This window comes from Dreissena polymorpha, chromosome 3 (assembly GCF_020536995.1).
Source record: "Dreissena polymorpha isolate Duluth1 chromosome 3, UMN_Dpol_1.0, whole genome shotgun sequence".
NCBI lineage: Eukaryota > Metazoa > Mollusca > Bivalvia > Myida > Dreissenidae > Dreissena > Dreissena polymorpha.
In genome coordinates, this window is record NC_068357.1 from 94,585,436 (window position 1) to 94,637,033 (window position 51,598).

At 35.3% G+C, this 51,598-nt stretch overlaps 4 protein-coding genes across 5 annotated transcripts; 3 read left to right on the top strand and 1 right to left on the bottom strand.

The window, feature by feature from the left end:
* Positions 1-1,277: 1,277 nt before the first annotated feature.
* Positions 1,278-17,997, bottom strand: LOC127875358 (kelch repeat and BTB domain-containing protein 7-like). 2 transcript variants are annotated; one of them, XM_052420381.1, is made up of 3 exons: positions 17,857-17,997; positions 6,985-7,158; positions 1,278-6,465 (listed from the first exon to the last, which is right to left on the bottom strand). In XM_052420381.1, the coding sequence occupies exons 2-3, from the start codon at positions 7,143-7,145 to the stop codon at positions 4,428-4,430; spliced, it is 2,199 nt and encodes a 732-aa protein (XP_052276341.1). In that variant the 5' UTR covers positions 7,146-7,158; positions 17,857-17,997; the 3' UTR covers positions 1,278-4,427. The 2 variants fall into 2 exon arrangements, with proteins under 2 accessions (XP_052276341.1, XP_052276340.1); XM_052420380.1 differs by lacking the exon at positions 17,857-17,997 and adding an exon at positions 17,539-17,825.
* Positions 17,998-20,969: 2,972 nt separating this feature from the next.
* On the top strand, positions 20,970-24,577 carry LOC127875444 (caprin-2-like). Its single transcript, XM_052420506.1, has 3 exons — positions 20,970-21,113; positions 23,810-23,966; positions 24,078-24,577. Exons 1-3 carry the CDS (start codon positions 20,973-20,975, stop codon positions 24,497-24,499), a joined length of 720 nt encoding a protein of 239 aa, XP_052276466.1. The 5' UTR covers positions 20,970-20,972; the 3' UTR covers positions 24,500-24,577.
* Positions 24,578-28,169: 3,592 nt separating this feature from the next.
* On the top strand, positions 28,170-31,660 carry LOC127875359 (cerebellin-1-like). Its single transcript, XM_052420382.1, has 3 exons — positions 28,170-28,377; positions 30,838-31,000; positions 31,184-31,660. Exons 1-3 carry the CDS (start codon positions 28,240-28,242, stop codon positions 31,591-31,593), a joined length of 711 nt encoding a protein of 236 aa, XP_052276342.1. The 5' UTR covers positions 28,170-28,239; the 3' UTR covers positions 31,594-31,660.
* Positions 31,661-40,433: 8,773 nt separating this feature from the next.
* LOC127873591 (cerebellin-1-like) lies at positions 40,434-43,146 on the top strand. Its single transcript, XM_052417463.1, has 3 exons — positions 40,434-40,716; positions 42,320-42,470; positions 42,647-43,146. The coding sequence occupies exons 1-3, from the start codon at positions 40,579-40,581 to the stop codon at positions 43,054-43,056; spliced, it is 699 nt and encodes a 232-aa protein (XP_052273423.1). The 5' UTR covers positions 40,434-40,578; the 3' UTR covers positions 43,057-43,146.
* Positions 43,147-51,598: the final 8,452 nt, after the last annotated feature.

Here is a 51,598-nt window from a genome sequence, read left to right on the forward strand (position 1 = left end):
GCATGCATTTATACATCTCTTACACTTCTCAAGATCTCTTTTCGGCTTTGGAAACGATATAAATTAAATGTCACCAACTAATCTTTCAGGATATCGATTGTCCGAGTTACATAATCCCCATTGACACCGTTTAACCATTTTTAATCGTTTTTTTAAAGAGGAAAACAAAAGAAACTCGTTGGAATAAGTGAACCTAAACATGTAGCTTGTCTAGAAAATGGCGGACAGGTCGTTGCTAACGAGTGCGCCCAATTAATCGATCGCTGATTGGTGGATCAATTCTAGTGGGCGGAGCGATCATAGATAAGGCGTCATGTCAATTCCAGGTCGGACCTCAAAGACCTCGTGAAGAGGCCGGTAGGACCTGTAAATAAACTCTGATATACACTATAATATCTATGAAACTCGCTCTTATGCGTGCTTTCTCATTTTGCATATTTAATAAATTTTCAAACAGAAATTAAAGAGCCACATCAGTGCACGTACTATGTTTGATAATTCATTTGATTGTTGGATATTGTTTGCTGTTTTAAACACATATTATGTCATATCGCGGAGATTTAGTCAACCTTACCATGCGCTCATGGGCGAACTCACGTATTCAAGTACTCTTACGAATGTGCTTATACCCACTTTCGGGAATCATCATGAAATTATTGACGTACTTAACATACATGCCCAAGCTTATTGAATTAGAGAAAAAACAAAAATCAAAAGAGAAAAATTATGTGAAATCACGTCCGTACACATGACATCATTAACTTAGGAAAGAAAACAACGAAATATAAAGTTTGGCATGGTATGCATGTGAAATTAAAGAGCATGGTGTAATTAAAGATCATGTCAAGTTTTGAATATATCTGCTGAAACGTAATGTTATAACCCACAAACGTTTTACTGTAAAAGAACGTTTTTTAAGATAAGTGGTACAGAAAATACACGTCGAATATCTTTTTGAAAGATATTTCTTGTTATATTTGATCGAGAATGTAACCCGCCTCCCAGTTTCGCTGAATGGGTCAAGTTCCCCACGGGAACTACTTCCCCGTACCCCCATTTTTTTTTCTTACCCACAATTTTCGTACCCATTTTTGTTTCGTACCCACAATTTTCGTACCCACATAGACAATTTTGGTGATGTAGATACACTTAAATTGATGCTTTTATATCAATCCTCTTCAAAAGCATCGTCACATCAGTACTGTCAGTACTTTAATTAATAATGTTGATGTAACAACACATATTCGGACAGTTGGTAATAATCAAGTCAAATATAATTGCAAGAATAAAAACAGATTTATTAGATTTTAAAACAAATAAAATACAACACAAATATAAAACATACATGACATTAAAAACCCGAATAATTTGTATACAAACACAAATATATACAAAGCTGCCTAAATTTTATAGAACATTTCATATAACATATATTAAATTGTAGATACAAATATGGTTACTAACTAGCTACTGTCACGTGCACTGTGTGATGTGTTGAAATTAAGCAATTAACAGTTCACATGGTGTTGAACAACAATAATTAATTCCAAAAGATACATAAATACAGTAATGCCACATAATGTCAAAATATAATATACTGTACATATTTTAGTAGTAAATCGATTAAATTTTAATAATGTTTATGATGATTGCGACTGAACAATGTTATAAGACTACATGCAAATTGTTGTAAAAACATCAGATGTCATAAATGAGCCTAATTATCAAAAAGTAAACATATACATATAATATACTATGTATGTGTTACAAAACGCAACAGAATCAGGCCTTTAATCCTTTTACCCAGTACTTACTTTTGCCAACTTGATTGGAAAACAAGCAATTATAATATTGCGGATTCTAAATTACTTTCAGTTTATTTCGATGGAATTCGTGTGTTGTTAGTGCATTTATTCTTTTGATTTTGCATAATCATTATGTGCAGAAGGACCTTTAATGAGACATTATCCTGTATATAAATCTTAAACCTGTCCTTTTAGAAAAAAAGTTATTCATTACTTTAACCCTACTTGCTTGGTTTCTTGGGATTTATCTGTCTATAAGTTCTGCCTTTTACCAAAGGTATGCAGTGTGGTGAGAAGTTTATTTAGAGGAAAATACAAAAAGATTACATATTATTTAAGCCCTTCACTGCTTTGTACAGGTGAATTGCATAATTGATGAATTAGGAATTTTCCCAAATATTTGTGCACATGGCAACGATGTGTTTACATTGGTTTCACTTCACTTGGAGTTTTTAGCTTTATGGTGTTTATTTACCTTTTGACCTTATTAAGTATAAAAAAATGCATCTTTATTAAATAAAAAAGCTTCCAGCCAGCGAAAATCGAAGCAGCTATTATGATCAAAGATGAGGCCTGTGAAACTAAAAATTAATTTTGTTTGGCCAAAGAGAAATTAAATTCCGGCCTAATAACAGAAAATAAGATAAGAGTACCTTCTAAGAAAAATATATAAAATCTGAAAACAGAACAACAACATTTTTTAAATCAATAGTGTGAACATGTGCGTAAAGTGTTGTTCCAGATTAGCTTGTGCAGTCCGCACAGGCTAATCAGGGACGACACTTCCCGTCTTAACTGGATTTTTGCTAAGAAGATAATTTCTTAAACAGCAAATATCATTTAAGGGGAAAGTGTTGTCCCCGATTAGCCTGTGCAGACTGCATAGGCTAATCTGGGATGACACTTTACATACAAGCATTAAACCCCCTTTACATAGCATGGCTCATATGTTTATATAAAATATTCAGCAACAGTGATAAACACATCAAATTACCAGTGTACAGTGATAAACACATCAAATTACCAGTGTACAGTGATGAACACATCAAATTACCAGTGTACAGTGATAAACACATCAAATTACCAGTGTACAGTGATAAACACATCAAATTACCAGTGTAAACAGAATACTTTTAACTATTCAAGCTTTATGATGCTTACAAAAAATAAAATATTTCCATTGTAAGGCACACTTGAATAATTGATACCCAAATTTAAGTACATGTACAGTGATTCGTTAATGCCATTAAATGTAAAATTAACAAAGTTTCATTTTTTTAATTAAATATCAGCTGTAAAGAAGCATGAATCATGTGAGAATAAAAAATGCAGATACATTTTCACACACTTTTTAAATTAATAGTTAGCAAGATAGAATGTAAAGACTTTCTCAAATGTACAGCATGCAATTCAGAGAGTTAACATTCATTTTAAATGAAAACTATGCTATAGGACTTGAAAAATAAACATTTGTAAAAGTTATTGAAAACGATCATTTTCAACACATCATCAGTATAAATCATAAGCTTTACATACATACACGTGGATGTTGTTTAGCAGTTGAGTCAATGACATACTTGCATTAAAGATTTTTTTTACTTGAAGTTTGCTTAGCAGAGTTATCAAAAAATATATTTTATTTTAGTGGTTTTAATTGTTTTGTTTAATATTTTCTATATTTATTATTTTATATATAAAGTGCTTTAGCTTTTCAACATACAAATATGTGTGGCATACACTTCCTGCACATGTACGTTAGACATTTTTGGCAAGTAATTGCAAACTGAAATTCGACCTCTTGGAGCTAGGGATAGGTGCCTGACACAGAGGGCAAAACATTTTGTGTCAAGTAACTTTAAAAAAGCATTAAGAACTTACACTTAAACTCAGATGCACAAACATACAAAAAACTTCCATTGTGTATGCTTAGTTGCAGGGGCACCGCAATTAAACACTTTCACAAAATAACATTTAACGTTCAAAGTTTGATAAATTTTCTATTTTCCAATTTTTGTGACAGATTCAAAAATTTAAAAAGCAATGTTTACAATAGAGCAAAATGACCTCACTGATATGTATAAACACTGAAAATACTTGTTTGTGTATGAGTAATCATTTTTTGAAATTGGGAATATTATAAAATGTTATAAGCGCAAAACTACATGTATTGGCTGTAGGTGACAATGTTGTTTTGTTAGCATTTTGAGTCAACACCTGGATTGCATTTAAAGGCTAAAATAATAATAATGATGCAATATGTCTGTCAGGATGATGAAAGGTTAGAGCCGTAGTCTTTTGATCATGACAAGTGACAACTTAGGTGCATATTTAGTCAACTACAAAAATAGGCTAAAATTACTTTAATACTGTTATGCTTGAGCTCTGAGCCTCTCAATTTCCTTTCATTCTACAGCATTCAGCTGGGGCATTCAATTACCAGTAAACACTTCAAACAATGAAAAATCCTGTGGACATGTCTCTTTAATGAGCTTAGTCAGATCATTGTACACTTTTTTTAATGTTTAAAAAAACTATACACAATAAAACTAATCAAAGTATCACACACGATTGACCATGAAAGACAAACACTTCACTTTCAGCAAAACACGGGTTTCTAAGGCCTCAACTGCTGTAATGAGAATACTGAGTTCTGCTAAAATGACTTACACTCTTTTCAGGGGAGGAGACCTTCTTCTCTCGAAATAGAAATCGAGAAACCTGCTTAGCATTTGTTAAATGTTTTTTACTAATTTGACCAGCAAATGCTCGAGTAAAGCAGGCAAATGGGGGTGGTGGGTGATCTGTCCGCGATGGAGTTCCGTTTTTGCCAAAGGTTATTTCCACGAAGGAACTGACAGTTTCCATGTTGCCCTCCATGTACCAAATGGAGCTTCCATCAGAGGCACTGAGTTCACACAAACATGGGTACTCAATTTCTTCGTCATCTTCAAAATACGGTCCCAGCATAGATGAAACAACCAACTCCTTGGAAGTGTCTTTGCACTCTATCAGCTCCTTTGAATTGAACTTGTACTCGTACAAAATTTTCACCTTGCTGTTACAATTCTTTGTTCCATTAGACACAATAAGAAACCTGTCATCATCTTCAAGTATTGCGACACCTCTGAACTCATCTTGGTTTTCAATAAACTCTGATTTCAGAGTTATGGGACTTGGAAATGGGTCGTTGAGATTTGCTACAAACACCATGTTCCATCCACCATCAAGAGTACTATGTGTCACAATCAACTCATTGCTCTTCTTACTGATTCTAGCTGTCATTTCAGGCATACCACCATTATCAGATAAATTAGTCCTGATCTTAGTCGGCGTGACAAAAATGCAGTCCCATGACTGACCATCATCCCTGAGCACATACCCTCTGAAATACATCTCTGTGGCTTGGTCAAAAGAATGGTCAGAGAAAAGTCGCATTCGCACAATCATATACTTGGTATCATCCTTTCCAAGAACGAAACAAACATCATTGGCTTGAAAATTGTCATCAAAATCCATGTCAAAGTTTAGATCATAGTATTCCACACTTGGGGCACTCCATTGCTTTGTTTGGAAGTTATACAGATCGATATTGTCCCCCCTGTTGTCAATGAAAGCTGCATAGTCTCCCATCACTAAGAAGCGACTCTCGTACCCTGCACCATCCACAAGGTATTCAGGCGTGTTAGCCTCCTGAAGCTCACACAAATGATACCAAGTTCTGGTTCTAGGAACATAGGCACAGATGTCAAACACTGGTTGTCTAAAAGGTTCTACCTCATGATGGAATATCGATTCTTCACGTTGCTTTCGATAATCCTCAATCACGCACAGTTTTGGTGTCAATGTTACAACAGCAAGTTCGGTTTCTGCTTTGCACCCACTGAACAGAAATTTGGATTTCTCTGGCGACTGCTTGGAATACCCAGTGCTAGTTCCAGGGGTATTTTCTGCCGTGTTACTTTTAGAGTCCCCAGTGTGTAATTTCCTGTTTGGCTTAAAATCTGCCAACATGTGGCTGAACTTTGATAAAAGACTTTCCTTGTCTTGGACGCCACTTTCTTTCAGGGCAACACACACAACTGAAAATAATGATTCCAGACAGATTTCAGTTAAACCAGAATATATTTCACTGCATTTGTACTCGGAGCTTCTTTTATCAAGAGCATCAAGAATATCTAAGCATGCTTTTACATGGTCCTCAGTTTTTCCTTTCGTAACCCATTTCATTAGATACTGCAACAAACTGCTTTTTGAGCAGTGTTTCATTATGTGTTTCCCGTGGATAAACATAAGCTCATCAATTGTCAGATTCAATGTTTCATCCTCATATATTAAACAGTCATGAAATCTAGCTCGAATCATGAGGCCAGCATTTATTTCCAGTTCATTCAAGCCATGGTCAGCAGAATACATGAAGTATGTAAGACATGTTTTGAGACAGAGGTTTTCACGCATGAAATCTGCACAGAATCCCCGTAAGGCCTCGAGCAAGAAAAATGAGGACAGTTTTATAATATCACCCAAATTTTCTGAATCAATGTCAACTTCTCCGGAGTAAATGAAATTAATGATCAACTCCATGGAAATGTTGTCAGTGGTGACTTGTGATAGGTCAATTTCACTCTTGGAAGATTCTGTAAACTGGCCAAGAAACAGCGATCTAAAATCATGAAGATTAAAAATTATTCATAAAAAAGTCTCTGTAATTAACAAGAACTCACCTTTTATCATTGAATATGAATATAAATTTAAAAATGAAACACACAAGTTGCATTTAAGTAGCAATCAAAAGATAGGCTGCCAAAACCACAATAAACAAACAAGCAAATTCGTTGAATTGATATCCCCTGCCAATATGCTTCTGGACACAAAAGTGTTATGTTTGACACTCAAAAAAGCATTTTTGAAGATACAAAGGGCCATAACTCTGTTATTAACAGATGGTGTACAATGCCATCATCCTCTTATCCATATATATACTCATACCAAGTTTCAATGAAATCTGCCAGAGCACTTCCAAGATATGGCTTCGGACGGACGGAAAGACGGACAACGCCAAAACAATATCCCTCCGCCTATGGCGGGGGATAATAACATGAGTGTTTTATTAAGATGTTCATAAGTGCTTAAATAAATCAAAGTCTGTAAAGGTTCAAATATTAAACATTCAAGGCTGTACCTGAAATATGGGCTGCCCGCAGCCAATACACATTTATGAGCCTTGATTTCAGCATGGCCCACTCGAAGTACAACATCGCAGAATGACTCATCTTTCCTCAGATCGTTGATGCTGTGTAGAGTGGTGGAGAAATGCTCCGCTGGCGCTTGGTACACCACCATGATTCAAATGGACCTAAAATAAACCAGATTAGGAACTACATGGTTATAGATAATTAATTATAATACTTGTCACATTGAAATCTAGTCAAAGTGAAAAGGCAGTTCAAATAACAGCTATATCCCTGTCAAAATTTTTTGAATCATAAAGAGGCGAACTTGATTTTAAGCCAGCATGAATGACTAATGCGTTCTTCATATAGTCCCAATGACCTAACATCGTAGCCAAGTTTGATGAAAATCCTTCAATGAGACACAACAAATTATTCATAAACAAAATTTCTAATCAGTATGGTTACAAAATAAAATAACAGCAAGGAATACCATGTAAAGTATTATTTTCTCTTAAAGCGAGATTATACGATTTTTTATAAGTGTTAAATTGTAATATATTGATAAAATATGTTACAATAACACAAAATAGGCAAGAACAATTTAAATTGAAGACGAATTTCATAAAATGCAGCCAAGAAAAATAAGCGCCCCGAGCAAATTGTGACGAAGATATTTCGTACATATTTTCCTACAATAACCGAAGTATTTGTCTTTTTATTAGGATCAGAGATAGTGTTCGTGTGTCATATGAATATATTGTTGCAGGAATTTAAAATAAACTGTTAAACTAAATTTAGATTCACATCGTACATGCATGATATACATGCTGGCGAATTCGACTGTACAGACATTTTCAATTTCAGAATTAAATATCTGGCTTATGTCGCATTTTCGACACATGTTCTTCTTAACTTTAATTTATATTGAAATATATATATATAATAAGTTTGTTCCACATTTTATATAAATTCATAAATATTTGACAAAATCGTATAATCTTGCTTTAACATTCGCAAATAAAAATCAAAATGGTTGTAGATGGCATTTTTTTAACTTTAATCCTTAAAGAATACACTTGTACTGCCCAATAGGCATTAACTGATGAAAATACCTAGGATTCCCTTATTGCACAAATACTATGTGAAGATTAAACATAAGATAAGTATTGTATACCAATATGTATCTCTGAACAAATATAACTTATCCTAAAGAAACTCGCCCCTGGCAAACGAGAAACTAATTTCTATCCTTGTTTTCAATATGGTACATCAATTAATTCTCTAATTTAACCCAGATTATTTTTCCTTAAACGTTCAATAATGGCCTGAAGGTTGTAAAATTATACATAACCATGTCCAATTTCATATGCTAAAAGCACAATAATTACCAATAATAACTAGTAAGCAAGTTAAATTCCGTAGTGTAACGTTGACTTTTATTTCAATTAAGTTTGTGTTTGTGCCTAACCAAAGGTAAAACTGATGCTGACAGCTGAGATAATCTTCCACAACATGTCACTCCCAACTGCAAACCAAAGCTTATAAACATTCATGCCAGACATCCTGCAATTTGATGATTTGTCCTATCATTCTTGAAAAAACAATGTTATTTTTTTCATTTCAAAATAAAATTTGCTTTTCAAGCTCTGTTTGGCTAAAACCTACATGTACCAGTGCTAATCTCTTTATTGCCCCCTATTTAAATCTGCTTTTACTTCTCCTCAATGTGTGTTATTTTTGACACCTTACAGACATGGCAAAAGACCATCACAATTTACAGGCCAGACTGGCCTACCAGGAGAAAAAAATCACAGGCCTTTTGAAATTCTCACAGGCCTCAATTTTAAGGGTTTTACTGGGGAAGGCATAGAGCCATTAGTGTCATCATGGCAAAGTTAATTCACAAAAGGGCAAACATAAGCATGACTTGATTTGGGGAAATAAATTAAGCATGTTAGTTTCAGTTTGTGGATATATTTTCGCTTTTAACATATATACTTGAGTGTTGACGATGTATTTAGCTAAGAATAATTAATATATTAAATAAGTTACCCTTTAAATATCCATTTCACTGACATGCCATTAGGCCAAAACAAATGGAAGATTTGTTCTACGGATTTTTACTTCCCAAAAATAGAGCAAGCGAGCGATATAAAAATACATTTATTTTTATTATATTTGTTGTTTAATCACAGGCGAGCGAAAAGCGAAAAAAAAAAGGCATATATTGCCAATGTAAATTGAAAAACTTTGCCAAATAAATGCATGATATCTGCAAAATACCAGTACAATATCATTTAGTAGTAATAATTGAGTTTAAGCCCTTATCACATGTTTGTAAAAAAAAAAAAAATCTCCAATAGCTGTTCTGCTTACTCACACAAGGTTGTGATTTCTTAATTTTAACATGGTACACTAAAGTTTTCATTATCAAAGTTATATACATGTAAGAAGCTCAGTTTTCTGTCAATGATGGTTTCATAACATGAATCAATAAATAATACAATAAATATCAAGCATAAGCAGTGATTTTTCTTCGCGTCATACTTTACAGCCTGTGCCTTTTTGATTAGGGATAAAATGCGATAAACCATGAAATTGGGAAAATTGAATAATTATTATTATGATTATTGATAACAGTATATCAATTGTTAATACGTGCATGTTTAACTGCTTTCTAAAATTTATATTATAAAGTGAAAGAGCATTAAACTGCTGTGTGATAAACTAAATAAACCAATTGAGTTTATTAAAAAAGTTTGAATTTTTTTTTGGTAATTTTGGCGATATTTTTTTAAAGTAACTTTTTGCCATAGGGAAAAAACTTTCTTCACATTTTGCAATTTGGACACAGCCTCTAAGAGGCTGTAATTTTGGGCAAAAAAAACACACTGATATGAAATATCACGAATTTGCATTAGTTCTAAATATCATAGGTTATGGTATTATACAATACACAATGCTTTACTTTTGTTAGTTTAGCACTTTTAAAATTAGAAATGAGAAGTTTTGTAAAGTAAAATAAAACATAACTTCCTAAAGCAAGAAAAAAAAAGAAATGGATAGTAAAAGTGTTGTATTTTAATATAAGAACAAGGGCTGTTTGTAAAACATGCATGCCCCCCCCCCCCCCATATGGGCTGTCAGTTGTAGTGCCAGCCATTGTGTGAATACGTTTTTTGTCAATGTGACCTTGACCTTTGACCTAGTGATCTGAAAATCAATATGGGTCATCTGCCAGTCATGATCAATGTACCTATGAAGTTTCATGATCCTAGGCCTTATTAATAATTATTCTTGAGTTATCATCAGAAAACCATTTTACTGTTTGGAGTCACTGTGACCTTGACCTTTGTCATAGTGACCTGAAAATAAATAGGGGTCATCTGCCAGTCATGATCAATGTACCTATGAAGTTTCATGATCCTAGGCGTAAGCATTCTTGAGTTATCATCAGGAAACCATTTTACTATTACGAGTCACTGTGACCTTGACCTTTGACCTAGTGACCTGAAAATCAATAGGGGTCATCTGCCAGTCATGATCAATGTACCTATGAAGTTTCATGATCCTAGGCCTAAACGTTCTTGAGTTATCATCCAGAAACCATCTGGTGGACGGACCGACAGACGGACCGACATGTGCAAAACAATATACCCCCTCTTCTTCGAAGGGGGGCATAAAAAGTCAGTCAAATCCCAGTAAAGTAGTTTAGGTCCAGAAAGTTTCTTCACTATCTTACTTATGTTGAATTCGTGTTTTTGGGTCATAATGTACACTTTGGACTAAGCCATCAACGGTTTGAACTAGTAGATAGGTGGCTAGTACAATTTATATTATACTCAACATTTTCTGTCCAGTTCAACGGCGACACTTATTTGCGTGTTAATTTTTTTATTTTAACTTATTTTTATTTTAACTTAATCAATCCCAACAAGTTGATTGCAGATTTTTACTAATTGTTCGCATTCCGGCGACATTTCACATCCTGATGTAGATGCGGTTGAAATATCAAATTACTAAAAGCATCTGTAATGCAATGACTAATTGCCCCGTCGGAAAAATAACATTTCCATTTGTGTCTTTGACCGACATGGCAAGACAGACAAACGCTTCCATAATTTTTTAACCATAAACCAATCTAATAACGCAGAGCGTTATAACAGTCTATATCATTAAAATCGTAGGCCAAATTAAACTAAATCATTTAATAAATAGGTGCACAGCAAATTTGCTGCTGCGGGCGCAATATAAAAATAAAAATATTTTTATTTCATTTTAAGATTTTTAGGTGCGGGAAATCCGTCGAACATTTAATCAATTTCTTGTGGCCTTACAGTAAACTGTATAGAGTTGCAAACATAATAAATCAGAATATTCACATGAATCTGATTAAACACAGATCCACTTACATAACAAGATGCGTTTGTGAAACACAATGTCCCCCTATATGATGTTTGACCTTGAAGGATGACCTTGACCTTGTGAAGGATGACCTTGACCTTTCACCACTCAAAATGTGCAGCTCCATGAGATACACATGCATGCCAAATATCAAGTTGCTATCTTCAATATTGCAAAAGAATTCATAAAATAAGCGATTTTGGCCACATATATTTGACCTCTGACCTTGAAGGATGACCTTGACCTTTCACCACTCAAAATGTGCAGCTTCATAAGATACATATGCATGCCAAATATGAAGTTGCTATCTTCAATATAGCAAAAGTTATTGCAAAATGTTTAAGTTGGCGCAAACAGACAGACAGACCAACAGACCAACAGACAGACAGGGCAAAAACAATATGTCCCCCACTACTATAGTGGGGGACATAAAAATCGAATTATGTTTGTCTTTTTTTCATGCACCCGGATCAAATGATCGGGGTATATTGTTTTTGGCCTGTCTGTGTGTCATTGTATGTGTCTGTCTGTCTGTCAGAAACTTTAACCTTGGTTAAACTTTTGCAATAACGTTTGCAATATTCAAGATAGCAACTTGATATTTGGCATGCATGTGTATCTCACGCAGCTGGACATTTTGAATGGTGAAAGGTCAAGGTCCTCCTTCAAGGTCAAAGGGATCAATTAACAACCCTTTTAATTAATTGCTATTAAACTTTGATCTGGCCTAAAGTCCATATAAACGGACTCCCAGAGTCTTTGAGAATTTTTGCTATGGTGGCTCTGGCAGTCCATATGCATTCCATCATAAACATGGGTGAAGTTCAGCGCAGCGAATCCGTGCGCTTCCCTAAACAGACGTCGTTCGAGACGAATTGAGGAAAATAATTAATAAACCTTCATAAACATGTTAAATTTACCTGAATGGCAACCTACAGATGTCATCCTTTGCATGCACCCTATAAAAACACGACGATGTTTCAACTCTTTTCTCGCTGACATGTTTATGTTTAAATTTGAAACAGTGTATTCTGTATCGCATACCACATGGTTATCGACTTTATAGGCTGGAGCACATAAACTGACGTCAGGCCTTGACACTAACTTTTTTGAGGGAACCCTACTTTCAACTTTTGGTGGCCCTCACCCAAACTAGGGAGTCCTCTTGTTTCAACACACAGCTACTTTCGGCGTAAGGGCAAATAAGTACAAGAAGCATACTTGTACACATTTTTATTTCCTATATTCAATTCTGTTGCCATTTAAAGCAGACCCATTAAAAGCTCATAACCTTGTCTTGTAAACTTTTGATATCATGTATTTCATCAATATCATCAGCATCGTCATCCTTGTCATAATCATCTTCAGCATTGCCCTTTGGCGCCAGAACTTAGCGTTTCGGAAGTTCTTATTTTAAACTTTTAAGAAATAAAAGGTAATTACGCGCATTCAGGGGTTTCACTGGCTCAACAAAACTTGTTGCAACTTTTTCGCGCCGTGAAAACTGTCGATTATTCCAACCTTATTAATAAGAACAATCATTTAAAGAAACCTTACTACATTAATGTCATTGCCTATATTATCACTTTAAAAAGTATATTATTACATAAAAAACAATTCATACCTTCATAAGTCATACCTTCATAAGCCTTAATAAGCTTTATTTGCATATAAATACCATTTTTTCAACTTGATAAACAACACAGATAACCAAAATAATATAACAATGTTAACTTCAATGTATTAAACAGTATGCTGCATAAATGTTGTAAAATTAATTATTTAAGCATAGAATCACACCAATTAATATCATTTGAAAGGGAAAAAGAAATATAAAACATCAGAAAGTAAATCATCTCACTTAATTTGTTAAACAGTTCTATATGGTCATTTGGACATGTCATACATCAGCTTCTGTTGTTAAAACGTTTTCTGTTAGTGGTGGCTGATTTCCAGGATCAATTAAATTATAATTGTTCACGCCCATTTCCTGACAGAAAAGCCCAGATAATTACCACCATCTATTCTAGTTGCCTGAAATAACATAAAGCATATTTTTTTTACAAACTATCAACAACAAACAAACACATGCATGTCACTATCTTTAAATGCCCGAATTTTAACATATCCGAAATATAGTACACCAAGTGAACGATATACTTTTTATTTCAGAAATTGTTGGTATCTTAATCAAATTATATCCTTCCAAGATCATTATAATAATGGAACTATTAAACAGAAATGCTCACAAATACCTGTAGAAAAGTGTATACCGGCATGTGTTTTTGTGGAGAAATTAAAATGCTTTTGCCAGCCCGATCACCTATAAGGCTATGGTTTTGATTAAAGAAATAGCGGCTCTAATAATTATTATAATTACTGATCGTCGTGACAGTTTGTCCCAGTGTTACTTTTTTAGGGGCTCAATGTCATAAAGGAGCCATTAATAATCCGATAATCCGATAATAACCCCCATAAAACTTGACAATAGCAGTAAAAACACCGTTTGTAACACTTACACGCTTCAGTGATTTCAATATACTCTCTGCATTGTAGGTCGCTTACATCGTCGAAAATCAATATTTACAACTGACAGAATCTGGCCGCTCATGTTCAGTCGCGTGCTTTCGATTCGCAGTACATTTTCGGATAAGATTTTACCGATTTTTTTTTAAACGCCGCTCTTTAAAAATTGGAGGCACTTTAAAAAAATCAAATGATCAATCAAGACAAAGTGGTTCTATAAATGTAGGGTTCCCGGAGGACCACCCAGCTTGAAAGAACTGGTGGTCCTCGCCAAAATCTGGGGGCCTCGGGTCCCCGGACCACCGTTAGTGTCGAGGCCTGGACGTGCAAAATATTGGTGCACTGCGACCTAACCAATATTGGGTCAATTTTCCAATATGGCCGCAGTGCTACAGCCAGCTTTTCAAAATAGAGGGGAGCTTCCCCAAAAAGGGCACATATCACGCGTAATTTTGGAAAATAGGGCATTTGGTTATAAATATACTTAAGTATATACTTTGGTTATACTATATACTTATTAATTGTAAACATTAGTGCATTGGATGACTTCACCAATTGTATGCTGTTCCTCATTTTGTGTAATGAAATTACAATAAATATATTACTATCTACATTGGCGCTAAGGAAAACAACTGAGTAGCCAATTTCCTAACCGACTTGGGCTTGCATCCGACTTCACGCATTATAGATATGTAGATATCATATTTCTATCCGGTGTGTGTGTGGGGGGGGGGGGGGGGGGGGGGAATTTTGATGTTTATTTTATCACCTATCATCATTGAACTGCATGTTAATCTTTCAGGTTCCAGTTTCAGAATCAGTGGCCTTTTAGAAGAAAATGAAATGAAGAAAACATGAAATAAATTCAGGGGTTTCACTGGGTCAAAAAAACGTTGTGACTGTCACTACTTAAATTCGTTGCTTTAAATAACTTTGAGCCAATTTTTATCCACAATAATAATATTCATTAAAACAAAAATCTATATTGACAAATTTAAATTCTAAACAATGATCAATGTCACCATGAAGTAGCATCCAGTCTGGAGATTAAAATGAAACATTGTTATTGTTAATAATAGGATATATTTATTTCACAACACGTTATTTCAACTAATGTCAACAACGTTGACAGTTTTGTTAGGTCACGAAAATATATGACAATATCAACATAACATTTTACTTTCAGAGTGATAAATCCTCCTTCCAAAAAAGTTCTTTATTTGTTGAAATAACAACTGTCTGCCCCTATTCATGTTAAAATTCATCATGATTGAGGACAGACAGTGTTTTAAAGTTCAGAAATAAAATCCAAACACAAATATGTTTTCCATGCCCTAATTTCGGACTAAATATTAACTGCATATTAGCATGAAAAAAGATTATTAGTTTTCAAATTTTAATAAGTATTTTGAATTAAAAATCACTATTTTTGCACAAAAAAAAATATAGCCAAAGAATTCAGAAGTTTAAAAAAATCAATAGTGCTGAGTTTGATTTCATTCGAGTGTGATTGTGCCTAACCAAGCGTGACCTCAGAGATAATCTTTCACAGCATGTTACTATCGTCTGCAATAAAAGGCTAATTAGTGATCTGATAACAAACCATGGCCTTGGGGCTTGTTTGTTCACAATGTGCTGACAGGCAGTCATGTAAGGGTGTTATCTGTGTATTCATGTCGATGTTTCTGGCGATTTATACGGCCTGAAAGCAGGAATTTAGAGATTAAAAGGGCATTTGACAGAAAAATAGAGGGGCGCTTTTTAAGTGGGCAAATTTTAGAGGGGCGCAGCGCCCCTCTATTTATTGCTAGCTGGAGCACTGACTGGCCGATACAGCATACAAAACAAAACCTAAGTCAATAAAATCAATTATTTCTTGCTTTAATGGTACCATTTGGATGAGTTTGTGGTTTAGATAGGTAAACTTGTATAAGTTTAGGGGTTCCACTGGCCCAAAAAAAGTTGTCGCCACTTTTTCGCGGCGTGAATACTGTCGGTTATTCCACCTTATTAATAAGAACAATCATTTTAAGAAACCTTACTACATTAATGTCATTGACTATATTATCACTTTAAAAAGTACGTTATTTCATATAAAAAAAACAATAAGTACCTTCATAAGTATTTATAAGCTTTATTTGTATATAAATAACATTTTTTTCAACTTGATAAACAACACAGATAATCAAAATAATATAATAATGTTAACATCAATGTATTAAACAGTATGCCGCATAAATGTTTCGAAATTATTTAAACATAAAATCACACCAATGTTCATCATTTGAAAGGGAATCAGAAAATAAAGCATCCCCCCTCACTTCAAATTGTTTAACAGTTATATTTGGTCATTTGGACATGATATACATCAGCTTCTGTTGTTAGCAAGTTTTCTGTTAGTGGTGGATGTTTTCCAGGTTCAATTAAATGACTGTTGTTCACGCATTTTTCCTGACAGAAAGGCCCAGATAATTGCCACAATCCATTCTAGTTGCCTGAAATAACATAAAACATATTTTTACAAACTATCAACATCAAACCAACACATAAATGTCCCTATCTTTAAATGTCCGAATTTAACATATCCGAACTATAGTACATCGAGTGAATGTTTTATATTTAATTCAGAAATTGTTGTTATCTTAATCAATTTATATCCTTCCCAGAACATTACAATAATGAATCTATTAAACAGAATTGCTCACAAATACCTGTTGAAACAAGTTTTTATTTGTTGATGTGGAGTAAGTAAATGCTTTTGCCAGCCCCATGGTTTTGATTTTAACAAAGAAATAGCGGCCCTAATAATCATTATAATTATTGATCGTCGTGACAGTTTTTCCCCGTGTTACTTAACTTATTGCTCAATATCATAAAGGGGCCGTTAATCCGATAATAACCCCCATAAAACTTGACAAAAGCAGTAAAAACACCGTTTGTAACACCAAAGACCTAGATAAATCTATAGGTCTTTGGTAACACTTACACGCTTCGGTGATTTCTAATGCACTCTGCACTGTAGGTCGCTTACATTGTCGTAAATCAATATTTACAACTGACAGACGCTGGCCGCTAATGCTCGGTCGCGTGCTTTCGACTCGCAGTACATTTTCGGATAGGATTTTACCGATCTTTTTTAATTCGCCACTTTTAAAAAATTGGAGCCACATTTAAAAATTTAGCGCCATTTGGCGCCAATGGCGATCGACAGCGGAACCCCTGAAGTTCTTGCAGTTTCAGTGTCTCTTAACCCTTGCATTGTTGATAACATTTTGCACCCATGGCCAAGAGAGAGCGCATTGCAACTATCAGCAACCCATTGGGTTATAAAGCTGATAGTTGAATTATTGCAACTAATCTGGCCAACTGAAGAAAAATACATCACACCTACTTTAAGTGGCATGTGTATATACTTTGCAAACTGATTGAACATCAATTAAACATGTGATAATATACCAGTGCCGAAGTGACTAACTGTCATTGCCTAACTGGTCAAACCCTTGTGCCGAAGTGACACATTTAACGGTGCCGAAGCAACCAGGTGCTGAAATGCAGGCCCCCTGCTAATAACAAAAGCTATTCATTGATTTATCCATATTAAAAAATCTGTTTGAATGTGTTTTATTTCTTACTTTTAGAGAAAGAACTTTGCTTTCTGTGCAGCACTGTTTGTTCTATGAAATAATGAGCAGCACTGCTCTTTCTATGAAATACAGAATATTTGAAAGCAACGATTTTTACAAAAACGATTCAGTGCAAAATACATATAAATTGTCTTGTTTTAAAGACTTCAGTTTCTTTGAGGGAGACTTAAATGTACAAGACGGCCATAACTTTGTGGCACGAATAAAAAAATTGATATGAAACTTCGTCTGCCGCGCACTGGAACTTGAAGCCAAAAAGATACATAGCCTTTTAACTTTTTAAGGCGTTGCTGTTGCAACTCTTACTTCGTTTTCTATGACAGTTGAGAACAGTGTAACACTAAGCGTTTATCACTCAGCTAAAATACATATATCATGCAAAAAGCAATGTTATTTATAAGCAAATATTTAATAACTCTACACAACGAATATTCTGTTTGTGTTTTTAAATCTACTTGTTTTAACATAATCGCGTTTAGGCGGAGGTTACATGCAACTATTTATTCTCTTCAATTTCTCAGACTACATTACATTCTCCTAGCAGAGTTGTCGTTCGTGCCTCAACATACATGTAATGTAATGAACCGCAGTGTAAGAGAGTGACTACATTAATTGTGTGGTTCTCGTCCTTTTTGATTTCATGGGAAGGTAACTATAGAAAAACTCCTTTTTGATATGGTAAGTGTGCTTTGTCGTACTATAATTGAATATGCCTCTCTGACTGGTTATAAAACGCACAATAAGCATCGATTGAAGAAAGACAATCAAAGTAGGTGGTGCCGTGGCCATCGCTAGGGTAGTGCTTCATGTCGGTTAAGATGTATAAAAGTTTGATAACTTAGTATTAACACTACTTACATATGCAATATATGCCTAAATCTGGTCTTCGTTGACATTAAATATGTTTATTTATCAGCGAAATAGTATAACCACGGTTGAAAACGAGGCATATGAAGATAAAATGCGCTCTTTTGAATTGGAGCTCGCCAAATAGCGCACGTTTTTATTATTAATTTGTTGTTTTTTCCCGCCGCAAGTATTTCAGTATTTTCCGATCAATATATATCAATCAATCTGCATATCTCTTCTTCCATCCCTCCCCTTCCATCCCTGCTCCTCCCTCCCTCCCTCCGTTCAAACTTTAACCGATTGGCCATCGAGACTTTTTTGTTCTACTAATATGAGTGTATTTTATTGATCTTTGAGGTTAAGAGCACAGGTGGTTAACGAGATATGATATTAAGTAGTGACGACATCATTTTGAATGAAAAATATTCAAATTTTAAAGAAAAATTATCTTCTCTGAAAAAACAAATTCACTATCAAACCCGATTCAAGTATAAAATCTTCAAGAATAAAGACACAACTTTGCGTAGGACCAATGAAATCACTCGTGTGTGTAAAATGTCGGCCAGTCGAAATGTATGTAAACAAAGGTTTCAAACGTCGCTGGACAGTTAGTTTTTATGCCTACTGTATCGACAAGAACTGTAAGAATGTGTTTTTGTTCATACGTTTTATTGAATTATGGTAACGAGGTCCGTGAACTTTGCAGGGAAAATGAACTTTACGCCGTGAAGATTTAAGTCTTGGCAGCTGGAGTTTCACTTCTTTATATTGGATTGGGTAAGATCAATGACGAGTAGGTAACGCGAGTTGTGTATCGTGTTATTCTTAAAATGTGACCCAGCATTTGTAAACATATTATACATATTCCAGAAAGGAAATTCATTTTTGCGTCGAATAAGACCGAGTTCATGGAACTCGCTGCACAATTGATGAAGTTATGGCTGTTCAAAGCGATGCACCATGTTTTCGGGTCAGTTAAATTGAGTGGAAAACCTTGTTATATAATATATTTGATAGTGAATTTTGTTTCAGAGAAGTTGATTTTTCGTAATAATTTGATTATCTTCATTCAAAATGATGTTTTTACTAATTATTATCATAGCCACACTCTAACCACCTGTGGTTCAGAGCAAATGTTTACAAAATACAACAAAAACACTCGCTTTATAACAATTATGACGAATGCTAACACGTGTTGTCCATGTGGTAATATTTCGGACATCTCGGATACGTTGTGTTCATGGGTCAACGTAAGAATGTTTGAAATATATATACAGATGCGCCTTTATCTAATCATCACATTTAATGAACTGTTGTGTCATTTTGGGACATCTCCAGCACAGGTGGTTAGCGTGTGGCTATGATATTAATTAGTGAAAACATCATTTTGAATGATACATAATCAAATTATAACGAAAAATAAACTTTTCTGGGAAAAAATCACTATCAAATATATATATAACAAGGTATCCAGGAATTTCCTTTCTGTAAATCTACATATCTTGTTATATTTCTACAAATGCTGGCAAAATTTTAAGATATAATAAGAGTATCTGTTTAGAGAACTTTTTATGTCGATATTAAGAAAACAGTGACATATATAAAGTGGAAACATGCTTTTTCTTGACAATAAGTTCAAACTCCACCAGAACCAATTTCAAACTCCTGGAATTACACAGAGAACGCATCTTCATGGAAGCAGTATAGTACATACATTTTTAATAGCGGTAATGCTGAAGACGCACACTTACCACTTTGAATCGTAATAGTAATTATTTCATAATAAGTCAAGGAAATGTTATACATTATAGTGTAACCTCCAAATGCACAACTGTATTTTATGAGGCGGTATGTCACGCGCAAACATAGAAACCTATAATAAATGTAACGTGGATGTCAAAAATCAAATTGGCTACATACTATATAAACATGCACTAAAATATGAAAACAAATCAGTTAGCAGTTCCAATAATAAATAAAACTTTTTCTTTTGTTGTTTATATGAAACCAAACAAACATGATATACTTATACCTTGTTTTCCTCAATTCAGATTCCTTTAACCGCAAAAAGATCACCAATTTAGTGGTTAAGAAAATCGGAACCACGAGCCTTCCTTAACGAGTGGTCCATATTTTCGTACCGATAAAATTAATACCATGTAGTCTATTAAACCAATCATTTTTTATTAAAAATTCGGTCTCATTTTGAAAACAAACATACGAAAATAACTTAAGTAAACCAGACAAAAATACACGAAACCATCACATGACTATATGCACAAAACACTAAATGCACAAAACACTAATTGACGTCTGCACATAACAGCGTCGTACTGGAAAAACAGGAATAAAGCTTAGTTTGTTCATAGGTTGTAGGATTCGACAAAGCGCTTCTTATGAATTGATGACGGAAATATACTCAAAAATAGGTATACATTTATCCTTAAATTACAATGTTTTCAATAGTCCACATTCCCAATACTGATGTAGCTAGTGCTCTGATGAGGAGTCCCGTATTTATGCAGTGGTTTTGTAGCAATACATTCAGTTATCTCTGCGCAAACCAACTCATCATGTCTTGGTTGTTGATTGCGACGACTTTGGTGTGTATTTATCTCACAGCAGGACAAGAAGAGATTGGAGCTAACAGATTCAATCAACGACTTAATGACATAGAGCAACAACTGGCAACTTTGATACAGAATAACAATCAGGTACGAAAACATGTTTCTAACATCACATGGAATATTACATAATGTGCGGAAAAGAAAACCAAGATTGTAACAGTGTGTTTTACATATATGCTCATGGGCTTGAATTATGTGTTTCAACACTAATGAATGAAGTGTAGTGCCGACAAGAATAAGTATAACATAATTGAGACAATAACATATGGTAGACATTGGCCGATTATTAGTTCTGGCTACCATAACTTTAAATGTCGCTGTTTATGATTTTTGAGTGGCGCGACTTTATAGTTATGGACCAACCCCATAAGGAAAGTCAACCAGAAATTCCCGAAAAGTTGACAGTTAACAAAGACCGGTCCAAAACAGCTTTTAAATGCAGTTATTGGCCAAAATCAACCACTTGATCGGAAAGATTGACATTTTTCACATTTAACTGATATATTCTTTCACAAAATACTATCTTAAACATTTAAAATTTATCTATTCTGCTTTAACATATCGAGAAAAACAGCGATGTGACAGACTTACTTGAAATGCGAATCTCCCGAGATTTTACGGTCATATGACGTTATTTCTATTTTTAGTAACATACCATGCGCTCAAGTGTTTTCAAATTCAAAATGACATTTCCCGGTATTTTAGATTATTCTGGCTTGTTTTGTAAACAAATTGTAGAGTTATTACAAACTCAAAGTAAATTTTATTTAAAACTACATGATTCACACTGAAATCAGTCTTATAATCCACCAGACGTAAGTTGTTTATCACAAATAATAGATTTCAGAAAACGAAAGTCATGTTTACAATTTCAGCAAAAATGTCAAGGTCGATCCGAAAGTATCCAAATGAAAACTCGTCACGTGACAAAGCGACAATGGCGTCAAAATTGTGAATTTCAGACTGATGAGAGTTATTTTCATATATTGTAAGATGCATTTGAAACATTTGAAACTTAAAAATAATCCCCGATGCAGTAATTTATATTCATTCACCAATATTTCTGTAGAAATGTATCCAAGAAAATGAGCTTTCTTTGATTTATAGCGTGACATAAATATGTTATGACTCTGATTGACTTTCAATACGGGGTTGGCTTCAGCGTACAGGTCTGTCAATACTATATAAACTGTACGCTGAAGTTTCTTTAGCTAGCCGATTATAGACATACTGCCCATCTGTGTATCATGTTATCGTTTAGAATTCATACTATAATTTTTTTTTTTGTTCTCTACTCTTTACTACCAAACTAATTTGAAAGTAATAGGCAATGTATGACGTATTACGAGCGACGTACTTATAAAAGTAAAGGAACAAACCAATTTCAGCTGGACTCACCAAGCTTTGACAAATTCAAAAAGATTCAATGAGTATCTGGGTTGTGTGTTTGTCGCAATCTCCACGCAGAGTTGTCGTTCCTTGCACTCATATAGGTTACGCGCAATTAATTTCCTTCTATATTACATATCAAATAGTTAAAGTTCGATATCAATTTTTACCATGATCAAGCAATGACCCACTATATCATCATACATCATTAGAAAGATAAATGCATAATCTTTAGAAAAAAATGGATATCATTAAATTATATACGTCGTTACTCAAAATATTCACCTTAGAATAGGCACACCGGTTTTGACAGCTGTGCAGGCGACCATTTTGGGCTCAAATAGTATGACCTACTTTCAAGGCCGGGAACCATCAACAGAAAACGTAGAGCACAAAAATGGCTTTTTTTTCTTATTGCTTACAAATATACCTTCAAATTGATACCAAAACCAACCATTTGCAATGTATTTTACAAATTCTATGCAGCATGCACTGAGCAATGTGTGCTAAGTATCAAGTTGACTGCATGTAAACCCTGCAAACAGGAGCTCCGGTTTGTGGTTATGTGACCTATACAATTTAATTCAGCTATTTCCGGTTCCCGCCAAATTTCTGCGCAGAGGTTGCGTTTGTCGTAGATTATTGAAAACTTGAATAGGAATACAATTCATCGTTCGGTTTCATTAATCGTGTTTCTGGTTACAAAGGTTAGTTTGCGACGAAATGAAAAGGCCTTCAAATATCGCGGTTCGAATAAAATTAAATTGGTACGATAGAACAAAATAAAATATATTTGCACATTGTTGCTTTTTTATTGTTAGAAGCACTTGATTTAAGTTGCCAGTGAGATCAAACTTTCGAGTTATCAATTTTGTTCTATAAACATATTTTTTCAAGCACGTTACTTTTTGCTCTATTCAGTTATTTTGTTTTAGGCCTGTACAAAGCTTGACTAGGACCTGCAATTGGTCTCTATTTTGCTCAACTAACTTGATTCTTTTTTTACATAGATGGAAATAGAAAACATGAAATAAGTGTATTTGTGTTCTTGAATTTATCAGACGTGTTGAAAAGGGTTTACACGGCGCGGCTTTTATTGCCTGTACCAGACAAAAGTAGTCCGTTTAATTGTGTCTATGTAGGGTCGCACAAAGATTTGGGGTCATATAAAGCTCAAGTTGATACGGCCTTTATGATTTCTCATAAAAATATCATTTTGTTGTATAATAATAGCCGGTTCGGGCTGATATATAGTATTATGGGCCGGCGGATAAGAATTAACTGCCCGTGTGTGATGTCATGTTAGTAGTATATATATTAATCATAAATGTTGAAAAAAGTTTTACGGTAACATTTTTAATCATGAAAAATGACCTTTATTATCTTTACTTTAGAACTGCCCAAACATAGATGATTACAATCAACTTAAAAAGCAAGTAGGTATTCTGCAATCTACCGTGAAAGGACAACATAACACGATACAGTACCTTAAGAGTAAACTGAGTCACGATGCAGCCTTTGAGTCCAACAATACAACACCAAGGTCAAGAAGTAAGTGTCACAATTTTCAAAACAATATTCCAAGTGTTAGTGTACAGCTCAATGGCCTTTTATGTCCTATTGTAAAGACATAATCCTTTCATTATCATACTCCCGTTTCAGATGAATCGCGTCGCTTGCTCTTCGAGGAGGGAATTTCATTTTTGGCTGTTAAAAAATCCAATCAAGCGAACATCGGCGTGCGTCAAAACATAGTATTTGATCAGATTGTCAACAACAGAGGCGGAGGTTATCAGTCCGATCACGGGCTGTTTGTAGCTCCTGCTAGCGGCGTATATATTTTCGCAACAACTCTTGTTCATGCCGGCCAATCACAAGCTTTTCATGCGGAAATAGCTCACTCGGGCAATACGTTAGTAAAGATTCACGGAGAAAGCTCCGTATGGGATTCCGGAAGTCAAACAGTTGTACTACAGGTGAACGCAGGCGAAGAAGTCTGGGTGAGGAACATAGATTATGACAACGAAAACGTTTACGGCGACTCGTACAGTTCCTTCACGGGGGCAATGATTGCGCCTCTCTGATGTCATCGGGGAGTTTCAATTGATTTCCCTTTGAATTATTCGTTAATTAAAAGCAGATACTAGTAGTATTATCGTATTGCATGCCGTTGTTTTTTATGCCCCCGGATCGAATGATCGGGGATACATAGTTTTTGCCCTGTCTGTCTGTCTTGTTTTGTCTTGTCTTGTCTTGTCCTGTCTTGTCTTGTCTTGTCTTGTCTGTCTGTCTGTCTGTCTGTCTGTCTGTCTGTCTGTCTGTCTGTCTGTCTGTCTGTCTGTCTGTCTGTCTGTCTGTCTGTCTGTCTGTCTGTCTGTCTGTCTGTCTGTCTGTCTGTCTGTCTGTCCCAAAACTTTAACTTTGGGCATAACCATTGCAATATGGAACTTAGCAACTTGATATTTGGCATGCATGTGTATCTCATGGAGCTGCACATTTTGAGTGGTGAAAGGTCAATGTCATCTTTCAAGGTCAAAGGTCGAATATATGGCTTCAAAGCGGCGTAGAAGGGGGCATTGTGTTTCACAAACACAGGTCTTGTTCGTATTGTATACTGAAATTTCGTTTTTAGTTGATGAAAATCAGCGATGAAATTTTGTTGACAATATGCCAACCCTTTAAATGGATGTACATCATTTATGCAACCACTGACCCACTATTATTATTAGTAATTCAACCTGATATTTAACAATGTTTGGGTATCAAAATAAAAAGACGAATTTCAGTCATGGATTTTGACAAATTAATGTGTTATCCATATCACAGGTGGTTAGCGTGTGGCTATGCTATTAATTAGTGAAAACATCATTTTGAATGATAAATAATCATATTATAACGAAAAATTAACTTTTCTGAAAAAAAATATTTCACTATCAAATATATATATAACAAGGTATGCAACTCAAAATCAGCCCAAAACGGGGTGCATCGCTTTGAACAGCCATATCTTCATCAATTTTGCAGCGATTTTCACGATCTCGGTCTTATTCAACGCAGAAATGAATTTCCTTTCTGGAAATGTATATGTCTTGCAATATTTTTACAAATGCTGGGTCAACTTTTAAGAAATAACACGATACACAACACGCATGACCCAGTTGACAGTGATCATGTATTCTTTATGAATGAAATCTCCAGTTGTAAAGACACACCTCCGCATTGGACCAATGAAATCACTCGTATGTTTAAAATGTCAGTTAGTTGAAATGTATGTAAACAAAGGTTTCAAACGGCGCTGGACAGTTAGTCTTGATGCAGAATGTAACGACAAGAACGGTAATAATGTTTTTTCATACGTTTTATTGAATTATGGTATCGAACTACATGAACTTTATAGGGAAGTTGCCCTTTACTCCGTGAAGATTTCAGTCTTAAAGACAGCATGATCACTGTCAACTGGGCCATGCGTGTTGTGTATCGTGTTATTTCTTAAAAGTTGACCCAGCATTTGTAAAAATATTGCAAGACATATACATTTCCAGAACGGAAATTCATTTCTGCGTTGAATAAGACCGAAATCGTGAAAATCGCTGCAAAATTGATGAAGATATTGCTGTTCAAAGCGATGCACCCCGTTTTGGGCTGATTTTGAGTTGCATACCTTGTTATATATATATTTGATAGTGAAATATTTTTTTTCAGAAAAGTTAATTTTTCGTTATAATATGATTATTTATCATTCAAAATGATGTTTTCACTAATTAATATCATAGCCACACGCTAACCACCTGTGATCCATATATGCATGGTCTCAAAAGACAGTCGATATGGAAAACAAAGATAAAGGTTGTTCAAACAGTATTTGACAGAAAGATTTTGTCTGCTTTGTAGTCTCTCATATATACAATTGCAGATAAATCCTTGGACAATAATAAAATACGGCGGCTATACAGTTTTTCACACATTTTTCCGTTGACATATAAGGGTATCGGTAATTCATAATTTGTCAAAGGAGAATTTGTGAATCAAAGGACGACTGTATGTTATGCAGCATGTTAATTACTCTTACAAATTCAGGCAAGTAACACATATCAAATGACAAATCTGAAATAAAAACGAGAAAGTCATTTATTATGTAAAATGAAACAAAATATGGGATGAGCAAATTCAGAAATGCTCGCCGCAAGCGTTAGCAGAAAATTTTGGAATGAAAAAGGATACTTGGTTAAAAACTTTTGTCGATTCTGAACTGTTACTATTGCACAATTATATAGTTAAAGGGAAACAATTCCCACTCCACATTTCACGCCTAGTCGTAAGAAACCCTATCTTTTGAGTACTCATAACCCACGGACTCTTGATTACAATATACGCTCCGTGTCACAACGTAATTGTGTGACAGTTATCAGTAGAAAGGAAGAGTTCGGCCAGTAATCATTTAAATAAGTTTAATGATGTGAAGGCACATATTTGACATAAAATACATGCACACGCAAACAGTAAACATTGCGACAAACAAGTCAACAATACACGTCTTCTTTTTAATATCGAATGCATGATGGAAATAATCGCATATGCGGCTAGAAAAGACATGTGACACTCGCAAATCAAACTGAAATAAACAAAATCGTCCGCAACAGAAGGAGAACACTCAGTTTGACAGACACTTTTTATATACTTCAATCAACCAAACGCCTTTATTTACAAATGTGCAGGTAACATTCACATGGGGCATTACCAAATTACCAATAATAATAGTGTCTTGTTCTGAGAAAACTGGGTTTAATTCATGTGCGTAAAGTGTCGTCCCAGATTAGCCTGTGCAGTCCGCACAGGCTAATCAGGGACGACACTTTCCGCCTTAACTTGATTTTCGGTAAGGAGGGACTTCCTTGTAACTAAAAATACCATTAAAGCGGAAAATGTCGTCCCTGATTAGCCTGTGCGGACTGCACAGGCTAATCTGGGACGACACTTTACGCACATAAATTAAGCCAAGTTTTTCTCAGAACAAGACACAATTATATTCGCCTATTCTATTTCTTTTAGACTCAATAGATATTGTTTATATACAATATATTACAACAGACCTCACATCTTATCGAGGAATAATCTTTTAAAGGAAAATAACAATCAAACCGTTTGATATGGAATCCATGTAAATTATAGTTTAACCTATGGTTTAATTTGTTTAAATACAAATGAAACCAGTACAATTTACACGTAAACGTCCAACGAATGATTACAAAGCTGAGTGGTGATAAAATCCATCTAAGAATGGCAAGTTCCTGCTTAACTGTAGTTGGCTTAGAGCAAGTATACACGATCTTATAACTGGGTTCAAAACAGATCAAAAGAAACAGTAAAATGCAAATACCAGTAATACCAGAAAATAAACGAAACACACACACGTTTTATTAAATTGCAAACACATGTCTGCTGTGCAGCAGAAAGCTTCGTCATGTTCATTTAATCTATTGGGAAGATTTGTGTCGGTATCGGCGTTAACCTGCTCGTTATAAATTTCACTGAAGTAAACTATATTTGATTGATGGTAACATATAAAGACTTATAAAGAATTGTAGCAAATATTCCTTGGTCAATTTCATATTTTAATTTAAGATTGCGACAATAATTTTCTTTGGAGTCGTTCATACTTAGTCTGGATTATCTGCCCCTGTCACTTTAAACTAAAATATTATAGTACGACGGGAACCAGAATAGTTCATACTTTAAATAAGAATGATAAGAACTGATAAGAAACATATACATAAACGTGTTGAATTTGATCACATCTAAACCTAAATTGACTTTTTCGAACACAATGTCACGATGGTGCTTGCTTATTCTTGCATTAGGAATGCTTAATTCCAATTTCATAACCGCAATTGCTGCCAGTGACGTGGAAACAAGGTTACGGTCTTTGGAGCACCAGATGAAAGCAATATCCGAATCGAACCAGGTATTGCAGCTAGCTAGATTTATTTCGGCGAGACGTCCACAAAACTGAGTTTTTAGCCATTTTTAGTACAAGTATGTGTATGTGAGTATGATTCTTGCGTCTTTGTTTTACATGCATTCATATAAAATACTATATTGGATTCTCATATAACATAACAAGTAATTTATTTATGAAGACACGTCAAAAATATCATTAAACACTAAACATGTTTTTTTTACAACAGACAACTATTTGAGAGTATCGAGAAGGTTGACCACGACCAGAACGTACCTATGGTTGAGATGAATAAAGATAAATTCTATTGGGAAAATAAGATATTATAAACAATAACAACAATAATAACTGTGTTTCGCCATCGTTGGATTCGTTTCAAAGAGATATGAGTCGCGTTCGGAGAAAACTGGGCATAATGCTTGTGCGTAAAGTGTCGTCCCAGATTAGCCTGTGCAGTCCGCACAGGCTAATCAGGGACGACACTTTCCGCCTTTACAAGATTTTCGATAAGAAGGGACTTCCTTTAAACGAAAAATACCATAAAGGCGGAAAGTGTCGTCCCTGATTAGCCTTTGCGGACACATATAATTAAAATTAAATATAGTTACACATTTATTTGCCTTTTAAATATTGGATTTATACAAATGACATAAGACCCAGACGTAAACAACCAATTTTTCAAGGCTATGAAACTTTCGGGTTACTGTTGTAATAATTATTTTCAGGTATAAACTGGATAAGCTCATGGGAGTCAGGGCTATGGGAGCATTTAATAATTAGATATTTTCTCTTTTCCGCAAAATGACTTACTTGTTTTAAAACGTTGAAATGGCATTTATGTAACATTAAAAGTATCACGGACTTTAATTACTGCCACAACCTCTTTTTGGAGACGCATTAATAAACGACCCAATGATACTTTCGAGGTCGCGCTAAGAACCTTACGTATTTGTAAAAACTATGGAGAAACATAGAGGTTGAATAGGTTGTATGTGGTTGTTTGTTTTGAAAATATTTCGCCTTAGTTTAAAAATCGGACAATTAAGTGCGATTCATAGAAGATTAATTGATCCACAAATGTACAGAAACATACACTCACATCCAATTTTGAAACGTGAGGACTTTTTTCGGCGTAAGCTGTATTAAGCCAGCTTTTCACCTTAGCCTGACCTTTGTTAGCGTCCAATAGAATTCAAATAAAACTTCCCGCGGCCAAGTACAGATGAATACACTTCATTGACTGCATTGGCTGATTTGAGAATACGACCAGAACATTGGAAACATGTCCGCGTCTTTGTAACACTGTTTTACTGCGTGTTCAGCATGAAACAATTTTATATCTAATGAAAAGGCTTAATAGATAGAACAGTTTTACATTCAATCTCGACATCAATACAGTTTGTGCGTCCACCTTTTATTTTCAGAAGATTTTCAGCTCGAGAACGTTTGCACTTAAAGGCTATGTTTTCATATTTAGTACTAACTTCCATATTCCTGTCAACATGTTAACATGTTAGAGTATAGAGAGCAGTGGAAGCGAAGACTCACTTTAATGCATTGCATTTCAACTCGCGAGGTATATCGGGTCAATTTGCGGTCACTGTGAGTGAATGTCAGAGTATACGTACAGGTCATCGCTGCGTCTCTACCCTATGTGCTGATCGGAGTTCGCGGCCAGGAAAATAATCGTTACATAATAAAGACGCTATAGCGTGAACTAGGTGAACTGGAATTTTCTTTAGACCAGACAGATGTTAAATGAAGATATCCAGCGATATCATATGGTATGTCAATAATAGATTCTTAATGTGTTTTACAACAATACCATGATAAATATTATTTTTAATTAATTTAACAAGAATTATGCCATCATATTGACTAATGAATTAAGCATGAGCGCAATGATTCTCGATACTGTTAATAATCGAATCAAATAGCAACGCCAGACAAATCACTAAAACAGGTTTGTTCGAAGAACGCGCGTATAATTATTTAAAATATGTACGGATACTTCGCGTGTGGCCGGTTGACTCATATGTTTTAATTTCACTTCCATTCTTCTTTTGGTTTTCTGTTTTGTATCTATGCGTTTATGACCAGCAATATGTAATAATGTAAAATAAGCCGCGAAAACTCCGCGTATCATCTCGTACTGCGTTTGCTGCAGCTAAGAACTGCACAGAAAAAGACATTCGCTATCTTTGATCTCATTCATTGAATTCTTTACCTTTCATTAACTGCAACCACAATCAACGCCGTATATCTTTTTTAAAGATATTTCTTGTTAAGCTATGACATCGAGTAGTTTACAAAGAAGCAAACCGATGTTGTTTTATTTGCTTGTACATATCTCGATCAATAGTAAAAACATAATATTCAAACTCTCGAGTTCTCCTTCGCTTTTTAAAAATGTCCTATCCTTATCGGCCTTGTATATGTTTCTATTCGTTTAACTATTTGTGAAAGGCAGATATTAAGGCCCTCCAGTCTCTAGTGCAAGACCAACAAAACAAAATTGATCACCTGGAACATGAAACCGAGGCGCAGAAGCGATTAAATGGACAACTACTGGCTGCAATGAGGAATGTCTCGGGTGTTTCAATGTCCAGAAGAGCAAATGCAAAGAAGGGTGAGTTTGACTCGCAATCAGTTCGTTTGTTGCATAAGTGCCTCTTTTTTATTATCCTTTGAGCCATAATGATAATTTCTTAAGTCGCAATACTTCCTCCACACCGGTTAAATTACAAGATAGTTTCCTAATACAGTCCCATAATTGGGCATATATGTCAATGTATTTTTTAACGCATTTCAGATCAACCGCCAGAAGTTGTTTCATTCACAGCTGTAAAAGCTAATGACCAAATCCACATTGGCATCAACCAAAACATTATCTTCGAACAAGTCATCAGCAACATCGGTAACGGGTACCACGCAGACCATGGACTATTCGTTGCACCTACTAGCGGAATCTACCTTTTCTCAACCAGCCTACTGCACAGGGCGACCATTGGTCAACCACTTCACGCGGAGATTACGCACTCAGGTGTCCCCGTTGTTAGGATACACGGAGACGATAACATATACGACTCCGGCAGCCAAACGGTCATCATACAGGTCAACCAAGGGGAGGAAGTGTGGGTCAGAAATATTGATTATAACGACGAAAACATTGCTGGGAGTTTATTCAGCTCATTTGCTGGTGTTCTGATTGTACCAATGTAGGAGAGGCGGCAGGCAACATGCATAAGATCCCATGTTTCATGTTAAATAAAGTTAATTCGCTTAGTTATTTATAAGTTGGTCTTTACAGTTTATTGAACTTCACGTTTAAATCATATGACTTTTTAGACGTCTTACACAAATATAGTAGAATGTTATAAGTTATAAAATATTTACTAAAGAAATAATATCCATGTATATGTTCGTATATTTACAAGAAGATTGAAAGATCAATTCTGAACATAAACTTCCACCCTCGTAGTGGCTGATTCACCTAATGGAACTGAATAAATGTTATGAACAAGTACAATTCAGAAATCTTCAAGGATTTCTTGAATTGTTTTTTTATATTGTCTGTTAATCCGTTTTATTTTCTACTTAACTGAACTCTTTTTGTTTTACGTATTTTTTACCATAAAAAGGTTTACATAAAGTACAAAAACGACTCTCAATCATAAGAAATAATACTACACGTATTTTAATCGATCTTCACCATACGGTGATATGAGCTAAGCTAGAGAATCATCAATATCCCTGCGCGGATATTGCATAAACTATAACAGCTTATTATTTTAGCAGGTATGATAAGATAGCCTACCATACACGTACACGTACATCTGTGTTAAAAACTGAACATGGACCAAACGATAGCTACAATAACATTGATGCGCGATTTAAGAATAAATACCATTATTATGTTGATGACGACAGAAAATATTGCCTACAAAACGCTGTCTATCTGATGCATGGGGTGGATCATACGCAAGTAACTGGTGTAACGTAAGTGAGAAAGTGAGTTATGGAAATGGGAGTTATTTTGCGAACGTTGATGCAGATTGCGATTGCCTGTTGGAAGCATCTTTGTGTTTCATGCAAGGTACACTATGATGGTTCTTGGGTCCACCTTTCCATAAAAACTGCTGAAAAATCCCTAACTGCTGCACATAAGTATAATGTCGAATAAGTATGGTAAATGGTCTAACCTTTCAAAAGTTCCGACAAAAACATCGAACAATCATTTTGAAAACCAGTTAGTATTTTTCTCACTTACGCCCCACCAGCTACTTGCGTACGATCCCTGTGCTGCAGATAATTAATTGTATTAGTTTAAACCTATTTATTTTAGCTCGATTGCCTATGGAGGAAATCTAAAGAACTCTCGCGCTGTGGGGATCGAACTCATTACCTCCCGATCGCTAGGCGCGCACCATATTCATTACACCACTGCGACCTCAAATTAATTGTATTGCAGAAACATTTTTACAGAATTATACATATGAAGTTCATGCATCTATCTCCGTAAAACTTCGATGGATATTATATCTACACAATTATTTATACACTGTTAAAAAATCATTTATATTTGACTAAGATCTGATGTGTAATACTTCAAGCTCTTTTGTGTAAATAATTTTAGTGTTAAATAAGCCCGTGATATGAGTCTTCTAGACACCATACAAAATGGGAAACAGAAACGCCATTTGCGAAACGAACGCGCCCTCTAGAGCAGGAAAAATGTTTACGCAACGAGTTAACAATTATACTTTTCCCCTAACCATGAGTGAACTAAATATGCAATCATACAAAGGAATATATATGAGTCGTGTTCTGAGAAAACTGGGCATAATGTATGTGCGTTAAGTGTCGTCCCAGATTAGCCTGTGCAGTCCGAACAGGATAATCAGGAACGACACTTTCCGCTTTTATGACATTTTTCGTTTAAATGAAGTATCTTCTTAGCAAAAATACAATTTAGGGGGAAAGCGTCGGCCTTGATTGTACGCACAGGCTAATCTGGGACGACACTTTACGCACATGCATTATGCCCCAGTTTTCTCAGAACGCGACTAATATAATTTTCTTTTTCATGCGTTGGCACACAAAAAAGGCGAAAAGAACTTATACGTTCATGTATAATTACCGGTACGTAATCAAAATATGTGCTAAACGACGTAATAAATGAGTAAAATTGATAAAAGGATCCTAAATTGAGCGTCATTATAGCTACATGATTTGTTATATTCCTGAATGTATATAAATAAAGTTTTGTCAATATTCAACAAGCAATATAAAATGGTTAGGAAAAATAAATGAAACTGGTAGACCGATTCAATTGATGGAAAAGTGGTCTCTTTTTTTCAAAATTATCACTCCGCCAATGCTTAAAATATTTTTCGCAAGTACAATTAAAAAATATTAAAGCATTAACTTACTCGAATTGTCTCGAATTTTCTATCACTTATACAAAAGCTTATACTAAAACAACACCACACGTGTTGAGTACGTCTGTGCCTATTGTTTATTTCTGCACTTTTTAACAAAAAGAGCAATTTGTTTGGTGACTTTGAAATTCTATTGTTCTCCGCATTCCGCATTCCGCATTACACGCCTAGCCGTAGGAAACCCTATCTATTGAGTACTCACAACCTAATTGTGAGACTCAGTGACATTTATCAGAAATCAAAGTACTGACAGTACTGGTGTGACGATGCTTTTGAGAGGATGGATATAAAAGCATCAAGTTAAGTTTATCTACATCACCACAATCACCACAATTGTGTATGTTGGTACGAAAAAAAATTTGGTACAAACATTTTGCGAAAAAAATTTGGGTATGAAAACAAATTTGGGTACGAAAAAATATTTGGAAACAAAAAAATTGGGACCGAAAAATTTTTGGGTACGAACAAAAAATTGGGGATGAAAAAAAAATTGGGTACGAAAAAAAATTGGGTACAAAAAATTTTAGGTTCGGAAAAAAAATTGGGGGAACGGGAAAGTAGTACCTGTGGGGAACTTGACCCACACTCGCACATTTTCGGCCCTTTCCGTCAAACATCAGATAAGTTCCTCGAAGGCAATAGTATGAATATACATTTCGGAAACGGTAATGCGGTCCTACCTACGCGCGTCAAAATGTAAGCGAAATATGTACACAAGTCTGTCAGGAATGATTGAATTAACGAAGAAAATCGTGTATTGATGTAAGTTTTTTGAAGAAATGTGCAGAAAATATATTAAACAAGAGCTGTGTTTGTGAAACACAATGCCCCCTGCTGCGCAGCTTTGAAGCCATATATTTTACCTTTGACATTGAAGGATGACCTTGACCTTTCACCACTCAAAATGTGCAGATCCATGACATACACATGCATGCCGAATAATGAGTTGCTATCTTCAATATTGCAAAATTTTACCTTTGACCTTGACCTTGAAGGATGATCTTGACCTTTCACCAATCAATATGTGCAGCTCTATGAGATACGCATGCACGCCAATATTGAAAACGTTATGGCCAATGTTAAAGTTTTTGGACAGACAGACAGACGCTTTATATTTGACATTTGACCTTGAAGGATGGCCTTCACCTTCACCTTTCACAACTGAAAATGTGCAGCTCCATGAGATGCACATGTATGCCAAATATCAAGTTGCTATGTTCAATATTAAAAAAGTTATGGCCATTAAAGTTTTCGGACGGACGGACAGACTGACACACTGACTGACTGACTGACTGACTGACTGACTGACTGACAGTTCAACTGATAAAGGCCACCCTACCGGGGGCATAAAAAGCAATTGCGATATTTTTCTCAGCCACATTATTGTTATTAGTTTGATATCACAAAATGAAAGTGAAAGTAGAACTGTAAAAAATGACAACCTGTCAACGTGTTGTTTTTGCTGGCACGAGAGGGCGATTACACTCAATGTGTTCACATTTTGACCATAGGCTTTGTCAATGACCTTTATAGTATGGGTAGCTTTGATATTATTTATTGCTATCATGTAACTGCATGATTGTGTATATGTTTACAATACACAAAGCATAAATAATGATATAAATATACTGATTGAGCTTGTAATAATCTGAGAACTATAGCCAGGTCAATTAAGGACTTAAAATACAATTTTGTGTCCTGATTTCATAAAGAAATGACCATGCATGTCCTAGATTTCAAATTCAAGGCCCTGGTGTGACACATTGGTAGCATCACCGTTAAACTGTTACCAGGCTTATGAAATTATTTTTTATTGAACTATCTAAGGAAATCTAAATCAGGCACTGATTTTTCTTGTTTTAATACAGTCATAGATCAGTTGTGGCCTCTGGGTAATGACCAATTTTTGCTTACTTGTCACACCCTTAAAACTTTCCACACGTCTATAATAGCAAATCTGGATTTAGGTGATCTTTAATGGTACATTTAAACTTTAGCTCTGTTACAAGAGTGCTGGTAAAGTCCAGTCACATATTTAAATCAAGGCCATGTCAAAATCAAAGTGTCAAAGACAAATGAAAGATGCGTTCATTAATTATTGTCCAGTTGTTTACTACTGCTGTAAGTTTTTATATAATATGACTGATGAACATCATGTGAGAGAAAATTCACATTATCATTGAATATCAGGTTTAGCAGCCTTTTAGATAACAAAGTATGCTAGTTTTCAATGTCGCTTCTGGAAATCAAACCCGTAGGGCTTTTAGGAAGATTCTGAAATGTTCGATCCCTCGAGAGCAACCAAACCAAAAATGAAGTCAAATATTGCCGACTCGATTTTTTTAGTCGGTTCATGAGGGATAATGGAGCTCGATTGGTCATTGTCGGCTCTGGTACTTACATGTACCCCGGGTACTCTTAAGTATACTTACATGTACCCTGGGTACTCTAAGTATACTTACATGTACCACAGGTATGGTAAATAAACGTAATTGTACTCGGTCCATATTAGACTGTACCCGAGTTGTATTCGCGCCAAAAATCCGATGTCGTAAAACGCGCAACCGATTATCTTAAACACACTTCTCTTCAAAAAACACTGCATCAACATTCTTTTTGAGTATGTGTTCCGATAATATAGAGGCCATTCTACAGAAAATTTACATAAATGTGCAGGGCTTAAAGGGATCTTTTCACGCTTTGGTAAATTGACAAAATTGAAAAAAAGTTGTTTCAGATTCGCAAATTTTCGTTTTAGTTATGATATTTGTGAGGAAACAGTAATACTGAACATTTACCATGGTCTAATATAGCCATTATATGCATCTTTTGACGATTTTAAAACCTAAAAATTATAAAGCGTTGCAACGCGAAACGATTGAATAATTTGGAGAGTTCTGTTTTTGACGTTAAATTTTGTGAAACTACGAAGATTGCTTATATAAGGTATAAAATACGACAAGCATGTGTACTTGGCGGAATAGCTCAGTAGGCTGAAGCGTTTTTACTTCAGGACTCTGGCAGGACTCCAGGGGTCACTGGTTCGAAACCTGCTCCGGGCAATGTTCTTATCCTTTTTTTAATTTTATTCTTGATTTTTTACTGGAGCTTTTACGATCCAATGTTTACATTTATCAATATAAAGCATTTAATGAATAAGTTAAAAAATGCCAAAATCTGTGAAAAGGCCCCTTTAACACTAAGGCACAACCTAACGACATTCACTGCCCGTACCTTGGTCAGGGCTAGCCAATGTCCCAGGAACATGCCCGACCGGTCGTGTGTATTTTGGGCGGGATTATATGTTCTATATCAATAAACTGCGTTTTAAATAAGCTTTTCAAAGATGCAAAAATCTTAATACAGTACGATCAGATGACAATTAAATCCCAGAGTGAGTTCGGAGACAACAAACGGATCGTATCTCGAAATAGATTCGGAACCCCCTGATTGCAATCAAAAAGAGGCCGACAATTCAGAAAATCCCCGGCGGTTTTCCTGGTAAAACACGTCAGTACCTATTTTTAAACGGAATGCCGCTAGACACGGTTTTTGATTGGTTTCCTCGAAGTGACGTGTTTTCTCAATGAAAATACGTTTGAAACTAAAAGCCGGGATCGCCCAGGATCGTCCGGAATGATGAAGGTATAAAACTCGACATTAACACAAAGTAACTATAAAATTAATAGTTATTTATCAATTTTAAATAATTTTAATTTGTTGTCATTATGGAAAAGTGATTCCATCCTTTAGACGATAAATAAATCCATTTAGAGGAAGATAAAGACTTTATTTAGATTAGAAGTGTTTTGACAATATTTTTTACGCAATTCAATTAGCAAAACTAATATTAATGGTCAATCCCGGCTTTTAGTAGAGAGTTAATCCTGTACAATTGTTACAACTACCGTAACACGTTATTTTGCTAAGATTCACTTACCATTTCTTGTAAGACGGTAACCCGGCAATCTATGTAAAAAAGGTTTTAACGTTCATGTCGTTGTTTAAGTTTGGCTTTACGGGTGGGGATGGGGGGTCCTCGGATACGAAAAGAAAAGGGAAGGAGGAAAGTAAGAGAAAGTATGAGGAAATAAAAAAACAAGAAAATTTCTCCAGAAATGGCGTGAAGATTACAAATAGATGTCTTAAATAGATGAATATTGAATTTAGTTAGGCAGGCTAATAAGAATGATTTAATCATAATTGCGCATCTCCTAGCACAAGAAAATACAAGTTGAATGATAAATATAAAGGTTTTTATAATACTTGGGTCAGGGCACGTGAAAGATTGGTCAGGGCTAGTAGGTTCTGCATTTACTAGCCCGAACGGGCTAGTTGAACACAAAGTTAGTGTTAAGCCCTGATGTGTATATATAATTATTACAAAAAAATAGTCGACAACGATGGATTTAGGGTTAAATTTCCCGGGTACATTTTAATATATTTACCGTACCCGGGATACATGTAAGTATACTTAAGAGTATCCGGGGTACATGTACGTAGTACCCGAGCCGACAATGAACAATTGAGCGATACTGGAAGGTGCAACATCTCTCACGCCCCCTAGTATCGCCTTTAGCAGTATTCAATTCTCAACAGGAAAGTGCTGGAGTCATTGATCCCGAGGGACAAGAAAAACAATTGATTAATGTTCGAAATAAATAATTTGATTAATGACAATTCTTTTATTTGAGCCAGGTCACAGGAAAAGCGCAGTCAAATCAGTATCCAATTAAATTATTTGTTATTGTCAGAAAAGCGATTTTAAGCAAACAGCTTTCAAGCGACTGCATGCTGATCTAGATCCAAACTGGCCACAATCGCCTTAATGTCTCTTTTACTGTGACACAGTTCATTTAACTTTAAAATGATAAAAAGTACTAACACTAAGAAAGAGTATACAAACCAGTAAAGAGTTTGACATCAATGTTGAATTTCAGGACAGCTTGGTGATCTGCAAATCCCCGATGAAATGTTGATATCGGGTATCATAGTCATTCAATAAGTCGCAAAATGCTCGAATACAATTTATAAAGCACAATGTGACTTATATTGATAACTAAAAATACCAGTAATGCAGTATGCCTTTTTTGCCGTGTCAAGCTGTTACGATCTAGAAAGTCCTTCATTCACATCGAGTATATGTCCTTCGAATTCCAACTATTGTTGTCATAAGCGGAGAATTATGTGAATGTGGAAACACGAACGACAACTCTGCTAGGAGAATGTTATCAATGACGAGCAATCTCCTACGCAGTGGCGTATGCAAAAGGGAAGAAACTGACAAAATCGAGTTATCCCAATCGGACTGGCTCGGTCTTTTACATAGGTCGCCATTGTGAAAAAAATTCTACGGTTATGATACCTTGGACGATGCTGTTCGCATCGTCAGAAAGGAAGAGTTCAGCCAGTAATCATTTTAATAAATTTAATGTAATGTGATGGTACATATTTGACATAAAATACATGCACACGCAAACATTAAACATTACGACTAACAATTCTACAATACACGTCTTCTTTCTAATATCGAATGCATGGTGGAATTAATCGCATATGCGGCTAGTAAACACATGTGACACTCGCAGATCAAACTGAAATAAACAAAATCGTCCGCAACAGAATTAAGGAAGATACTCAGTATGACAGACACTTTTTTATAAACTTCAATCAACCAAACGCCTTCATTAACCCATTTATGCCTAGCGTCTAGAAAAAAGGCCTTGGCAAACAGCGTAGACCCAGATGAGACGCCGCATCATGCGGCGTGTTATCTGGGTCTACGCTGTTTGCTTAAAGGAATTTCTGTAAGAAATAATCTAAATATAGAAATAAATATACTAGACATCCCAAATTTTGGAAATAAATTGATCCAATTTAGAAGGATGGGAGAGTCCACTAGGCATAAATGGGTTAAAAACGTGCAGTTAACATTCACATGGGGCATTACCAAATTACCAATATATTCGCCTATTCTATTTCTTTTGGACTCAATAGATATTGTAAATATACAATATATTACAACAGACCTCACATCTTACCGAGGAATAATCTTTTAAAGAAAAATAACAATCAAACCGTTTGATATGGAATCCATTTAAATTATAGTTTAACTTATGGTTGGTTTAATTTGTTTAAATACAAATGAAACCAGTACAATTTACACGTAAACGTCCAACAAATGATTACAAAGCTGAGTGGTGATAAAATCCTTCTTAAGGCTAGTTCCTGCTTAGTTGGCTTAGAGCAAGTATACACGATTACTTTGTTCAAAGCAGAAAATATAAAAAAAAAGTAAAATACAAGTTCGGAAAAGGTAATACCAGAAAATAAATAAAAAACAAAAACGTTTAATTAAATTGCAAAAACATGTCTGCTGTGCAGTAGAAAGCTTCTTCATGTACACAATACATTTAGTCAATTGGGAAATCCCCATTTGTATGGCAGATTTGTTCCAAAGATACTCAGACACAATTTTGGTTCCATAAAAAATATGAGTTTACGTGTCGGTATCGGCGTTAACATGCTCGTTATAAATTTCACTGAAGTAAACTATATTTGATTGATGGTAACATATAAAGACTTGAATTAATTTTATTTAATATTCCTCGGTCATATTCATATTATAGTTGTAGATTGCGAGCGTAATTTACGTTGGAGTCCTACAATCTCACTTTTGATAAGAATCATAAGAACTAATAAGAAACATACACATAAACGTGTTGCATTCGATCACAACTAAAACTAAATTGCCTTTTTGAGCACAATGGCACGAGATTGTTTGCTTATTCTGGCATTAGGAATGCTTAATTCCAAGTTCATTACTACGGCTTTTGCCAGCGACGTGGATACAAGGTTACGGTATGTTGAGCACCAGGTGAAAGCAATATCCGAATCGAACCAGGTATTTAGCTAGATTTATTTCGATGAGACGTCGACAAAACTGAGTTTTTAGCCTTTTTAAGTACAAGTATGTGTATGTGAGTACGATTGTTGCGTCTTTGTTTTACATGCATTCATATAAAATACTATATTGGATTCTCATATAACATAACAAGTAATTTATTTATGAAGACACGTCAAAAATATCATTTAACACTAAACATGTTGTTTTTTTACAACCAACAACTATTTGAGGGTATCGAGAAGGTTGACCACGACCAGAACTTACCTATGGTTGAGATGAATAAATTAAGATAAATTATATGGGGAAAATAAGATATTATAAACAACAACAACAATAATAACTGTGTTTCATCATCGTTTGGTTAGTTTTAAAGCCATATAATAAATGTTTAAATGGGCCTTTTCACAGATTTTGGCTTGTATTGAAGTGTGTCATTAAATGCTTTATATTCATAAATTTAAGCATTTGACATAAAAATCTCCAGTAAAAAAACAACAAGAATACAATTTAAAAAAAGAAAAGAAAAAAGTAACCCTCAACTGGACTCGTACCACTGACCCCTGGAGTCCTTGATTTAAAAGTCTCCCGCTAAGACCACTCGACCATTCGTGCACATGATATGAGAACTGTATTTTTTACTTTATATAAGCAATCCTCGTAACTGTTCACAAAATATAAAGACAACAGAACTTTCCAAATAATTCAATCGTTTCGCGTTGCAACGCTTCATAATTTGCAGGTTTTCAAATCGTCAAAAGATGCATATAATTGATATTTTAGAGTATGGCAAATGATCAGTATTACTTTTTCCTCACAAACATTATAACTTAAACGAAAATTTGCGAATCTGAACAACTTTTTTTAATTTTGTCAATTTACCAAAACATGAAAAGGCCCCTTTAATATAGTTTAACATTTCTGTGCTTTTTTTAAATGTTGGATTAATACAAATGACATAAAGACCCAGATGTTAACAACCAATTGTTCAAGGCTATAAAACTTTCGGGTTACTGTTGTAATAATTATTTTCCGGGATATAACTGGATTAGCTCATGTGGCCAGGGCTATGGGAGCATTCAATAATTAGATTTTTTTCTTTTCCGCAAAATGACTTATTTATTTTAAAACGTTGAAATGGCATTAATGTAACATTAAAAGTATCACAGACTTAATTACAACCTCTTTTTGGAGACGCATTAATAAACGACCCAATGATACTTTTGATGTCGCGCTAAAAACCTTACGTATTTGTTATAACGAAGGAGAAACATAGAGTTTGAGTATGTTGTATATGGGTTTTTGTCAACATATTTCGCATTGGTTTAAAAATCGGACAATTACGTGCGATTCATAGAAGATTATTTAATCCACAAATGTACAGAAACATACACTCACATCCAATTTTGAAACGTGGGGACTTTTTTAAGCTATGACATCGAGTAGTTTACAAAAAAAGCAAACTGATGTTGTTTTATTTGCATATCTGGATCAATGTTGAAAACATAATATTCAACCTCTCGATTTCTCCTTCGGTTTTTTTAAAATGCCCTATCCTTATCGTCCTGGTATATGTTTCTATTCGTTTAACTTTTTGCGAAAGGCCCTCCAGTCTCTAGTGCGAGAACAACAAAACAAAATTGATCACCTGGAACATGTAACCGAGGCGCAGAAGCAATTAAATGGACAACTACTGGCTGCAATGAGGAATGTCTCGGGTGTTCCCATGTCCAGAAGAGCAAATGCAAAAAAAGGTGAGTTTGACTCGCAATCAGTTCGTATGTTGCATACGTGCGTCTTTTTTATTATCCTTTGAGCCATTATGATAATTTCTTAAATCGCAATACTTCCTTCACACCAATTACAAGAGTTTCCTAAACCAGTCCCATAATTGAGCATATATGTCAATGTATTTTTTTACGCATTTCAGATCAACAGCCAGAAGTTGTTTCGTTCACAGCTGTAAAAGCTATTGACCAAATCCACATTGGCATCAACCAAAACATTATTTTCGACAAAGTCATCAGCAACATCGGTAACGGATACCACGCAGACCATGGGCTATTCATTGCACCTACTAGCGGAATCTACCTTTTCTCAACCACCCTGCTGCACAGGGCGACCATTGGTCAACCACTTCACGCGGTGATTACGCACTCAGGTGTCCCCGTTGCTAGGATATATACAGGCGTTGACATATTCGACTCCGGCAGTCAGACGGTCATCATACAGGTCAACCAAGGGGAGGAAGTGTGGGTCAGAAATTTTGATATTAACGACGAAAACATTTATGGGTATCTGTACAGCTCATTTGCTGGTGTTCTGATTGTACCACTGTAGGAGAGGCGGCAGGCAATAAGCTTACGATCCCATGTTTCATGTCAAATGAACTTAATAAGCTTAGTTATTTATAAATTGGTCTTCATTGAACTTCACGTTTAAATTATTCTTAGACGTCTTACACATGTATAGTAAAATGTTATACGTTATAAAATATTTACTATAGAAATAATATACATGTATATGTTCAAACATTTACAAGAAGATTAAAAGATGAATTTAGAACATAAAATACCACCCTCGTAGTGGCTGATTCAATAATCGAAACTGAATAAATGGCAGTCAGAAGTACATTTCAGACATGTTCCAAGGATTTCTTGCAGTTTCTTTCTATATTTTCTGATAAATCCGTGTTATTTTCAACCTAACTGAAAACTTTTTTTACATATTTTTTACCATAAAAAGGTTAAAATAAAGCACAAAAACGACTCTCAATCATAACTTCATAAGAAATAATACTATTTTTATCGATCTTCACCATATGTTGATTTGATAAGATCTAAGCTAGAGAATCATTAATATCCCTGCGCGGATATTGCATAAACAACAAGATAAGTATTGATGCAAAGCATCAAAAGACGTCGGGAATATCAGTGTAAAAGGCACTCAATGAAGTTACATGGAACGAATTTTTTTCTACTGTAAATATTAATATATTGGCCGATTATTTTAAACAAAATAGAAAAAGATACTGGTATAACAATTATCTACGATTTTGTGTTATAACCCCCAAATAACCATTATCTATGATGTTGTGCAGGCCCGTACCCAGGCCATGGGCCCAGGGGCCCGGGCCCCCCCAGCTGGCTGTCGAACTATGATTTTTTTTAAATAATCGGCCCACTGCAAATTTTTCTCTCGTGCAAGGGCCCACAGTACACTTTCCCTCAATACAAAAGAGCAGCTATGTTTTATTGTCCCTGATAAACAAGGGGATTAACGCTCGCCAATCGAGATAAGCCTCTAGGCAATGTTTTCTTATCGCCTTGTAAACACATCCCCAATCAGTCCCCCATTGTGATCATGAATGCTTCATCTATCGATGGTTGATGTAACATGTATTTTGATACGTGCAGCGAATGGAAGCAACTGCAACTCGTAGACTATGGTCTGATAATTGCCAACGCAAGTTTTTTTCCTTCTTTGAGAAGGCCCTAGACGTATTTTTCCCTTCTAAAAGTTTAATTGTTTTGTTTGTTTTTTGAAACCTTTTATTGGCAATTTTTAGGTCCCAATATATACTTTTTGCATTGAGAATAGGGCCCTGAATTTGAACCGGAACAAAAACACTGACAAAGGTATTAAAACTGAGTATTTATAATTTTTGAAAGGAAATCACTGAAAAAGACTACGATGAGATAGTTAACATGTTTGTTAAAAAGAAAAACAGATTCATAAATTTGCCGAGCAACAGATAAGAATTTGGCAGAATTCAATATTTTAAAATAATTGAGTACCGAGAATTGAATAATATCAACCTATTAATGGCTCATTGGTAAAAAAATGAAAATTGAAACAACAAATCGATCTCATTATATAAGTTAACCTGATCCAGTGTAGAAAAATATTGTATAATTAAATTATCTCTCTCCTTTTATTTGTTTGAAAACAGTAAAATATGTTAAATTGATAATTTAAGACTTTCATTATTCGCCAAAAATTAGGCGTTTCGCGCAATTTTTTTCCTAAAAAATGGCAAGGTCTTTCCCAAAAAATCAGATATAAAAAAAGCTGTGACGTTATTGATTTGTGAAAAAAATGGTGGAAGCAATACGAGAGTTGATGTGGATAATCGTCAGTTTAAACCTGTAAGTTTCGGAAATCTAAAGCTTTTAATATTGTTGTGAATTCATACCATTGTTTAAAGCTTAAGACTTCCGAAATGTGCTGATTTACTTGTTATTTTCCATTTATTCATATCAAAATATGTTTTTTATAAGCATTAAAATTCACCTTGCAAAAAGCCAAATTAAAAAAGTACATATATAGGAAGGGGGGACCCCTCCCAAACCCTCCCCGGTTGGGCCCCCCCAGTAAAAAAATCCTGGGTACGGCCCTGTTGTGTTATAACCCACAAATAACCATTATCTATGATTTTGTGTTGTAACCCCAAATATTTCATAGTTCATTTTATTTACATTGGTTTCCTTTTTTTACTGGCATCCGTGTGCAGTTTTCATTAATGGAACAGAACTGTGTAGGTTTTAAAAAATCTGCTTCATCTTATAAGCGTAATTTCATATTTTTCTCAACTTCAAGGGGAGATGATTCTGAACTTATTCTTACGTTGCTCATTCACGATAGGGGTTGAGTACTCATTGATATGAAAACACTGTAAAAGTTTTAATGTGTTTACGAACCCCCCCCCCCCCCCCCCCTCCACCCTCTCACACATATATTTCATGGGCATAATAAAAAAACAAAAAATGGTTACATTAAAACAGCATATTCATTTAAACTAAAATGTCTACATCAAAACAAAAAGTTAACATGGAACACAAATAAAATAATTTGATTCTACTGGAGCTCGAACCTTGGGCCTCTCACATGTGAAGCGAGCGTGTAACCACTACACACCGGAACCGCTTGAAAAATCACCTTCTAACTAAGATATTAATAAGCTATTGATAGTCGGTTTAAATGTAAACCCGGAAGTTTAAACGCTGGATAGTGAGCGGAGTTAAAGGTCAATACCAAAGGGTCCATGCCACTGGCAAGATACGGGTCAGGCCTGCGGCCTTCTATATCTGGCTCTTAAAAAAACCTGTAGGAGGACTTGATAGCAATGAGACTGGGATGCTGTGATGGTGCTCCTCATTGATAAGCGGCTGCTTCCTTTATCAAGACTCATTATTACAATTAATAATACGTGTCGCGCTTCGCGCTCTATAGCGCCTTTATTAGTAACTAGGTGGTTGCTAGGATAGTGGAACAAAGAAGTTTTGTTTTTATACAAAACCAGAAAGTTTCACCGGTTCGCGTATTTGCCCAGTCCCTGTGATCTTTTATTATCGCCCAGTCCCTGTGATCAGTTATTAATTAAAAGAATTAGCTTTGCATTATTGGCAATACATGATGTAGTAAATGTAATAGGCACAAATGCAGTACTTATTTACACTAATTTACACAAAAAATCACCACTATGCAATATATTCTGACAACAAAAATATATACATTGATCCGTAAAATAACTTCTCCTCCCATAAGCGAAAAAAAAAACGTACTACATACTAGTCGCCGCACTTCAGTGCGACGCCAATAACAGCTTCCTATTTGAGCAATTAGGATGAGATTGCCTATCGTGTGTCGTACACGTATACCTGTGTTAAAAACTTGGACCAAACGATAGCTTCGGTAACATGGATGCGCGATTTTTAGAATAAATACCATCTTTATGTTTATGACGACAGAAAACATTGCGTACGAAACACCGTCTATCTGATGCAAGGGGTGGATCGTACGCAAGTTACCGGTTTAACGTAAGTGAGAAAGTGAGTTATAAATATGGGGGTTATTTGTCGAATTTTGATGCATATATTGCGATTGCCTGTTGGAAGCATCCTGGTGTTCATGCAAGGTGAACTTTGATGGTTCTTGAGTCCACCTTTCCATAAAAACTGCCGAGAAAACCATTTTTGCTGCGCGAAAGGATAATGTCGAATAAGTATGGTAAATGTTCTAACCTGGCAAAAGTTCGTACGCAAACATCGAAAAATCTGCCATTTGCCGCCATTTTGAAAACCAGTTAGTATTTTTCTCAATTACGCTCCACCAGTTACTTGCGTACGATCTCTGTTCTGCAGATGTATAATTGTGTTAGTTTAAACCTATTTATTTGAGCTCGATTGTCAATTGAGGAAATCTAAAGAACTCTCCCACTGTGGGGATCGAACTTGTTACCTCCCGATCGCTAGGCGACACCATATTTATTACACCACTGCGACCTCAAATTAATTGTATTGCAGATACATTTATACAGAATTATACATATGAAGTTCATGCATCTATTTCCGTAAAACTTCGATGGATATTATATCTACACAATTATTTATACACTGTTAAAAAATCATTTATATTTGACTAAGATCTGATGTGTAATACTTCAAGCTCTTTTGTGTAAATAATTTTAGTGTTAAATAAGCCCATGATATGAGTCTTCTACACACCATACAAAATGGGAAACAGAAACGCCATTTGCGAAACGAACGCGCCCTCTAGAGCAGGAAAAATGTTTACGCAACGAGTTAACAAATAAACTTTTTTCTCTAACCATTAGTGAACTAAATATTCGATCATACAAAGAAATATATGTGTTCTGAGAAAACTGGGCATAATGCATGTGCGTAAAGTGCCGTCCCAGATTAGCCTGTGCAGTCCGCACAGGCTAATAAGGGACGACACTTTCCGCTTTTATGACATTTTTCGTTTGAATAAAGTCTCTTCTTAGCAAAATCCAATTCAGGCGGAAAGTGCCGTCCCTGATTCGCCTGTGCGGACTGCACAGGCTAATCTGGGACGACACTTTACGCACATGCATTATCATTTTCTTTTTCATGCGTTGGTACAAAAAAAAAGCGACAAAAGAACTTACACGTTCATGCATAATGACGTCACCAAAATATGTGCTAAACTACGTAATAAATGAGTATAATTGATAAAAGAATCCTAAATTGAGCATCATTGTAGCTAAATGATGTTATATTCCTGAATGTATGATGAAATAAAGTTTTGTCAATATTCCACACGCAATATGAAATTGTTAGGAATAACAAATGAAACTTGTAGACCGATTTAATTGATGGAAAAGTGGTCTCTTTTTTTTCAAAATTATCACTCCGTCAATGCTTAAAATATTTTTCGCAAGTACAATTCAAATATATTAAAGGATTAACTTACTCGAATTTTCTATCACTAATACAAAATCATATAATAAAACAAAACCACAAATATTGAGTGTTTCTGTGCTTATTGTTTATTTCTGCACGTTTTCACAAAACGAGCAATGAGTTTGGTGATTTTAAAATTCTTTTGTTCTCTTACTGTATTGTTGAAAGAATAAGCAATATGGGTTAAGATAAGGATGAATTTGAAAAATCGCGGTCTTTTAATATTGTTTTAAGTGCCTCGTTTTACTCTCAAACAAGGGGCAATAAGTTGGTATGGTTGGTCTAATGTTCCTTATATTTCCAGTTACCTTACCTCTACCTTTACTGCAATCTGATATTATATGTTATATCTGTCATATAACTGTTCAAGATTTGTTTAAATTTGATGAGAAATGAATTTTTAATAAACAATTAACGACTATTATGAACTTTTTGTAATGGTTACGCGACTTAAAAGGCAAAGTTATGTTAGAAATCAGTTAATAGTAATGAGAAAAAAATACACGGACATGGGCTCTTTTTGATCAATACCTCTAGACATCTTTCCATGACAATCAATCTGTCATTAATAAGATTACCGTCGGCATCATTCCTCCCTTCCACAAGCAGCGCATGCATCACACATGTTTTCAGGACAATCAAAGTCATTCGAAGCATGTCACTTGCCGTCTAAGAACCAAATAATTTAAGTATACGCGTAGTTTAACCGTCGTTATCGCAAGCCTGTTCTTGAGGCCAACAGCATACTTGAAAGATAAGTAAAATAGGAGCGTGTCTCAGTTCAGAATTATAATAATATAAGTGGTTTACGTTGTGTTCTGGTACTTCCGTATGTTTTCGGGTTTTGTCATAACCGAAAAATCTTCAAAGCTTTTCATTGCTATTAATGACCATGTTTATAAACATGCATCGATATTGAAGAAGTATGTGATTGTAACGATATGTACTAACTTCTATAATAACACAAATATTAACATGTAAGCGTTTACAGAAAACAAATTCAATCTAAATTGTATGTTCAAATATTTTTATCGAATCTTTTCGAGGCCTGTTCTTTGATTCAAGTTTACTAAGCATTTCTGCACGAGTTTCTCTTTTGGAACATGCATTTGCTAGTTTGCTCACATACTTTGTCAGATTCCCACTTCTTTGCAGTAAGGCCTTAGTTCGAGCTTCGTGTTGCTTGATGTTTGCTTTTATGGAAGCCAACTCCTGATAGGTAATGGATGGGGACCGGAAGGAACGGACATTGTCACGTGGTCCTATATTTGAGCCAGTAGTCTTAACAACGTATCCAAATATTTTGGATTTCTTTGAGTACTCAGTCAAGAACACTTGGGTTTTCTCTGTTGATTTTGTCAACGTTTCGTATGTCATTTCTTCCGTGCATGTTGGGGCACTTTTTGCACCCTGTCTCGTTATCGGCCTTGTATGGTCTGGAGTGGTTAAACTTTTCATGTGCTCTAGATCATCTTCTGACAGCGGCATGAGCTCATCTTCGTTGACTTCAAAAAATGCTGAGTCCGGTCTTGGAGTGCTCGTAACGGGTTGTTGAAAATCGGGCGTTTCGCATTTCGTTCCCGTAATTTTCACCGAAAGTGGGGACATCATTCCAGTAACAGAAAGTTTCTTTTCTGCGATGGTCATTCGAGTGGGTGTTTCTGCCATCGTTGGAGGAATGGTAGGCGTTCTTGAAAGAGGACTTCTTCTATGTTCACTCGCCGTGACCGATTGAGATGATCCTGTAGCTTGTCTTGATGGAATTAATTGGTTGACTTCTGGAGTATGTTCAAAAGACACTTTTGGTGTATTAGGTACCACCCTGCTTAAAGACGTATGAGGTCTTGTTAGTAATCTAGGGGAAGTCGAAGCATCGTGACGGTCGTCGTGAATATTATATGTCGTAGGTTTCATCTGAGATTCACGGCGTACTGGTGACGCAGGTATCTGCGATCTGTCATGAGAGGTTAACACAGATGGCGGACGAGAGGTAGCTGATTGTGATATGCTGACTTGTTTCGGCGAGTCATCCTCTTCTTTAGAATTAGTGTCTCCTGAAAGAAGGTAATTGTCCATGTTGTATCTACCTTTTGCATCGAGGCGCTCTATTAAAACAGAAGCATTTGTCTTTTCTTTCTCTTGCATGGCTTTGTTTCGCAAGTAGCGTTCGCGCCTAGTTCGGCCAATGTTCATTCCATCTTTTGTAAAGCTATATGACTGTCTATAAGACTTCGCGGACAATATCGACGACATTGAGGTCCCGGGTCTATGATGATCTTCTTTCGAGTTATCCGGCGCTTTACGAACTTCAAATACGGAATACGGTCTCTTCGCTTTCGGTTGTGTTTTAAATGGCGTCACTAATCCCGGTGTTTGCGGCGGTGATGACTGCTGCTGCTGGAAATCCACTCTCTCCTCTTGGCGTTCCTTGGCGTACAGAAGCAACTTATACAGCGAGGCTACACACTCCTCCTCGAAGGCATCCTGTCGTCGTCGGGAATATTTAAAACCTCGTCGAATGGTTAGAAACTTGTGTTCTAGCTCCCTCTGCAGGCTGAAGTTCCGACCGAAGGCGATTTGTGTTCGATTTCTATTCATGATGAGTAATTCAGAGCTGAAATAGACATTGCTGGTGTCAAATTGTGTCTTGTTCTGTGAAAATTGGGCAAAACGCATGTGCATAAATTGTCGTCCCAGATTAGCCTGTGCAGTCCGCACTGGCTAATCAGGGACGCCACTTTCCGCCTAAATTGGATTGTTTTGCTAAGAAGAGACTTCATTCAAACGAAAAATGTCATAAAAGCGGAAAGTGTCGTCCCTGATTAGCCGGTGCGGATTGCACAGGCTAATCTGGGACGACACTTCACGCACATGAATTATGCCCAGTTTTCTCAGAACACGACACATATAATTAACGTTAAATATAGTTAAACATTTATTTGCTTTTTTAAATATTGGATTAATACAAATGGCATAAAGACCCAGATGTAAACAACCAATTTTTCAAGGCTATGAAACTTTCGACTTATTGTTGTAATAATTGAGTAATATGTTTTGAATACATACATTTAAAATATTACATCTGCACCTGTTAAACTTGCGTCAGTACTGGTCACGCACACGAGATAAAGCGGTAGCGTTCAATTTGTACGGATTCTGAATGTGTATATCAATATACATGAATACGTTTTCTAATACTTTTCATAATATGGTGTTCTATTTTCATGTTTTTAAATACAATTTTCACCCACACGTACTCATTTATTAAACGACCTAACAACAGACGGGAAAATGACGTCATCGTGTTAAGTCTGGTAACGAAAGTGGTCCCATATTTAAATAAAAATGTTTAATACTATTGTGTTTATCAGTTTTAACGCCTTCATGGTTGCAATGTCATTTATTTCATTTATGTAATAGTAACAGGATAACAGATATTCTACTAAAACCACAAAACCCTCACAAACGCGCTACATTTGTTCGGTTCAATTGAGTACGCACGTGCAAAAGCGAGTATACTTCGCATAAGAGTATAAAGTAAATACATTTACATCTTAACGTTTGATATCCTTTAAATTTATATTTGTATAATGTGTAATTATACTTTCTAACTTAAAAACGGTTATGCGGTGTTATTAAAAACTCTTGATGAAATG

Bases quoted from the DNA above. Each gene is read 5' to 3' on its own strand.
- LOC127875358 (XM_052420381.1), bottom strand. From the start codon at position 7,145: ATGGTGGTGTACCAAGCGCCAGCGGAGCATTTCTCCACCACTCTACAC. The intron at 6,466-6,984 runs GTACAGCCTTGA...TCATGATTTTAG, and splicing joins GCGGGCAGCCCATATTTCAG to ATCGCTGTTTCTTGGCCAGT.
- LOC127875444 (XM_052420506.1), top strand. From the start codon at position 20,973: ATGTCTTGGTTGTTGATTGCGACGACTTTGGTGTGTATTTATCTCACA. The intron at 21,114-23,809 runs GTACGAAAACAT...TCTTTACTTTAG, and splicing joins TGATACAGAATAACAATCAG to AACTGCCCAAACATAGATGA. The intron at 23,967-24,077 runs GTAAGTGTCACA...CTCCCGTTTCAG, and splicing joins TACAACACCAAGGTCAAGAA to ATGAATCGCGTCGCTTGCTC.
- LOC127875359 (XM_052420382.1), top strand. From the start codon at position 28,240: ATGTCACGATGGTGCTTGCTTATTCTTGCATTAGGAATGCTTAATTCC. The intron at 28,378-30,837 runs GTATTGCAGCTA...TATTTGTGAAAG, and splicing joins CAATATCCGAATCGAACCAG to GCAGATATTAAGGCCCTCCA. The intron at 31,001-31,183 runs GTGAGTTTGACT...AACGCATTTCAG, and splicing joins AAGAGCAAATGCAAAGAAGG to ATCAACCGCCAGAAGTTGTT.
- LOC127873591 (XM_052417463.1), top strand. From the start codon at position 40,579: ATGGCACGAGATTGTTTGCTTATTCTGGCATTAGGAATGCTTAATTCC. The intron at 40,717-42,319 runs GTATTTAGCTAG...TTTTTGCGAAAG, and splicing joins CAATATCCGAATCGAACCAG to GCCCTCCAGTCTCTAGTGCG. The intron at 42,471-42,646 runs GTGAGTTTGACT...TACGCATTTCAG, and splicing joins AAGAGCAAATGCAAAAAAAG to ATCAACAGCCAGAAGTTGTT.